Genomic DNA, 70,618 nt, shown 5'->3' with positions numbered 1-70,618 from the left:
GAGGGAGATAACGAACATGGGCCAACATATGTATGGGGTAGCCATCATTCCATAAGGATTGAACCCATCTGTTGCCAGTGCACCACGTACATTACGAGCCTCTTTAGCTTTCTCATGATGAATGCCATCAAAGTGGGTCCATGCTTCACCATCGGATGCATGTACCATCCTGTTAGGATTGTATCGTTTGCCATTTTTGTGCCATGTCATCTATTTCACAGATTCCTTGGTCATGTATAGCCGTTGGATCCTCGGTATGAACGGAAGGTGTCGTAGGATTATCACGGGAATGTCAAGCTACCTATTCTGGCCATCACCAGAATCTACCTCTAGGAACCTAGAGGATTTACACTTTGGACAGTACTTTGCTTCCACATATTCTTTCCTAAATAGGACGCACCCTTTGGGCAAGCATGTATCTGCTCATACGGCATCTTAAGTGCATGAAGGAGTTTCTATGACTCGTGCATGCTCTTTGGCAGAAGGTGACCCTCCGAAAGCAGACTGCCAATAACTGTCAATATACCATCGAAGGCGTCGCGACTCAGGCTATACTGGGACTTTAACGCCATTATGCGTCCAATGGCATCCAGTTGAGAAACCTTTGTCTGGCCATGAAGGGGTTTCTGTGCCGCAGCAAACATGTCATGGAACGCCTTTGCGGTTGCCTCTGGCTCCTCCTCCGTACGTCCTTCAGTGAATTGTGCCTCGTGATAGTCATTTAACATGTTTGCTACCCCAGCATCAACATCATAATCCTCGATGCGTGGTCTCACCACCTCCTCTCTCATACGATCGGCTTCACCATGGTAGACCCACCGGGTATAGTCTGCCGTAAATCCATTCTTCCAAAGATGTTCCCCCATGACCTTCTTCGTTTGTCTTTTCCTGTTTGCACATTTGCTGCAGGGATAGCAAATTTTACTCGCTCCTTTAGCAGCCACGCCAAATGCCCATTCCAAGAAAGCATCGGTCTTGTCGATCCATTCATTAGTGACCTGACCCTGACTTGTGCTGCCCGTGTACATCCACTCACGGTCCTCCATCCTCTAACATATATAGTGGCGAGTAATATAAACATCAATTGTATCTACATGATGTTCCTACTATCTAATAGGTGAGGATAGGTCCTAATCCCACCCGTGGATCCGTAGATGAGGTTTGTTTCCATGCTCTACTCCTATCCGAGACAGAATTTTGGCAGCACCTCCCCGCTGTTCTCCAAATACACGTCCTGCAAGGGAGAGTGTGTATCCAGAGAACAACAGGGAGATGATGCCTAAACTCTGTCTCGAATCGGAGCAGACCATAGAAACTAACCCCACCTATGCATTCGCGGGCTATCCAAAAAACGTGGACAATTCAAAACAGATACAGTTTTAGATATGGAAATATCTGCATATTTCCAACTGTATCTCTTTCGAACGGGAGACGCCTAACTGAGTTACATGATCTACGACCATGATATGGAAAGAGGGGTTATACCTAAAGTGGCGGTGGAGTCAGCCTAGTGGGGCCGTGGCGGGTCAGTGTAGTGGCGAGGCGACGCAGTGCAGGCAGACCCGCAGCGGCAAGGAAGGCGATCGGGGTCGCCGAGGTACTCCGGCTCCACTCCGACGGGCTCTTCTCTACAAAAAAGAAACATAAAACTGTCAATACAAAATTTCGGCAGCATCTTCCCTACACGGTGAGGTTTCCAAAACATGCAAGAAAACCAATGGCACGATGGCCAACATGCACATATATATGAACGGCACGATGGCTGACATGCATAAGACTATATCCAGCCACATATATATAACAATGTCACAACCACTACTACGACTCCTACGACTACCACCACTGCTACTCTACCACTACTACTACCGCAACTACTAGTAATACTATGACAACGACGATGGTAGGGCATACCTAGTGGGCGTCGTAGGGCAGCGGAGGGTGAAGGGGCCAGGGTGCCGGTGGACAAAGCGACGGATGGGGAAGCACCGAGGACGTGGCAACGGCGGTCGGGGCGCCCCCTCCTCATCCTTCTTCTTCTTCCTCCTTCCTCCTTCTTCCTCCTCCTACTTCTCTTCCTCCTTATTCCTCCTTCTTCCTCTCCCCCTCTCCTCCTCCTCCTCTCTTTCTCCTCCTCCTCCGGAGATTCTTGCAACTTCTTCGGAGATTCTTCGGTTTGCAAGCATCGTACGTGATAACTTGCACGAAACCTTCTCAATTTTTTATCACAGCCTCCACATATGATATCATGACATCTCGACGAGTTTCAAGATTTTCGGTCTTCGTTTGCTTTTTATAGAATTTAAAAATAACTCGACCGCAAGTTCGTGGTCATGTTTCGTGAACAAGATGTTCGAAATTGGTGGTATGTTCCTGGATACGGCCTCACATTATACTAAATAACATGAATATCATTTTTTTTTCATTATTCGAATGACTAGCAGTTATAATTTGAATTATCCAAGAAAATTCAATTAAATGAAATAAATGAAAGAAATATAGAAAAAGTTCGAGAAATGTGTCACATTGGAACATGGAGTACTAGGTATTGTATGAGGACTACAGAAAAAGTTTGGAGATCAAAAGTAAAAAAAAATTGGTTTGCCGAGTGTCAAAAAATGACACTCGGCAAATCAGAGCTTTGCCGAGTGTCAGGAGAAGACACTCGGCAAAGGGTTAACGGCGGCGGCCCTTTGACGAGTGTTCTGGTTTGCCGAGTTTCGAGCACTCGGCAAACCTGGTCTTTACCGAGTGTTATTATTTGTCGAGTGCTCGGAACTCGGCAAACTACCTCTTTGCCGAGTGCCAGTTGCTTGCCGAGTGCTTTATCTCTGGCACTCGACAAATAGCCTCTTTGCCGAATGTCCGATAAAAAGCACTCGGCAAAGTATGGGACACTCGACGAAGAAGCTGTCTTTGGTAGTGTATTGATCGAGACCTTGGCGTGCTCCCCTGTCCTTCGAACCTCTGGCCCATGGGCTCGTTCTCTCTTGTTCTTATATACAGCTTAAGTTTGTACAGTGCCTTTTTAAGCTTCCTTCTCAAAAACAACAAAGCACGAGAACACAGACCGCATTATGCACGAGCAACCTTCGACGAGACTTGAGAGTTGAGACTACTACGATGCAGAGTTTCAGCAATATAGATCTTACTGTTACTTGCAGTTGCGCTTGCGCGTTTTGATTCCAGCAACCGTTCCTTTGAACCACCTTCACTATGCACATCCACACACATAATCTATCCTTCCTCCTTCGTTTTCGTGCAGTTGATTTCATTTCATACATGTTCGTGGCCATTGCATTCTCCGTTGGAAAATCAGGCACGTATAGGAGATGACCCGTCAATCAGGCTTGCCGCTAGAGGCCTTTCGCCCTCTTTCCTGGAAGGAGCATAGCGCCTAATTTTTTTAGAAATAACTCTATCAATTCCCTTGCTGCTAGCTAAAATCAAGGTGGAAGCTCACACTTAGTGGATCGCAGGAGCGAAGCACCTTGGTGAGGTTCTGCTAGTCATATCGGCATGCGATGTTTCCAACTTGTGTCTTCTCTTCCTTGAAGTGCAAGGTGTGGCTACCGTTAAGCTCTATTCTATTGTTTTTATTTTGCTTTCTCTAATTTTAATATAAAAACAACAGTTCCTGCTAATTGAGTATTCGGATACGGATACGGATACGGTATAGGATGTTGAATATCCGGACTCGGATACGGACAGATCTAAACCCCTCTAAACAGATTCGGTCTCGAATACGGTCGGAAAACATCCGTACCGTTTTCATCCCTAGTTATCAACGAAGATGAAAGTCTTCTGGACTTTGGCAAAGGTTATACTACTTTCTAGACTTCAGCTCGGTCTTTCCAAAAATGCGACTACATCAACTCACCCGTCTAGTCGCTCATAAGTATTAGGAAGTCACTCATCAGAAGTCTTTATTTGGAGAAGAAACACAATTTTTTTCTTAATAATATGAAGAAATTCCACGCACAGGAATGGCCGTGGACAGTCAGAAAACAAGTTCAATTACATATCAATATACATATACATATATACTTGATGTTGGGAATCCCTGTAGTTCCGCCCTTTGTCTCATGGATGATATGTCGTTGTGTTCCAGTTAGTTTGATTTTCACCTTTTTCATCTCTTTTCCCATGTTTATTAGTTATTACTTTAAAAAGTCCATTGTAATCTTAGAAAATTTAGATCATACGTTTCAATACTTTTGATCTTTTTACCCAAGAGCAAAGGGTGCTTATTATAATTTCTGAGTTGTCCAATAGGCAGCTATTGCTTACATCTCTAAATAGCACCTAAAACTTCTAATTACTCTGTGCTCTATAATAATACAATAGCCATCGCTAATTCCCGCAGCAACGCACCAGGAATTCTTCTAGTTATTCATACGTACAGTACTGTACTACCAAATTCCTCAGGTTCTCTTCTTCAATGTTCCATCAGTTCCGCCGGGATGAAGACATCAGATATTCACATTACCAAGCAACTCCCATCTTTGTATTCTACTATGGTGCAACTCCATTCTAGTTTCATTAGATTCAATTCAAGCGTAGAGAGAGTGGGTTACTAGCCCATGGATGTAGCCAAACAGGAGAAACTGTGATGTTTCAAGCACAGATAGAGAAGTTGCAAACTGAGCACAACTTAGATTTTTGGGTTACTTATGGTAGAATATGGGAAAAGTTAAATGTGCTCCCACTCCATGCACTGTTGGATGTGCATGGACTGCAGTGCACACATCTCCATGCATATCCAACGGTGCATGGAGTGGGAGCACATGCTCTTAAGGGCAAAAAAAACTACCTCGGTAGAACATGTCCATAGGTTTAAGTCCTCCAAGCCGGTGGACAGTAAGGCGTCTATAGTGACCTTGTCAATCTCAAAATTTATCAGTCTAATTCAGTTCTTCGTAGGTGTTCATAAGAGTAGTATGTGCGTGCGTATGTCCTTAGATGAGTGTCTGCTTGTGTGTGTGAGCGTTTGTGTCTATATTGAGTCTCAAAGAAAATAGAGAAGTTAATATAGCAGCTTGGCGACCGGAAGGCATCGAGTAGGGACAGAACCGAACATAGGGTCTCCTTTTTCTGCCTTTCTCCTTCGTTTCTTCGACAAACTACTGCTCCATTCTCTTGCTCACTTTCCTCAATTGTGTGTTAATAGCACACGGACTCGCCGAGCCGCCCGTTGCTATGAATGAAGCTCTGGACAGAAGAGAGACAAGCCAACTCATCCTAATCGATTTTGTGCGTCAGCCCACACCCGCCTGAGCCCATGCTAGGGACACTGTAGGGCTATGTTCCCTAGCACCATACCTTTGCAGGTGGCGTCCCACGACCGGCCGTCCCAAGTTCTTGTCTCGCCATGTCTAATTCCTGAGTGCCACACATTCCGAACAGTACATATGTTGATCACATGGGGGAATGCTTTATCGTATTTGTGTGTGAATCCACCGGTACAAAGGCTCAAGTGACAACGAAGAGGACGACAAAGAGGACGGATGGGGGTGGAAGATCGCATAAAGGATGTGGGAATACATGGCAATATGCTACATATATTTGATCTATTTGTGACCACCAATCTATCTACATGCACCTGCTCATGGGTGGCACAACCGAAGCTTTTGCAATAGACCTTGGCAACAAAAAGGAGATGAACTACTGAGCGCGATGAGGGAGAAGCCTGGAGGCAAAGGTCGTATAAATAGGGACATGGTTTTTTTTAAGGAAAACAGAGGGTGCAAGCCCCTACTGTGCTTTTATTAAAATTGAAGTTGTTTGCAGCAAGCATTACGAAAAAAAAAGTTACAAAGAAAAATAGGGACATGCATTATTGAGCACACAAAGATTTTCATACTAGAGTCATGGCGCAGCATGAGCAGACAATTGACTCGGCAGTAATGTTTAGTTGGGTGAAATTTGGGAATTTGCTTACTGTAGCACTTTTGTTTTTATTTGACAATTAGTATTTAATCATGGACTAATTAGGCTCAAAACGTTCGTCTCACGATTTCCAACCAAACTGTGTAATTAGTTTTTTTTCGTCTACATTTAATGCTCCATACACGTATCGCAAGATTTGATGTGATAGCTACTGTAGCACTTTTTGAGAAAACTTTTTCAAACTAAACAAGGCCTAACTCACAGCCGCAGGCTTGCTCATAGCTGGCTGTAACTCACCCTGAATTCATCATTCGTCACATTAGACGCCCATACAGTCACCTGCAGCCTCACTCTAACAAGCCTGCTGACACAACACATGGGGCCAATACGCTTCCTTCTTGATGACTGCATGTTCCATCCAGGAAAGAAATCGGTGAAGGGTTTCAATTCGAGTTCTGCTGTAAAATTTGCTGCTGCTACCTACTGGTGCTGGCTATATTATTAGGCGGATATGGCCGGTAATGAACATAGTACCATTTGATTGAGTTCGTTTGTTTCTTGCTCAGAACGGAGAACATGCATGTTGAATGACTACAACGCGTGCGCTGGTGCAGCAAGAAATGCATCGTGTAAAATCACTATGAAGAATCGAATTTTCATAGGCGTATATTTAGGGCCCGTTTAGTAGAACTCCGGGTCCAGTCAAAACAGCTTCAGTCGTGGATTCACATGTGGAGCAGATTCACTGGAGGAGCTGAAGCACTTTTTGTGAACCGTTTGGTTAAACAACTTCTCCTGCCAAATAAAAAGATAAAATGACGATGATACCCTTTTCTTTTTTTCTTTTCTATTTCCCTTTATTTTATTTTGCTCTCTCTTTCCTTTATTTTATTTTCTCCTCCCTTATCTCTTACTATTTCTCTCTCCTCATCCCAACCACGCATCGCTGGTTCTCTTCCATCGCCGTTCGCTGGCCAAAAGCCGCAAGCTCTGCGGCCTCGGGCGTCGTCTCGGCCACAGGTCGTGGCCGCACCTCCGTGAAAGGATCAATATGTCCAAGAGGGGGGGTGAATTGAGCTAATTCTAAATTGAGAAGGTGAATTGAGCTAATTCTAAATTTTTGAAAAATTAAGCCCTACACTTAGCATATTTCACCCCTTATATCTAGAATGTGTTTCTATTGTTCTCCCGTACAAAAGTTTTGCACCCTAGGTTCCAATCCAACTCTAGCATGACAATTCTAGGAATATAAAGACATGAAATAAATTGCTCAAATGTAAATGCTCAATGTAAAGAGAGGGAAAGGAACACGGCGATATTTTCCCGAGGTATCGGAGAGTCAACACTCCCCACTAGTCCTCGTTGGAGCACCCGCGCAAGGGTATAGCTCCTCCTTGATCCACGCAAGGATCAAGTGCTCCTTACGAGCTGATTCTTCGATACTCCGTCGCGGTGAATCGCCCACAACCGCTCACAACTTGACTTGGGTCATCCACAAGCTCCGTCGGATGATCACCAAGCTCTCAATCACCACCGAGCCATCTAGGTGATGGTGATCACCAAGAGTAACAAGCACAAACTCTCACTTGACCAAGACAAGCCTAATGAGAAAGGTGGATGCACACTTGCTACTCCCTATGCACTAATGAGGTCCTTAATATTGGATTATCAAATCTCAATCACCCCACTAGACTCTTGCTCTTCCTTGCACTCTAAAGGTGTTTCTTAGCTGAACAAATGGGCAAGAGACCACCCATTAATGAGTGGAGTAAATATTTATACCCCCTCATTCAAAATATAACGTTTGGAGGGTGAGTCATCACTCTGCGGACTAGTCAGACGCTCCGGTTAGGGTGACCGGACGCTTCGGTCAGTTGTACCCGCCATTGTGTCAGAGAGAGACGTTAAGCTCTAACCGGACTCTGACCAGCGTCCGGTCAGCACCCACCGGACGCGTCTAGACAAGAAAAAGCCTCTCTAGAACCTCTCTGGAGTGGACCGGACGCAGGCACCCCAACGTCCGGTGCTCCTCCTGGAGTGGACCAGACGCAGGCACCCCAACGTCCGGTGCTCCTCCACTCAGCGTCCAGTCAGTACCAGACGCCTGCAATTGATCAAATGAACTGACCGGACTCACCCTCCAGCGTCCGGTCACAACCAGACCAGCGTTCGGTCAATCATTTGACCCTCCATTCACTTCTAACTCGAAATCCTATGTGAATGAAGTTGACTCCAATTGATCTTAGGGCTATTCCTAAGCTACCTAGTGCTAGGTTTGACAAGTGTGCACCACACCTAACTCACTAGACTCACCTAGGTCAAGCTACTAGTCTATACCCCCCTTAATAGTACGGCCAAAGGAAAAACAAAGTTATAAACTACTCTAAGTGTCTCTCCAACACCAAACGACACTTAGAACTAGTCTGTCCTTTACCTTGTCGTCCATCCTTTAAAAACCAAAATGATTTACATCGACAGGGGCATGACAACCATGATTGCCCAATCAATTTCCATTACCATGACCTAACTCAAATTGCCTCTGCAAAACACACGTTAGTCATAGTAATCTCGTGTCGTCATTAATCACCGAAACCCAACTAGGGGCCTAGATGCTTTCAATCTCCCCCTTTTTGGTGATTGATGACAACACAACCTTGAGTATGTAAAAGAGATGAGTGAGGTTTTCAACATGCTTGGTTCATATAAGCTTTTGACAATAAGAATAAAGGTGTTAGACATACTTATATAACCTAAGCCAACATGGTGTACTTAAAAGATATGAATTAAGCATGAGTACATGAAGTAAAGCTCATTTAAATCAGAGTAAAATGCAGAAGCAAAGCAAATGAGCATAACCAAGTGACATGACACACACACACACCGATATATATATATATATAGAACTACTACCCTATAGCTGGCTACAAAATAACTTATTTTGTAGCCACTTTGAGTTACGATAATTACTATGTTAATTTACAAGATTATAGTAACTCCATACTAAGTGGTTTACTATAACGTTATGGTAAATATATCCATGTGTTATAGTAACCCAACTATCGTAAATATGTATTGACATTATCGTAAATTAGTATATAAAATTATCGTAAATGGAGGTGGCTACGGAATAACTTATTTTGTAGCTGGCTACTGAATATACTCTCCCAATTTATTATGATTTTCCAAAGTTTCTGCCATAAAAGAAAAATATATTTGCACCGAGGACCTGAACTTCCACGAAAATAAATTCTAGCAAAGTAGTCCATCCAGCCACTATTCACATGAGTCACAGACTTTGCAGATAACCCCTTGCACTTGTTCCAATTGTTGTGCAAGGTCCCTGACTCGGGTTAGAACAGAGGAGGCAGAGGAGGATCGCCGGTGCCGGCCAGAGGAGGCTGGTCGGCGGCGGGGGAGTGGCGGCGGAGCAGTTGAGTTGGGTGCTGAGGTGCGGTGAGAGACCTAAAACTAAGCTGCATCATCCTCTGACCCTGAACTCTGAGCGGTCTGACCCTCTATTGCTAGAAGTGAAGGTGAAGTGGTCTGGGTCTGCTCAGTAACTGGCGCGGCCTATAACTCTAGAGGTGTCACTGTAGGAAGTGGAGCCACATCTGCCTCTGTCATTGTCGCTGAAGCCTCAAGTGTAGGAGTGACTGTCTGAGGTGGCTCGGATGATGCAATAGACAATGGAATTATCTCGGTAGTCCCGGTAACTAGAGCAGCTGTGGTAGGGATAGGGACTCAGAACACTAGAGGTGTAGGATGCCCTATAAGCTCACTGAAGGTAGTGCTAAGACTCCTAGAGACTAGGGTATCCGTCACTAACGCCTAAAAAGTTTGAGTCAGAGTGAAGCCCGCAACAATAGGAGTAAAGTACGGACCCTGAGCCATCCCTGGTGAAGCAAACCACTGAGACACCTGCTCTGTAGGTGAGGTAAACTGAGGAGTTGGCTGTCTCTGACTTGGAAGCCCATTAGGCTATACAGCTGGAGTAACTGGAGTGATGGTGGTAGGCTGGACTATCTAAAATGTAGAATGCTGAGGATCAACCCCTATAGCAGTGAATACATGCTACATGAAGCCGAGTAACTGCTACTGAATCATAAGTTGCTACTGCTGCATGGCCTGTTGCTGCCGCTGAAACTCATCATGTTGTGCCTGGACCTGAGCAAGTGCAGCGGCTATCTCCTGTGCCTGACGTGCCTGGTCCTGCCTCATCCACTCAAGTATAGCTACGAGTGTCGAGTCTATCTACAGTGGCTATGGTGGAGCTGAGCTAGAGCCACTGGCCTCTCTATCATGAGGATGAGGTGCCATCTGCGGAATCAGCTGATAGTCATCGTCTGAGTTGTCACTCGGGTCGCTCTCAACCTCATCTTCCTATTATGCATCAAGCTCCTCCTCCTCTATCTCTGCGATGCCCCTGATGATCTCATCCTGCTAAGCTATTGTCTCAGGTACCTTTGGGCAATGACTTGGCTGGTGAGGTGTCCTCGCGCGACTGTGACGTAGCATCTGGCTCATGTCATACTGTGGAAACTCAGTGGTAGCACCTGTCCACTCTACCATTGTCTCTAGAGACTTGTGTGTAACTGCCTTTCGGAGTAGGAAAGTGATCCAATAAACATAAGGCAGCTGACGGTGACCTTTGAAGCCCTATGCTAGTGTGTCCTCCATCTCTGAAAGCATCACATCTCAAATATCAAAGATAGTCTAAGACACCAGGTAATGCACTAGCCACAGCTGAATTTGAGTTAGGCCCTTGTGGTAGCCCTTCCTCGGGAGCAGAGTCCTCCTCATAATAGCATCAAGGAGCCAAGCTGTAGGTGTAAGGTCATGTGGTGTCCTGCTCGACCCTTCGCCAAATGGCTCTATGAAGCACGGTCTGACAAGATTTGTGGGTGGCACAAGTCTGTCGTGAGGGCATCTCAGAGGCTCTGTCTGTCCATAGCATGTCTCATGAAGACGAATAGGTGACTCTAGAATCCTCGGTATCTCTCTAACCCTCGAGCTCTGGAGCCTATAGTCACGCCCTCAAAAAGCAAAATGAATAAACCTATGTCTCAGGTCAATCCACAAGGAGTAGAACTCACGGACCCAAGATGGAACATATCGACCAGTCCGTCCAAGGAGATCTGACAAGCCTGGCAGATAAGAGAGGTGAGGATGGATCTGCTCGCCTACAGCTGCAACTAGAGACTCTAAGGAGCATACCCACTGAGATCTAAAAGCAACACCGCTGTTGAGATATGCATTTTAGATGTCCTCCTGCAACATAGTGTATAAGTTCTCTGAGGCACGCTCATCCCGCCTCGATAGACACCAATCCTCAAACTGTACAAATCGTAGCTACTGCACCTGTCTGGCTGTGGCTGCCCTCAGGTCAAGGTGAACCACCGGAGGTGGACCCTGTGGTCTAGGAGGTGGACGAGAGCCCTGCCTTTGTGTCTGAGGCCTCGGTGACACCTGAGTGTGTGTGCGACTGGAGCATCGAAGTTGTGGCTGTGCTACCTGCTTTGTCTCCTCAACCTGCTCTCCCTGTGAAGCATCCTCTATCTGCTCTGCTGACTGTGTCTACTACTTAGTCACCCCCTGAGTCTGACTCTCCTCTAAAGAGACACGTCGTCCTCCAAGCATGATGGTCTCGGGTGGACTACCAAGACTGGCCTCAATCCTCTCCATGGCGGTCCTCTGAGCCGGTGACAACTAATCGCCTATATGAATGACACTGCCATATCCACCTATCTCGGCTCGTTCTGCTGCGGCTGCTACTACTGCTGCTCTCTCTGCCTCAACATCATCGAACTTGCGCTTCTTCTTTGTAGTATTTTTTGCCTTTCCTTTTTGCTGAGCAGTCAGGCGAGGCGGGGGCCTTAGATCCTCATCGCCGGGACCACCCCCGACATTCTTGCAATGAGCCATCTCTGAGGCTGACAAGAATCACTGCCATTGATAAGGAACAACTGCCAACTAACACTCGTGAGGCTTGGCCTCAATCCATACTCGCAGGCTTGGCCCTGAGTTTACTGACAACAGCCAAATCAACCATAAGAGTACTGACTCGCTGCACGATGGAATAGATAGGAAATATAAATAATCACTATATTCATCTAGAGCTGAGAAACCCTAAGAAGCAAGCAATAGAAAAGAAATTGAAATCGATAGCTTGCTACCTGATGAAATCTGACGATCCAGCGATCGACAAGCAAGGTTACACCTAGGGCTAGGGTTGCTGGCGCCTAGACAGGAAGCTCGATGGCGCTAAGTAGACCGGAGATGGATCACCTCGTGGTGACGCTCATGAAGAAGTCAACGACGGCCACAGCGGCGCAGGCACGATGACACGGGAAGGGCGGCACGGGCACTGTGGTGTGGTGGTGGTGCTGTAGAGCTTGACTGCGTGAGGTAGGCATGGGTGCGGTGGTGGAGGCGCAGGCGCGGGCGCGGCGGCGCGACGAGGCGGGCACTGCTGCGTAGGCGCTGTGCAGTGGTGGCACGGCAGAGCTTGACTGCGCGAGGTAGGCACGAGTGCGGCGGTGGAGGCGTAGGCGTAGGTGCGGCGGCGCGATGCAGGCGGCATGGGTGACCTAGGTACGAACGAGGTGAAGACAAAGGGGAACTATTCATGGTGGTCCCCATGTGACAGAGAAGAAAAGGAATTTTAGATTCACTCGGATTCAACTCATCGAACGCACCGGTGGCAATGACTGGACGCTGTCACCCGGAGTCCGGTCGACAATAGAGAGGTCCAAAACCCCTCAAGTCACGACCGGGCACGTCTGGTGCCTCATGATCGGACGCACAACAGAGTCCGGTCGATCCTAACATCTTCTTCTTTGTTTGACCGGACGCTGGATGAACACTGTTCAGCGTCCGGTCACCATTTTTTAGCAAATCTTCAAAGTTCCTTTGCGCTGCCTTTTTCTAATCGAGTCCCAACTTCAATAAGACAAAAAACACCAATTAGGACTGATGTGAGAGACCTCTCTCAAGCCCTCAAATTTTTTAAAGTATTTTGCCTTAGGCTATAATTCTTTTTAAGAAAATATGCAATAAAAGGGGCGAGGAGCACCATGTGACCATACAAGAGTGTTTTATGACCAATAGGAGCTTCAAATGCTCTCCCTATTTGTGGACAAACACAGCGGGTGCTCAAAAGATAACCGATAAAGAAACACACATGCACATTCAATGCAATACTTAAAAGTAAGTCTAGTTGCTTGTCAAGTTTGATCCAAGGTTAAGCTTCTTCACATGTTTTTTTGCGGCTATCTTAACCATATTAGACAAGCCATAAGTGCATTACTAAAAAAATTAAACATGTTTTATATTACAATGCAATGCAAGGGACAACATAAGCTCATTTTTTGTGAAGTTACTAAAGTCAAGCACATTGAGCTCATTCCTCAACCGACAAAATATAGCCTCATCTAGTGGTTTAGTGAAGATATCCGCTAATTGATCCTCAATCCTTACACCTTCCAGTGATATATCATTTTTAGCAACATGATCTCTAAGAAAATGATGGTGGATATCTATGTGCTTGGCGCGAGAGTGTTGAACTAGATTATTAGCAAGCTTTACCGCGCTCTCATTGTCACATAAAAGAAGTACCTTTTCTAGAACTACACCATAGTCTAGCAAAGTTTGCTTCATGTAAAGAATTTGTGCACAACAAACACCTGCGGCAATGTATTCCGCCTCGGCGGTGGATAAAGCCACACTATTTTGCTTCTTGGAGGTCCAAGACACTAGTGATCTACCGAGCAAATGGCACCCTCCAGATGTACTTTTTCTATCAATTTTGCAACCAGCATAATTCGAATCGGAATAGCCAACTAGTTAGAATCTAGCTCCTTTGGGATACCAAAGACCAACGCTTGTTGTATGCTTAAGGTACCTAAGGATTCTTTTAATGGCAACCATGTAAGCCTCCTTAGGATTAGCTTGAAATCTAGCACACATACACACACTAAACGTGTTGTCGGGCCAAGATGTGGTCAAATATAATAAACTATCAATCATAGAATGGTAGAGAGTTTGATCAACCGATTTACCTCCCTCATCTAAGTCGAGATGTCCATTTGATGGCATTGGTGTCTTGATTGGCTTACATTCATCCATTTTGAACCTCTTGAGAAGGTCCTTGGTATATTTTTCTTAAGAGATGAAAATCCCTTCTCTTATTTGCTTGACTTGAAAGCGAAGAAAGAATGTAAGCTCTCCAATCATAGACATCTCGAACTCCTTTGGCATCAATTCACCAAACTCTTAGCAATAATCTCCATTTGATGAGCCAAATATGATATCATCAACATATACTTGACAAATAAAGATCTCTCCATCAAACTTCTTGGTGAATAGTGTGGTATCAACCTTCCCAATGGTGAAGCCCTTCTCAATGAGAAAATCCCAAAGGCGTTCATACCAAGCTCTTAGGGCTTGCTTATGCCCATATAGCGCCTTGGACAACCTATAGACATGATCAGGATATCTAGGATCTTCAAACCCAGGAGGTTGATCAACATAGACTAGTTCATTTATGAAACCATTTAAAATGCACTTTTAACATCCATTTTATATAATTTCATTTCATGATGGGATGCATATGCAAGAAGGATATGAATGGCTTCAAGTCTTGCAACCGATGCAAAGGTCTCTCTAAAATCCAACCCTTCAACTTGAGAGAACCCCTTTACAACTAGTCTTGCCTTGTTCCTCACAATAATGCATTGATCATCTTGCTTGTTGTGGAACACCCACTTTGTTCCAATGACTCTTGCACCTTGTAGTCGCTCTTCAAGTGTCCAAACTTCATTATGGGTGAAGTTGTTCAACTCTTCATGCATGGCATTTATCCAATCCGGATCTTGAAGAGCTTCTGCATTTTTAGGTTTAATGCAAGAAACAAACGAGTGATATTCAATAAATGAAGCAAGTTTTTGAGAGCGAGTCATTACTCTCTTTGAAGGGCTCTCTATGATGAGATCTTGTGGATGTGCTTGTAGTAGGGGTGAATTTCTTCTATCAACCACTTCAGAGGGAGTTGTGGAGCATCAACATCTTGAGCTTGTGCCACCATTTGATCATGGGAGATATGAGTATCTTCATTTTCTACTCTCCCATATTTATCATCATCTTGTGGCTCATTTGATGAAGAGGGTGGATCAATCACTTGTACATCATCTCCATCATCTTTGGGCTTGATGTCTCCAACCGGAATGTTCTTCATGGCCTCCCTAAATGGTTCATCACCTACATCATTAAGATTCTCATGTGCTCCTTGGGAGCCGTTAGATTCATCAAATTCTACATCATATGTTTCTTCAACCAAGCCGGTGACATGATTAAATACTCGATATGCTTTGGACTTTAATGAGTAACCAATAAGAAAACCAATATCACAACGTCTTTGGAACTTCCCTAGGTGTTGCCGCTTCTTGTAGATGTAGCATTTGCAACCAAACACCCGGAAGAATGATATGTCCGGCTTCTTCCCATTTGGTAACTCATAATTGTACTCATCAAGCCTTATTCTTGCAAGTGTGATAAGTGTCCGGTTCTTTCTCTCTACTACACTATTTTGTTGAGGAGTGTATGTTGCGGAGACCTCATGCTTGATCCCTACTTCATCATAATATGCTTCAATGTTTGTGTTGTCAAATTCTTTTCCATTGTCACTTCTTGTCTTCTTGAGCTTCACTTCAAATTCATTTTGTGCTCTCTTGGCAAACTTCTTGAAACATGCGGCCACTTCGGTCTTGTCATGAAGGAAGAACACCCAAGTATATCTAGAGTAGTCATCAACTATCACAAGACAATAGAGATTGCCTCCCAAACTCTTATAAGTTGTTGGTCCAAAAAGATCCATGTGAAGAAGCTCTAGTACTCTTGTTGTTGACAAGTAAGCTTTTGTTGGATGAGTGTTTGAAACTTGTTTGCCAGCTTGACATGCACTACAAAGCTTGTCCTTCTCAAATTTCATATCCTTCAAACATCTCTCCAATTCATTCTTCATTAGCTTCTTGAGTGAGCTCATCCCAACATGTGCAAGTCTTCTATGCCATAGCCACCCAAGTGATGTTTTGGTGAATAAGCATGTCTTCAAGTTGGCATCTTCGGAGGTGAAATCCACTAGATATAGGTTGTTGTATCTAAAACCCTTGAATATAACTTGATCATCATCTTTCTTTGATACAACCACTTCCTTCTCGGTAAACAAGCATTGCAAGCCAAGATCACACAATTGACTAACGGATAGCAAGTTGAAACTCAATGAAGCAACATATAGCACATTTGATATTGAATGATCATTCGATATTGCAACTTTGCCCAATCCTTGAACTTTGCCCTTTGAATTATCACCAAATGTAATCTTTTCTTGACCATCTACTTCTTCATCCAGTGAGGTGAACATATGAGGGTCACCGGTCATATGTTGAGTACAACCACTATCAATAATTCCTGAGTGCCACCCATTCCAACCAGTTCATACATTGATCACACGGAGCACCACCATGATGCTTTATCGTGTTCATGTGTGAATACGCATACTTGATCTCTCTGTTTACTAAGCACCAATCTATCTACATGCACCTGCCCATGGGTGGCACAACCAAAGCTTTTACAATAGATCCTGGCAAAAAAAGACAGAGATGAACGATTTGGCACGATGAGGGACAAGCTCGCTGGAGGCAAAGGTGTAAACAGGGACATGCATTGACCACAAACATTTTGGTACCAGGCTATGGAGTCATGGCACAGCACATGGCAAGAAGTTCATGAGCAGACCACCTGACTCGACAGTAACTCATCACAGCACAGGCTTGCTCAGAGTTGGTTGTACTCACCCTCAGTCATATATTCATCACATTATTAGACGCTACATTCACCAGCCTCACTCTCAGAACAAGCTGGCTAACATATGTTGAATCACAGCCCTTGATTTAGTTGAACAATTAAAATAACTTGAAAAGAAGAAAAAACCGTTGCAACTACAACTAATGTTGGAAACTTGGGAATTATAAATGGCCAAATGGGCGGCAAGGCCGTAGCATGACACTGCCTGGGCCCATTGAAGGCAAGGCCGATGAACCCTTTGTGTCGTGTCGTGCCTGCTCATAGGCTGTGCCTACAGTCCAGGCAAAGTCCCGCTGAGCCGACCTTGCTCGTGCCGGCCCGATTAACACACACTGAACAGAAATCGTCAAATGGGAAATTCATTCTTCATGCACACACAGAGAAAAATCAAATCGTTAGTGCAGCGCCGTCGCCTCCACACATGCGCGGGCGGTCGCGCCGCCGTGCCCACTCGCTGGTCGGGGGGGACGCACGTACCGCTTCTCACGTTGGGCAGGGAGGTGGTGCCTGCATTATTGAATTGCAACTTTAAACTCTTAAATTCTTAGGGGTGTGAAAAAGTAGTTCCTTCATTTTTCTTTAATAATTGCATACTAAAGTGTCATCACCTAAATATTGATTCACCAAATCTGGCATAATAAGTGAATCAGACTAACAGCATAACACTCAAGTGTGAATATCTCTTCTCTTCACACATTGTTTCCTTGGGCATGATGAGTTACTCATCGTATCTCCTTTGTCGGTGGCTGGTTTCTACGCACTGATACACATACATATAATTCCCTTAACCACCGCAAGCCATGACCACTGCTGGAGGTGGCATCGCCGATGAGCAACTCCTCTTAGAGAGGATTGGGTGCAACAAAATCGACAACGTTGTTATAGGGTTAGAGAATGCCTGTGATCATGGATGTGGGGGACAAGATTTTGTGCCTGACGTACCTTGGTCCTAGTGATGAAATGTACATCCCATGTTATTATCTCTTCGTTCTGTGCACTGTCCACAATCAAACAACTGAGTTACTATACCCACTTGTCGAGTGTGTAGCAAATCCTGCCCAACTATATAGCCATGAGATTAAGTAACACCACACCTAGGTCCACGGGAGCCCATAGCAAACCAAAACATCGGAGCCTAACTCAATACAAAAGACTAGCCTTGTGGGTGAAGATTATCCAACCTTATATGCTCCACACAATTATAGTAGTCAGGATCTGCTTCACGCTTTGTTATCCCTCGAGTCTGGTTGTAGACTCGTTTTGGTTCTTGTGCGTCGGCCATCGGCCCAAACTTTTTAATAATTGCCCTGATTCTACCCTGGTGTAGATGAAGCCAGATATAAACTATCCTTTATCTAAAAAAAATATGCTCCACACAATTAATTTACAATGTAGGACGAAACTAGCAAGATGGGAGCATTGTCCTCACCCAGCCCAAGCGCCCTACTGAGCCCATGTCAGGTCTGCCGTTCTTGTTTGCAATGGAGGGCTTTCTTGCCATGTCTGAATCCTGAGTGCCTCGCAATCCAAGTAGTTCATGTGTTTTGATCACACACAGAGCACCATGATGCTTTGTCACATGTGGATCGATCCGACAGTCAAAAGCTCCGGTGATGGACATCTAGGCCAGTTGGGAGCCTTTGCCAACAAGGTATTGAGCGACCGGATACCAAGGAGAAACTTAGGAAAAACAAATAAAGAAGGTGTATGTATAAATAGGGTGGAAGTGTGGCATCCAATGGGCCTTAAAATTTGTTAGCCTATCTAGTCATGGTGCAGTTGGACATTGGCTACTGGCTAGCTAGTAACTAACATTTACATCATAGGTTCAGAGCAGACAATATAATTTACGGCTGTACTCGTCACATTTTGATTGCGAAAATATGCGTGTCCATCTCAGTAGTATTCTTTGCGGACATATGGGACCTTTAAAGGATGAGCGCTTGTGTTCGATCCAGCCTACAGGTTGAAGTTATTGTTATTTCATCATACCTACACGTTATGTTGATCGCCGTCTTTGCATTTGAAGACCGGTGGCAGACCTAGAAAATTTCTAGAGCCTGGGCAAATATAACAATGGAGAAGTTCACGTAAAACAGATCAACCAGATATAAGCCTAGTTGACAGTTCTAATAGTTTTGAAACTTACACACATGTTCTTCGCATCACATGGATGGCCTTATGTTTTTCAGATCGGTCAATAATTTAGAACTGGTTTTTGTTGCTTTTGTAATAATTGTGGATTGATTCTTCTTCAATGAAGAAGTATGAAGCCGGAACTCTTTTCCATTATCTAAAAAAATAAGGAAAAGAGGATATCACCGATTCTCTTATTAATTATGACACTAAAATTAATTGTCCATTAACAAATTGCCACCAAAAGTTCAATATGCATATATACTGCTAGCGATGAAAACGGTATTACAATATAGAAAATGAAAATGGTCGGTACGGGATTTTTCTACATTTTAGTAATTAAAGAGTACAAAAAATGGTTGCGAAGGTTAAATTCTGAAACGGTATCATAATATAGAAAATGGTATCATAATATAGAAAATGAAAACGGTCGGTACGGGATTTTTTCCATCCCTATATACTACCATGTGCAGTTTGTGGGATCTACAATGACTAACTTTGACCGACTGATCTGAGAAGTATGGGCACCACCAAAATGCAAATTCTTTGAGTGGCTTGTTATCAAAATCATATTTGGACCTCGGATAGACTCCAAGCTCGTGGATGGCCAAACACTAGCGTTTGTACTCTACTCCTCTATGCCGATGTACCAAGGAATCTGGCATCCACCTTTTTAAAGATTGCCGCTTCACTAGGCATATTTGGGATGTCATTGCTTCTTGGTTGGGCAATGTGCAACTATGAACCTTGTGCATGGGCTCCAGGTGACTCAGTGCAAGACTGGTGGGATAACATGGACCACACCCCCGTTCAATTGCTAGATGTGGATTACATTCTACCATCATTTTTGATGTGTTGGACGTGTAGAAAGAAAGAGATGCAAGGATCTTCGAGCACAAACAGACCTCAAACTACCAAATCCTACAAAAGATTAGAGATGAGGCCAATCTTTAGGCAACGGAGGGAGCAAAACACTTAGCTACTCTATTGCATCGCTTTTAACCTCGAGTCACTGGGTTTTTTTCCCCTGCACTATGGGCTCGTTCTCTCTCGTTCTTCTACAGCTTAAGTTTTATGGTGCCTTTTTAAGCTTCCTTCTTTTCAATATAATAGACAACTCTCCTAGCAATTCCGTTTCAGAAAAACAAAGCATGAGAACGGACCGCATTCTGCACAAGCAACCTTGGACGAGACTACTACAATGCACTAAGTTTCAGCAATATAGATCTTACTGCTACTTGCAGTTGCGCGTGCGCGTTTTGATTCCAGCAACTGTTCCTTTGAACCACCTTCACTATGCACATCCACACACATAATCTATCCTTCCTCCTTCGTTTTTGCGCGTTTTGATTCCAGCAACTGTTCCTTTGAACCACCTTCACTATGCACATCCACACACGTAATCTATCCTTCCTCCTTCGTTTTCGTGCAGTTGATTTCATTTGATAAATGTTTTTTACAGGGGATACATGTTCGTGGCCATTGCATTCTCCGTGGAAAAATAAGGCACGTATAGGAGATGGCCCGTCAATCAGGCTTGCCGCTAGAGGCCTTTCGCTCTCTTTCCTGGAAGGAGCATAGCGCCTAATTTTTTCAGAAATAACTCTATCAATTCCCTTACTGCTAGCTGAAATCAAGGTGGAAGCTCACACTTGGTGGATCGCAGGAGCGAAGCACCTTGGTGAGGTTCTGCCAGTCATATTGGCATGCGATGTTTCCAACTTTTGTCTTCTCTTCCTTGAAGTGCAAGGTGTGGCTACCGTTAAGCTCTATTCTATTGTTTTTATTTTGTTTTGACCTCGGCCTCATTGCTTTCTCTAATTTTAATATAAAAACGACAGGTCCTGCTAATTGAGCTTAAAAATGTCTATTTCGTCGACGACATACACACGATCGAGATGATCAGCGGTTAATTCAGCATACTGAGGTCTATCGCTCATGCAACTCTCTCCTGGCCTCCTGGGCCATGTGGTTCTGAAACTGGAAACCTGGTGTATGTCAGTATCAATTGAGACGCTCTCACTGCATCGCATTATCCTTTCCCTCCTTGTCAGCATCCATCAGTTATCAGCAAAGATGAAAGTCTTCTGGACTTTGGCAAAGGTTATACTACTTTCTAGACTTCAGCTTGGTCTTTCCAAAAATGCGACTGCATCAACTCACCCGTCCAGTCGCTCATAAGTATTAGGAAGTCAATCATCAGAAGTCTTTAATTGGAGAAGAAACACAATCTTTTTTCTTAATAATATGCAGAAATTTCACGCTCAGGAATGACCGTGGACAGTCAATCAGGAGAAATTTTTAAATTTTTAAATTTTGAGGAATAGAAAAATAAATAAATATTAGGGAAAATCTAATATCTTAAGTAAAGAATGTGGAATAATGTGTTGTCAATCATGAACAACACGGTCCGGAATGTTACCTTGCTAGCCACAAGTAATGATAAGGAGGAGATATGGTGAGAATGCCGGCCCTTTCTTCTATGAGAATGCCGTCCTGTCGTAGGGCTATGTGGTTGGGCAATGTGCAACTACGACCTTTGTGCATGGGCTCCAAGCGACTTAGTGCAAAACTGGTGGAATAACATGGACTGCACCCCTTCAGTTGCTAGATGTGGGTTACATTCTATCGTCTTTTGGTGTGTTAGAGGTATGGAAAGAAACAAATGCAAGGATCTTCAAGCAGCACAAAGAGATCCCAAACCACCAAATCCTACAAAAGATCAGAGATGAGGCCAATCTTTAGGCAACGGCGGGGGAAAACACTTAGCTATTCTGTTGCATCGTTTTTTACCTCGAGTCACTAGGTTTTTTTCCCTCCCCATTGGGCTCGTTTCTCTCTCGTTCTTGCTGATCATGTACAGATTTAAGTTTCAAGTTTGTGCAGTGCCTCTTTAGGCTTCCTTCTTTTTAATATAACAGGTAGTTCTCCTGGCAATTCCGTTAAGAAAAACAAAGCATGAGAACTGACCGCATTCTGCACAAGCAACCTTGGACGCGACTTGAGAGTTGAGACCAATTGCAATGCACTAAATTTCAGCAATATAGATCTCACGTTTACTTGCAGTTGCGCTTGCACATTTTGATTCCAGCAACTGTTCCTTTGAACCACCTTCAGTTTTGGGTTTTGGGTTTCAGGTTTGTATTTGAGGGTTTTTGGTGTGAGATTGAATATAGGGTTCAAGAGTTTTGGGGATTTTGACTGAGATTTGCATAATTCCCCTCCTTCTTGCTGATCCGAACCCTAGGGGATTAATGTGTGTGAATTTGGCATGATTCATCATGACCAGAGACTAATTGGTCATGAACATGATCAAGCTGAGATCAATTGGGCTAAACTGTGAGCAATTAGGCACCAAATTTGGGCACATTATCATTAATCCATGACTAACCATAACAATTGACCAAACCTAGGCCCTAAACATGCACATACGCAGGCACATTAGTTTAGGATCTGATTAATTAGGGCCTAACATGATCAACATGACTAATTAGGCGTAACAATGAGGAATTAGGGGAATGATTAAACAAATTGACCTCAAAATTAACTTAATCTAAATCATAATCCACACATCTGTGCCCATGAATTAGATTAGCATGCTCTTGATGACACAATGTTAGAATCAGGGGCACTTATATATCCACAGGCTCTCTGATCTAGTTAACATGAACACCAACTAATCTAATATGGATTAAAGGACTAACCATAATCATCATGAGATGGGTAGTCAACCATTGGTAGTTGCACCAGAGGTCGCCTAGTAAAATAGGAGATTCGTCAATGGATGTCACCTCTAGACATTGGTGAGGAAGTAGAGACAGTGTGAGCATGGTGTCGATGGTGGCCTTCTTGTCACTGCGGCGCCACTTCAATCAAATTTCAGGAGTTTGATTAGGCTAGCTGATCCTCTAGGAACGTTGGTTCCATCTGTGAGAGCCTTCCCTTCTTATTATTGGCACTGTGTGACACAGGGGCCACATCGTCGATCGGTTTTGGGTGCCCCTGATCGCGGCATATACGGGAGCTATGTGCTCTCCTTGACTTAGTCTAGGAATAGAATGGGTTTTGGCCCATCCCAGTCAAAAGCTCAAGATCACTTTTTCAACAGTACTAGCTATTGTCATGTCACATGCTTAATTGGTGGTCGTGGTTAGACAATGGTGTTGATGTTAGCGTCCCATGAACAGGCCAGGCGTGACAAACTCGCCCCAATGTTATTGGTCGCGGTTGATGATGAGGTGCGGTAGGCCGCCGACGCCGTAGAGCAAGCCGAACCTGCCATAGTTCTCAAACTGATGCTTGGACTTGTTGTGACAGTGGCGCTGATGGTGAGTGCCAGCGCGCTGCCGGGCGTGTACTTGTTGATAGACGCGTTGAGCTTCTTGATCGAGTTCTTATCCCGCTACACGAACGCCTTGGACTCCTTACACGGGTCAAGTCAGACCCGTGATGTCGGCCACCACGGGCAGAGGGGAGGTGTCCGCCGAGGAAAGCAGCACCGATGAGAGTGCTAGTGCGGTAAAGAAGGTTTTCAATGTGGAGGTAAGCGAGATGCTGTTGTTGTTGCTGCTACTGCTTTTGCCAAAGGAGGCAGAGCAGGAGATGGAGAGGCCCGCGTGGCTTCACGGCGGCTAATGCCATGGTGAAGGCAGCGGCGAGGGCAGCCATTGCTGTTGTGTTGTGCTGGGTCCAGTGTGGAAGTGGAGGGAGTGAATCTTAGGGTCATGGCGGGAGGGCGCGATTAGTTTGTTTGGGGTTTTGTAGAGCAAGGCGCGCGGGATAGCAGACAGACAGCGGCTAGAGGTATAGATGGCCAAATGGACCGTCCAACCCGACACAACACGTGTCCAGCCAAAACATTGCCCAATGGGGGTCGTGTCGGCATGGCACAACTGACCTATCAGGTGACGTGCTCGTGCACGGGCTGCACCTACAGGCCAGGTACGGTCTTACAAGGGGGCTTTGAGGTGGTTGTCGTGTATTTTCGCGATGGAATCCATTGTGTGTTTTCTTTATCGGCCGAAATTTATCGAAATTTTCAAAATTTCCATTCTATCCACGAGGTCCGATAAAATTGGATATCAGCCAAATTCACGCAGACGGCCCAAATTCACACGAGCGACCATCCAATAGTGCATATAGATCCTCCTAGCCTATCAAAATCCTAGAAATCCAACTCTTATCCCAATCGTTCTCGTCGCGCCGGCCACATCCACGCTTATCGCGCCACCGCCATAGCCTCAATCCCCCACTCATAATGTTCTATTCTTGTTTTTATCTTATGAACAAGTGATGTTTAATAGCATACGAATAGTTTCAAGTTAAATTCTACTAATTTTTTGAATTTTTTCTAAATTTGGTCCGATATTTCCGATATATCCAGTCTATCCTATTCATTCATGACCTCCGATTATAGCTCAAGCAAACATGCCTCTTCCTTCTCCTTCAGAATTCGATCAACCACATCACGTGCATTAATAAGATCTTTTAGCTTGTCCCATTCTTGCTCTAGCTTCAACTCGCGCCAAACTTGTTTGGCCAGCTTGCACTTCAGAAAGAGGTGCCCCCATCTTCATCTAATCGATTGCATACAGGACACTTGGTGTCCAGCTTCATACCCCTTCTTGCTAAATTTCTTCTCAGAGGGTGGCTATTGTGAGCAAATCTCCACAAAAAATGTTTCACTTTATTTGGGCAATTTGTTTTCCAAATCTTCTCCCACATTGAATCAGCAATTTGGTTGCTGCCACCCTGCGCGCTTCCCTGATCTTTCCTGCGCAGCAAATTGTCTCGGCAAACTTTATAAGCACTCTTCACACTAAACAAGCCACGATCATCATAATGCCAAGCTAGAAAGTTTTCCCTCCCTTCATTCACCGTCAGGGCTAAAATAATATTCGCGTCCTGCTCCCAGAAAACATCTCTGACCAGTTCAGCATCCCATGTGCCGGTAGCTGGTAAATAGGCTTCGACATCACCGGATAAGCCTAGTCACATAGCCACCGGTGTTAGATTAAGGAATATTATCACCAACATCGGTGTTAGATTAAGGAATATTATCATCAACAGGTGCGGTGATAATGCTTGCGAGGAGGGGCCCAACGAGGCAAGAGATGGCGTGCGGCAACAAAAAAAGCATTAGCTGCACATTGCCCCATTCTTATGATTGGACTTCAACTCTAATTTAATGAATGTACCATGCTAAGTGAACTCTTTTGAGACCACAACTAAAATCTAAACTTTTCAAAAAAAAAAAAACAGAAACAAAGTTGAAGTTGACGTATTGGAGTCCAAGGAACAGTATGTCAACAACTGCACTAAAGGTTCTATACTCCCTCCGTTTTTATTTATTTGTCACATTAGCTTTGTCCTAAGTCAAACTTTACTATTTTTTACCATCCATTTCAAAAAATCCTTATAGTTTCACAATATATGAATTACAGATTATAAGAATATTTCTATAAAAATATAAATCTTATTTCATGAATTTATATAAATTTTCATAATAGACATTAATATGACGCTGACTAATAACATCATAAGACATTATCTTAAAATAGCAAATAACTGAAAATTAATAATATAATACTTTATAATAAAGTGCATCCCAACAAATATAAAGTCGCTTTCCTTTTTGAAAGGATTGAATGTGCCTTTTTCTGGATGCTGATTTACTTGTGAAAGGATGCCATTTTCTTTTGGCATTAACAGGCCAGCAATAACACATAGACATAGGAGTAGACATCAACAATTATAGTCGTTGGTGTAATGGTGTGCACCAAGCCTAACCTTCAACAAGAATATGATTGACACATTTGGCCCTTTCCTGCATATGATTGCTGCCCTACTAGGCTACTACTACTCCTCTTTCATCAGCAAAATAATAATAATAATAATAATATAATATATATAATAATAATAATCTACAAGTACCAACACCTTCGTTCTTGTGTGTTGAGTCTTACAATAAAATGTGGCTGTAGTAGTCGGTTCACGACCCATTCTGCCATGTCCATCTCCTATATATGTATTCTTTTCAGCCTAGTGGAAGCCCACCTTTGGTTGTTTGGTGAACAACACCTTTGCTTTTCACCAGAAACGAAAAATGGCTGCCAGGATCCCTTTCCATCGTCACCCTTCTTCCTCCTCCTCCATGGCCATGATCTGCCCAAGGTCAGGCACAAGGCAGTCGTCCTTCAGGCTCAGGACCTCTGCTCATGGCAGCAGTTCTTCACCACACCTCTCCTTTGCTGCTGTGACAGACAAGAAAGTTAAGGTATGTGTGTCGCAGCAGTTCTTCATTTACACATGCAGGAGGTGTATGCATAGAGGCTCTCGATCTCATCTGTTCTTGTGATGATTCATAGGTGTTTGAGGACCAATTGAGAGGGATCGTATGCTACAGAGATGAGAACGGGGAGATGATCTGTGAGGGGTACGACGAAGGCCCGAGGCTCGGAATGCGGTTGCCAGAGAAGGCCTCCTTCCCATGGTGAGCATCTGAACTGAATTTCTTGGATCGTCTTTGTTATTGTTGGGTTGGCAAGGATCAGAAATGATTGGTCTGTAATGAGCATGCCGTTGTTCAATTGATCCTCCTTATATATGCTGTGCTATGATTTTGATGAAATTGTAGGCCTGTGGGGGTTCGGGTCACTGATTTCATCCAGCTAGCGACGCTCCAGGTTTTTGAGGACGTCGATGTTCTTCAGCTCAGGAGTGACCAGAAGAGGCAGCTCTGAGCAAGGAACTGATCATGTAAGCATATAGTGGTGTAGTACAATGATGTATGCAAGAATAATGTGTTGTATTGCACTTAGTTGCTCATATTTGCTCGTCATATTCGGTCCAGCGTTTTGGGTTTCACAAAACGGGGGAAACGGCTATTGTTCAGTTCTTCTCAGTGTACTGCTGAAGCAGACTTACTTGTTTGTAAATAATCACTTACTGCAAGGATGAGATTGTTTAAAGCACAACTTTTATGTGCATATAAAGTGAGAAAAGGAGATCTGAATATCTGATCAGGGTACCGCAGAGCAAATTTAAGCCTATTTATCAGGGTCCACCGATCCCGATATAATCTGCAATTCTTTTAGTTAAACATGTCATGAAGTTGATCCCGATGATGTTCTCGGCTGAATTCAGACCCTATAGAGCGCCGCTAAGACGTGTTGTATTAAACTTTTCCTCTACCTTAATACAGAGACAGGCAAGCCTTTTGCGTGATTGAGAAAAATATATGCAACAAGCTTATTGGATTGCAGCTGTGCACAGTTGCTGCTGGCCACAATGTGACCTCTGTTGCCCATCTGACTGTGAATATCACTTGTGTTAGTACCAATGCATTTCAGAGGATTCAGCTTCAGCCGGCAACAACATGGAAACATACAAACAGGATAGCTGAAAGAAATGTTTTGGGTATTGGATGATGACCAGAATGGCGGAATATGCTGTCCTTTGTTAATTCCAGGCTCTCATGTGGGCCATGTGGCCATGTGAGCCTGAAGCTGGAGGAGGCTTCGTGAATGTCGACATCTTTGGAAACATCAGTGGGCAGTGGATCATCTCATTGTCCTTTCATACCTTGTCAGCATCAATAATGACGTTCAAGAAGAAAGTCTTTTTGGACTTTAGCAGAGACTGGGCTTTCCAAATTTTGCCGCTATTCCATTGTTTAGCCACTGAAACGAAGGAAATTACGTGGGAACATGTATAAAACTAATACTTTTTGGAACTTAGAACTTCACTGGTATACAGCTCGTCAGCTCCGGGTTAAGAAATTTTTCATGCGTTCCAAAGGGACCTTCCTGAATCCTGAATGCTTAATTTCATAAAACATTGATTCCTAAGGGAATCATAAGCTGCAAACAGAACAGGGCATGCCAACTTTACATATTCTGAGTGTGAAAAGAGAATGAGAACAGTTTCACGAACAGCGCGTGACAACTTTACAATGGATACAAAATGCAGCCAAACAAGCTCTCTTTCATATTAAAACACAAGCAAAACTTACTGACGACTGATGATGGGTATGCATAGTTTATACGGTCACTTGTGGCTAGCGGCTGCATTCTTGAGATTTGCAGAGCACGGCTTAATGTAATCAGATCAGACGTCGTCATCGTAGGGGAAGGAGGTGGCGCCCAGCCACTCGTCGCCGTAGATGAAGTTCTCGACGGCGAACTGGGCCGCCTCGTCGTACTCCATCTGCCGCACTCCAGCCCAGTCCACGCGGCCCTCCGTGTCAGCCCCCGGCCCGTCGTTCCCGTACTCGCCGAAGTAGACGGTGTCCCCGCGTCCGGGCTCCGCGCCAGGCCACTCGAGCCACCCTTCCCGGTCCACGATCTGGCCCAGGTAGGAGTCCATGACCACGGCGCGCGCGTACGCGCCCCACGGCCGGCCCAGGAACACGCGCGTGCCGGCGGGCAGGGGCGGGGCCCCGCCTGCGGCGGCGGAATCGGCGGCGGAGGAGACGGTGCAGTGGTGCAGCGCGATGCCCGTGTCCTCGTTGGGGTCGGCGCGGCCCTGCGCCGTGAGCACGACGGACTGGCCGGGCAGGGGCGCCCTGGCGAGGAGCGCGCAGCCCTGCAGCACGGCCGCCGCGTCGCCGAAGACGACGTCGACGGTGCCGGACACGGCGCAGTCGCGGTAGAACTGCCGGAAAGAGTGCGCGTACAGCGCGTCCTGGTGGGCCTCCACGCCGCAGTGGTACAGCGCGGCCAGGTCCGCGTTCACGCGCAGCGCCACCGCCTGCCCCTTGCCCGCGCCCGCCGTGTTGCGGAACGTGATGTCGCGCGCCAGGAAACCCTCGCCGGAGACGCCTGCATGTGCACATTTGCAGATACAATTCAAATTTTCGTATAATGGTCGGCATGACCGCACGATAAATGAGATCTTGGACTAGTCCATGCATGCATTTGCATGGCCAGTTCGATGGGTCCTGCTCCAGTGCACTTCATGGACATGGCCAAAATGAGAGCGTCTTCTTGTCGAATTGGCATGATAATAAGATGGCAGAAGCTGTTTTGTCAGCGAGCACCTCGTCGTCGAATTGGCATGATACCATGAGATCGATGGCAGTCGGTTAGGAGCAGCCAAATATCCTGACGAGTGATAGCCATGAGCCCATGACCCATGTCTAAGGAGATAAAGCTCTGCATGCATGTCAATGGCCCGTATCGGATCTTAGTGCCAACCGACGGAAGGAGACGGCTAGATTGCAGACCTAGTAGTATCTAGGAGCACATGCACGTGATCAGTAGGCCAAATATCTGCGTCAAACATCAGTAGGCCAAATATCTGCGTCAAACCTCCGGAGACTAGGCCCTAACATGAAGTGACGGATGCGGAACAGGGTCGAGTGAGGGCTGATCTCTTCTTCTTTCTCTCTCTTCATTTTTCTTTTTTCTTCCACCTCTTTTTCTTCCTCACCCTCTCTATATTTTCATTGATGCACCAGCTGTAGGGGATCCGCCCCTGCTAGCATGCACATGTAAATAATTCTCTATCAGGCCTACATCTCGTGTTCTTGATCTGGTCATTATCCAAGACCAAGAACCATGTCTTGTATTTTACATTTTTACTTGACTTATCTACTCTGAGTATGAGTTTCTGACAGCCTGAAGACCATGTCCGTCGTGATGCTAACATGTCCACCATGTGTGCATCAGTGCATGCACGAACGGATCAGCCTAGGCGTGGGTTTAGTTCCAAAAATTTTCACCCTAAACTATTACATCAAATCTTGCGACACATGCATGAAGTATTAAATATAAACGAAAAAAACTAATTACACAATTTGGTTAGAAATCGCGAGACGAATGTTTTAAGACTAATTAGTCCATGATTAGCCATAAGTGCTACAGTAACTAGCCTTTGTTAATAATGGATTAGTTATGCTTAATAAATTCGTCTCGCAGTTTTCAGGTGAGCTATGTAATTAGCTTTTTTTATTAGTATCCGAAAACCCCTTCCAACATTTCCAAAACATTCAATGTGACATTTAAAAATTTTCATTTCGTGAACTAAACATAGCTCACTGCCGGTCTGACGACACAGCCACAGACCACACGCTGCATGGTGTACTACTGTACTGGTGTGTAGCAGCTACCAAGGCCGCGTTTAGATGGGCACAGAATCGGCGCCGCCGTTTTTCCTGTTGCTACAGTAGCTACAGTGTTGTTTCGTTTTTATTTGGTAATAATTGTCCAAATGTTGACTAATTAGGCTCAAAACGTTCGTCTCGCAAAGTACAACTAAACTATGCAATTAGTTTTTGATTTCGTCAACATTTAGTACTCCATACATGTACCGCAAATTTGATGTGACGGGGAATCTTCTTTTTGCGTAGTGTCAAATTCAGGAGTTTGGGGCCAACTAAACATGGCCCAAGAGATGCTTCGCACATCTCGCGAGGTGAATATCCGATTCGTGTAAATAAATTGTGTTAAAACTTTGAAGTGCTGCAGTTAGACGACGACTCAAACTTAAAATGGGTAACGATTGATCTAAAATTAGCCTCCAACAGATTATCTATACGAAAAATTTATTTTGGGTTATCTGAGAGATAAATTCTCTCTCCTGGAAACATATTTGCACTAAGGATTTTCTTTTAGATCTTTTGTTGGAGAAGATGCCAAATAGGTATTGAATTTTTTGTCTATAGCGCTACTCAAAGTACGAATAAGACTTGTATTTTAGGTGGTGTTGTTCGAGATAGCCTTAGAGGTTCATTTGATTACCGAAAGTGGCCGTGCGAAAGGTGGTCCAGCCGTCGGCGGCGCTGCGGCTGCCCGTGATGACCGTCGTGTCGCGCCCTTCGCCGACCAGGGCGACGTTCTTCTTGTACAGCGGAACCTCCACGTTCTCCTCGTACGTCCCGGCCTTCACGTGGATCACCGTCCTCGTCTCGCTGTTGTTCGGCGCCGCCGCCACCGCCTCCCCCACAGTCCGGAAGTTCCCCGTCCCATCCTTCGCCACAGTGATCACCGTCGCCGCTGGCTGCCCAGTGTTCCCACCGCTGTCATCCCCGTCGTTGTCGCTGTCGTCGTCGTCTCCTCCGCTGCTGTCGTCGTCGTCGTCTCCTCCGCTACTGTCGTCGTCGTCGTCTCCTCTGCTGTTGTCGTCGTCGTCGTCCTGGAGCAGCCGTCGGTTGTGAACTGTCTTCGCTACGGCGTTCACGAAGCCAGCAGCAGACACGCCGCCGCCGCGCCTGGCGACGAGGGCGAGTGAGTTGGACACGTGCTCGTAGGCGTCGTCGAGGGACGCGAGGAGTCCGCCAATCCGCGGGCCGGACGCGCCGGCGAGCCCGTCGAGGCAGGTGGCCTTGTTGGTGAGCGCGGCCGCGAGGTGCGCGCGCACGGCCGGGAGGCCCTGGCCCTCGCCGGGCGCCGCGAGCAGCGAGGCGGAGCGCGAGAGCGACGACAGCGAGGAGGCGTGGAGCTCCTGGCAGTCCTGCGCGGCGCCGCGGCGGAGCGAGGCGCCCGCGGGGGAGGCGGCCGGCGGCGCGGAGAGAGCGGAGAGCGCCGGGGAGAGCGAGAACAGCGCCGACTCCGCACCGTGGAGGGACGCCAGCAAGACGGAGAGGACGTTCGGCGGGAGGAGCTGTACGGAGACAGCGGACGCCTCGGCCACCTTCGCGCCGGCTGCGGCGGCGTCAAGGTGCGAGGCCACGGCCGCCAGGCAGGACACCGGATGCGGCGTCGTGTGGCAGATGGCGTGGTGGACGATGTCGGGCGGAGGGCTGCTGGCGCCTGCCGCGGCGGTCTTTTTGGGCATTCTAGTTCCGCCGGTGTGGTGGCGCTGGCTCTTGTGACCGTGGTGGCATTGAGTTGTGCCGGCGGTAGTGAGGAGAAGGATAGCGAGGAGGAGGAGCGGCGGTGAGAGCGTGACGGGCGCCATGGTTGTGGGAAGCGCGATTGCGCGAGCTAGTGTGTGGTGTGGGAGTGGGACAGTGGGAGTATATGTACAATATACAAGGTTCAACAACGGGGCATCATGTGTTGGATCCTATGATCCAAAGTTTACCGGTATACGTAGCTTTTACTATATTTAGGTTTATTGTAAATTATTAGATGCGTTGCAAAATCTATATATATATAGAAATGACATAATTTCGGATGAAGAGAGTAATCACATTCTTCTTTTTCATTCCACATATTATCTTTTTAGAAAAAAAAAAGATGGATAGAGTGCTATTTCCTAGCTAGTACTTTTTCTCATTAGGTTTACTCTTCTCAACTAATAATATTGTCACCTGGTTTGTAGGATGCCTTTAGTTCATGCTATCAGAGCATCTCCAAGAGTCTTTAATTATAAATCACACTCGCTATATCATCATTTGGAGAGTCATTTGCATAAAAAATCATTTTCTATATCTTTTCGTGCTTCAACGGCTTTTTTTATATCGTGTGTGCACTCTAAAGAGCCATTCTCGTTTTCTATCTTTGGTTAGCGAAAAATCCGGAATAAAAGATTGCTATATATGGATAACCAAATAAGAAGCTATTGGAGGGTATTTTTTCACCAGAGTCTCTATTCCTAAGAATTAGCAAGGATATGGAGAGTCGTTTGGAGTTACTCTTAAATGGTTGATGGAGATATGATAATGAACATGTTGTTTTCAGTCTTAGTGAGTACTTGCATCTCTCATCATTCCTACTCAACTCTAGACGTCCTCTCCCTCCACACACCACCTCTCTTTTTTTTTCTTTTGTCTGCCTTTAACATTAAAGGCATTGCCCTTCGCTACACTGCATGTAATGACTCGAAAATTCAACCCTATTGAAAATATTTAAACCATTTCATGTTAACCCTAAACCCGCCACTAATTTGATCCTGTGTGCTCCTTAAAGGAATCCAGGAGCCTAGTTAGCCACGTTAGTCATTGGCTCGCTTTCTTTAGCTACCGAGAAAGACAAGATGATGACTAATCATTTTAGAACACCGAATAGATTACTGTTGAAGTCTAATTTCTTCATAAAAAACTGTAAACTAGCCTCCGGTCCACGAAAGCAATAACAACTTTCTTAGAGATGATCTTAACAATTTCATATGTCAAAGCAATACACTGATCGATTATTTTAACATTCCAGTGGGGTGGGTGGATTCGCACACTCTGGCTCCCTATATACTCGACGTAAACCTCCATATGATTTTTTTTTTTTTTGCGAACCATATGAAAAAATTTCAATCTCTTGTCTCTTCTCATAACCTTGCACATATAGAGGGAGAAAAAAGAAAACCAAACGTGAACCTCCGCGTAAACCTCGACGGTCGACATCTCATCCGTACCGTTCCGTCGGCCGGGACGACTAACCAAACCAGCTACACGCGGCGCGGACGCGCACGCGCCTACGCCGCACCGGCTCGAATCTCCAAGCGCATCATGCGCCATTAAAAACCCCCTCCGAAAAAAAAAATCCCCACCCATTTGGCTCGGCTTTGCTTCCTCCCCTCGCACAGGGGAACGCGGCCGCCGATCCCCTCCCCTCCCCTTCCCGCCGACTGATCCCACCAAATCCGCGCCCGCGCAGTCCCCGATTCGATTGGCAAGCGCGATTGGCCGCTCCTGATCAGCGCCGCGGGATAGGGCTGGATTTGATTGGATTGGATCCCCAATTGTGTTGCCGCGTCCGTGCGTTCGGACGGGCGAGGGGGTTGCTTTAGGGTTTCGTCGGGTGCGGTCGCCGTGTAGGCGGTGGTAGGGTTTTGCCATGGCGGAGAAGGGTTGCCTCAAGCGGCTCCAGAAGGAGTACCACGCGCTCTGCAAGGTGAGCTCCGGTTGGATTGGGGTCGATTGGTGCGCGTTGCTTTGATTCGGCTTCGTCGTGGCTCGATTTCTAACGGCTGGATTTGGTTTGGCTGGATTGCAGGAGCCGCCGCCGCAGATCGTGGCTCGCCCGCTGCCCAACGACATATTGGAGTGGCGTGAGTAGCCTCCTCCGCTGACCCTGCTACTTGTAGATTCGATTCGTCGCCTTTTGGTTGGCTAATGTTTGCAGTGAACTGGGTGTGATTGGTTGATTGTGCTCAATTTTGTCGGAAGCGATGGTGTAGGCATAACGGTTTAGGCGTAACACGTTACATTCATGTTGGGTTAGCAATCATTTCATTCGGTTTTGGAAGTTTCTATATATGTGTGGTTGCTCCGTGCATTGCGTGATGTGCTCAGCTCATCAGCTCACTGCTTACGGTACCTGAGCAGTGCGTGCTGCCTAGCAATTATTGTTTAAAGTTCAATTTGTCGGATGTGAGCCTTAGTTCTGTATAGTGAGGTGAATTGAGTATACTGTTCGCTCATATAGACTAGCTCCTGGCAGTACTACACATTAGCAAGATTCAAATTCTACTGCATGTTGTGAGGGTCAATCATTGTGCATATAGAAAGTTCAGTGCCAAGAATTCTGAAAATAGGAAACAATTGTGTAACTGATTGTTGTTTTGTTTCAATCTTTCTATCAGAAAATAGACAATAGTGCATCAAGGTGTTTGCATGGCATGCTTGTGGTGCAATGTACATTTGATGCATTCGCTAGATATTTGTTCAACAATCATTTGGATATCTGGTTTAGTCGCACTATTGCCTTATCTAGTCATGTGAGAGATTGTGCTTGTTCTGCTTATGGTGCATGGCTCTGTGACGTCCATATGTTTGTTTATATTTATATTTGTTTCACCATCTAGTTTTTTTTTATTGGCATAACTATAATCGTCAAGTGCAACACAACAGAAATAGTCAGCACTGTACATGGTGTCAGATGGTGACTGCTAATTGTGTGCATCAACCTGTCTAATAGTAATAGATTATTACTTTGTTATTAGGCATTGCAGGTTCTTGTTGGGCTATTTATGACAAATTGAGCACCATTGATTGCTACTCATAGCCTTCAACTTGCCTCTTGGATGGCTGATGCAAGAAGTGTAGGTTTTAGTTAGTCTTTTACCTTGTATGCTTAAAGGAAAGGAATTAGAATAAATTATGTGATTGATAGATGTGTTCATGGAAGGGTTAAAGTTTTGTGTTATCAGTTAATATGATTTTCTAAATTTGATTTGATTGGTGCGATTTGATAGTAATAGATTAATAGACATTGTAGGGTCTTGGTGGGCTATCAATGACTAATTAGCACCATTGATTTCTATTAAAAGCCTGCAACTTGCCTCCTTGGATAGGTGATGCTAAAAGTGTATAGTTTTTAGTTAGTCATTTACCTTGTGTGCTTTATGGAAATCAATTATAGTAAACTATGTGATTGCTATATGTTGCGTTGGATTTGCGGTCATACAAGAAGGGATTGAGTTCGGAACGATGATATACGTGATTGATTAGGGGTAGCACCAATTGAAGAAAAGCTTGTCCAACACCGGTTGAGATGGTTTGGACATGTCCAACGGAGACCTCCAGGGGCACCGGTGCGTAGTGGAACCCTAAGCCAGGATAGTAACGTGAAGAGAGGCAGAGGAAGACCGAAGTTGACTTGGGTAGAGGCAATAAAAGGAGACTTGAAAGGATGGAATATACCCAAAGACTTGGCCTTAGATAGGAGTGCTTGGAAAACAGCTATTCACGTGCCTAAACCTTGATTGCTTCTGCTGGGTTTCAACTCTAGCCTACCCCAACTTGTTTGGGACTTAAAGGCTTTGTTGTTGTTGTTGTTGTTGTATGTGATTGCTATAGGTGTCTATGGAAAGGTTAGAAGTTTGTACTTCTTAGGTATTACACCTTCTCTGAATTTGATGGTTGCGATTTTAATAAGTGATGTATTTATCAGTGGCAACAGAATACCCCTGGCCCTGTATTTTTTGCCTCATGTATGCCTCGATGCTGAAGTGTCCTTACTCATTTGAAGCTTTGGTTTATAGTTACAATCCGTTTTATTCTTCAGATTGTATCTAGAAGGCTCTGTATTTGTCATGCTTATCTTAATGCAATACCAATTTTCTTGCTTTCTTTCAGTGCTATATTTGCCTGTTTGGTACTGACTTATGTGTTTTTCTTCTTTTAATGCCAGACTATGTACTTGAAGGAAGTAAAGGCACACCCTTTGAAGGTAAAGATCATACATATTATACCGCATTATCTACTACATCCAATTTTTGTTTTGTTGCTTATAATCTCTAACAATGTTTTTCATGTTTTTATTTCCCACCTGTAGGTGGATATTACTATGGGAAGCTCAAATTCCCACCGGATTATCCTTTTAAACCTCCAAGTATCTGGTGCGGAAACCTTTAATGTTGTTAATACATGATAAATGTTTGAGTTTTAATGGCATGTTGCTTCTTATTAAAGTGTAAAGATTGAAAACTGTAACTAGAAGATTTTTATTAGATGTAGATTAAAATGCTAATTCTTTGTTTCTGTTTCTAACTTATTTAATTGTTCAGCATGACAACCCCTAGCGGCAGGTTTGCGCCACACAAAAGAATATGCCTGTCAATGAGTGACTGTAAGTTCTGAACTTGTTTGCGGATCATACCTTTTGTTATTATTACGTCTGAAATAATGCTCGTTATTACAATGTTTTGCAGTTCATCCTGAATCTTGGAATCCAATGTGGTCTGTTGCAAGGTACGCACATACCGATAACTGGCTACATGGTTGTAATGTGTTTTTTGAAGCCATAGTGTACAATTTTTCAGCTACTGTACAATGTACAGACTAATTTCTGCTAGTCAAATCACTACTTTGTGGTAATCCGCAATCATTTCAACTTCTGTTGCCATGAGATGGGACAACTGAAATGATAGTCTCACTGTTAGTGCTCCATTAGTTATGCTGTTCCAGTGATCCTTCACTATCGAGCAGTCAGTATGCTTCAGTTTAAATTGTTTGTATTTTCTTTCCTTTGTTGGTCTGACATGTAAACCTTTATGCTGCAGCATTCTCACTGGGCTCCTGTCCTTCATGGTAAGTTGTTCCTTGCACCTCATTATGAGTTAGCCTTACCAAGAAAGAATGTCTAGGTCTAGTCATAATTTCTAGCACACATTAAATTTGGAAGATTAGTTATTGCTCCAGGCTAACAATTTAATGTTAGTTGCTCAACATTGCAGCAAGCAATTCTTGGCATTTCCCTTGCAAGAGCTCCCTTGTTTTAAGGTGTTTTCTCAATGTTGATAATTCTCATACTTGCAGATGGATGATGCACTGACAACTGGAAGCATCAAGACATCAAATGCAGAAAAGAGACGTTTAGCAAAAGCTTCCCTTGCCTACAATTGTGAGAGGTAGATGCATTTCTCTGCAGGCTATTTCATTCTGACCATTTTCTTTCTGTAGAATCACTACAAACTACCCCTTAAGGCAGTTAAAAAAACTACCCCTTAAGGAACAGAATGCACATTACCTTTTTTTTTTTAACGCAATGGCAGGAGCTATGCCTTTCAATTAAGTAAGAGAGAAAGAGAGTTTATGTACAAGCAACAGAGATAGGCTGCCCAAAACAAATAGGGAGGGGGAACAGAGCCACTCAAAAACAGCCAATGCACATTAGCTTCTGAACAAGTTGTGTAGTATGTATACTTCTACATGAAAGACCACACACAAAAAACTTCTACATGAAAGAAACAACTGAATTTTGGTCAGTATGCTGCATTTTCAAGTGTAAACATTGATTAATAAAACTGTTACGTTACTATCACTTCATCTGCAGCAAGTTATACTTGAAGTCATGTTCTAAATACCTTTTGTTCATCGTGGCAAGTCTGTGTGGCTCAATAATTTAATTGTTTCTCTTGCAGCAAAAACTGTCCACACTTCAGGAAACTTTTCCCAGAGTATGTTGAGAAGTACATTCTACAGCAACAATTGGAGAACACTGCTGCAGAGCCGGTGCCTCAGGAGAATCCTGCACCTGCTCCATCCCCTGCTGTCCAGCAAGCTCCGGTCGTTGCCAATAGGGCGCAGCCACTGGCGGAGGCGCGCCATGACAAGAACCAGAAGAAGGCGGTGCCCTTCTGGATGGTGCTGGTCATGTTTTCAGTTTTCGGTGCAGTGATGGCGTTGCCCCTAATGCAACTTTGACAATAATAAAGACAATGAGAAGGTGTGATACCGGGGTGTAATTTTGTATAGTTTTCCATTGGTTTGACTCAGTTGTCCCCTAGACTACCTACCACCTTGGGGTCATATTGATGAACCTGTGATGGTTCTGTAGAACCGTTCTCTCTTGACTAGTAGCGTCAGAAGTTCGTTCGTATTTTGCTTCTGTTTCCAAAATCGTATACTTATTATTTTTCTCTTGCCGTACCTCATATTTGCTATGTGTGCTGACTTCAGGTTCAGTTCATAATTTCACATTCTCTTTCCAAGTGCATGTGTTCTTTTGAATTTTACAGCATGGTAGAGATGCCTCAGCAAATGCATACCTTCTTACGTGAGTACACGGTGCGTATTGCATCCTCGTGCAAGCATATGGCAACATGACCCGGCAACCTGGTAACTCACTTAGGCACACTACAGGTAAAGCTCACTGAAATTGCAGTCCGCAACTCCACATCATCGCCTGGACCAGCGTACGGGCCTGTTTGTATCCACCTAGCTAAAATTTAGCTAGTTACAATTTCAAAGCTAAACTTTATTCAGCTAAAAATTCTCCTAGCTAAACTTTAGCTAGGTTGAAATAGCTAAGCTTTAGCTGCGCTGTTTGGATCCCTAGCAGCTAAATTTAGACGGTTAAAGTTTACTGGTGGATCCAAACAGGCTCTAAATCATTGTTTTTCCAACTAAAATTTGAATCTGCCAAATGAAGTAACAGATCATCATTAGCCCAATTCCATTACCACAGTCGCTCGAGCGTCTCCAACTCTAGCAGCCTGTTCGGTTGGCTGGTTCGTATTGTTACTGGTTCGTGAAGAAGTACTGCTGGCTGGTTCGTGTGAGAGAAAAATACTGTTCCGATTAAAAATTTACGATCGTTTACGACAAACCACAGTCAAACGAAGTGTTGGCCGTTGGCGCATACAGACGGAGCCGCTCGAGCAAGCCATCCTAGCTACTACTAACGTACGAGGACATACCGTGCAATGTATCATATTTATGGTTTCAATTTTTTTTGGTTTTTTTTCTCTTCTCTTTTTAATTTTTATACCAGTTATTTCTTACGTATATTTCTACTAATATGTTATGATATTAATTTGTACATCTAAGTTCTTGAATATAACTTATACGTCTAACTTTACATCTAAGTCATTCGTCAAATTAAATATCTAAGTTATCCATACTGACTTTATACATATTGTTGATGCAAAAGTGGATCTACAAACACAAAGGGCTAATACCCGAATCGATATCCAAAGCGTGCCAGTCGATTTGACCTGCTAATCGACAAGGATGAAGATACGAACACTTTGGTCCTGACAACAGCGATACGCCCGGAAGTCACGGCCAAGAGGTGCTCACGCGGAACTCGAGAATCGCCGAAGGTCGCACTGAAACGATGCAGCTCGCCGAATCAATGAGAACTCGTAAAAAAGGAAAAATATGCAAATTGACGAAGTCGCCGAAAAGTAAGTAGATGCAAATAGGAGTAAAAATTGGTTTTGATACTGATTGATCTATCTTCTTACATTACCCCTCACTCCATATTTATACCTTGATCTAAAGAGACACAACCGAACACAACCAGGACACCAAGCCCATATCTAAGGAAACACGTGACTCTTACATGAACCATACTCTAACAAATATAGAAAAGGAAATCAACTCCTATCTATTTCCCAGTCCGCCTTAATTACGATGAAAATCTCGCCATCTTCCTTCCCACCGGCATATCCCCTGTTTCATCGGCAGTAGTCTTCAAGTCTTCCTTCATCGGCATACTCACTGCTGCATCGGCAGTAATCTTCAAGCCTTCCTTCATCGTCATAGTCACTGTTGCATCGGCAGTAGTCTTCAAACCTCCCTTCATCGGCATCGACAATAACACCTCCAACCTCATCGGCAACGCCCGAGTCTAAACCAACCTTTCCATTGACCATCACCAGCTATCGGCAACCATCTTTACAAGCTGGCTTTCATCGGCTATCAAAGTACACAGTAACCTTCCCCTCGCCGATTAGTCCACTCCGATCATTATCACGTACAAAAAAACGGTGTCAACACATATAAATTTGTTCATCTAAATTTTGGCATAAGTTATAAGTTAAATATCTAAGTTATCCATACTGACTTTATACATATATAAGTTTTGGCATAAGTTATAAGTTAATTCCGTCTGCACTGGTGTGTTTTACGTGATGAGGTGAACAAAACCCCAATTCTGTTTCAGCGGCCGTTCACCCGATTCTACCGCGGCGAAAGATAGACCGCTACTGCACAGACTCGTAACTTCCATTTTCCGTGCCGTTCATTTCTGTCCTTTTCTTTACTCAGTTCTCAAATATATTTCCTCAATTCCATGACATGCAGATATTCATACACGCGGGTGTTTTTAGTGCATGCTGGTCGGATTTGTCGCGTGCCATGGCTGCACCTGTGAATGTTTCTTTTTCCTTTTGTTCCCTTTCTACCATTTTTTCTCTCTTTTTTGTTACATATTTATAAGTTATACCACATGGTTATTTCCATACATAGTTTCATATTTCTATTAATATGTTATGATATTAATTTTATATGTAAGTTCTTAAATATAACTTATACGTCCAACTTTACATCTAAGTCATTCAATAAGTTACATATCAAAGTTATGCAAACAGGTTATTATAATCTGTCTGTTCACTTATGCTGAAATTTAGCTTATGATGATGTTTATGCTGAAATGTTGTGAAAGAAAAACACTGTTTCATGGCTGAAAAGTAGCTCAAGCGAACAGAGCGAATATAAGATCAATGTTGACTTAAACAAGTTATAATAATATAAGTTATCAATGTTGACTTGAAAGTATAAGTTTGTTAATCTAACTTATGAGTTATACAAACCAGTTATTATAATATAAGTTATTAATGAAATTTGTACATAAAGTTTGCTAACCTAACTTATAAATCTATATTCTACGTGCATGTCATCTAGCTTACAAAAGTATATTTTATTTGACTACCATCACCGCAAAGCGCTTCGGACCACGTGAAAACTGAAACAGCGGCACGCACACGAGACAAGCTAATAAAGAAATCATGCAGGAATGATTTTTTTCCTAAAAAGAATGTTACGGAGATGTCGTTCACGATATTTTAATTAGATGATCGTTCGCAGAATAGTGTGACAGCATCATTAATTCTCTTGTGAAGTTCAGTAGATGTATTCCTTCCCGGTTTGTGATGATTCGGAAATGCAAGTACAAAGACTGAACTCCCGAGAGAGGAGAGAGAGTTTTCTGTATCAGAACGATTCATAATACCATCTTAGCCATATGGCAGCGTCGATATATACATAGTACACCCCTTACGGTAAAAGGATGAAATAATCTGAGAGCAGAAGCGCCTACAGCTCAGACTGACCTAGGTTTTCTTCCATGCCTCAACCAGGCTGCGGTAATGAAGCAACCAGTCGGCAGTCCCTTACTAAATGATAGAATATCCTAGCTTACGTTGACATCTGTATTGAAAATCAAGCTCTAGGAATAAAGCAATCTTCACCCTATCAAGTTTCTTTAGAGATCAGGCAAAAGGAATCATTTGCTGAGCTCAAACAGTGCTTCTCACAAGATAGAAGAATGTCAGCTCTCAGGTACTACCCAAGAAAGAAGTTTCTCCTCAACTTCTTCCCAGTTGTGAACCTTTGTCACCAGCGGATGCGATTCGTCAACTCCAGTTTTGCACCAAGGATATGAGTTATCGTAGTCAAATAGAAGGACCCTCATGCCATCATTAGCACACTCTAAAGCATATCTCGGGTTGTCATCAATTAGAACCTGAGCGCCAAAAGACCTACAATGAGTTATGCCACAGCAAATAAGTTAGCCTCAGCTCTAAAGAGAAGAGACAGCTATAGATGACTGCTTGTAACAGTAACAGTTAGCTGACGACACCAGGTTTGCATAAATCAGCTGAGGCATGTCTGCCCTAAAAATAATCTAAAACACAAATAAGAAACCACCAAGGTTGCCACAGTTTTTAACTAATAATGTGTTAGTGTGTCTTAAGTCATGATGCAATGCTGGTGAATGAGTTAGTATTATGAGCAGAAACAGCTACACGCCTACACCATTGGTGAATGAGTTAGTATTATGAGCAGAAAATGGTGTTCTTGCCCGTTACACATATGTGCAATTGTGATTTTGCCCTCGTTTTTCTAACTTTGTGATTTTGCCCTTAACTGTTCACAAGTCAACGCGATTTTGCCCCTGGTCAACGCGAATTTACCCATGTTTTTACCGTTGACCAGGGGCAAAATCGCGTTGACTTGTGAACAGTTAAGGGCAAAATCACAAAGTTAGAAAAACGAGGGCAAAATCACAATTACACATCAAAGTGGGGGCAAGAACACAAGAGCCCCAAGATTAATTGAGGTATGTTGCACCCTAAATAGTATTTAAAAAAACAAAAACAGGCAAACAGTTTTAACCATTGTTAGAGCATCTCCAGCACACACAATAACAGACACACCATCACCTTTTTTAGTCATCGTGCAGGAAATCAAGCCTCCAGCGGACTAGCCAATGGCCTCGCCATCTCTGTGTGACACGGTATTGGGCAAAGGTGGCCAGCCAAATTTGGCGGGTGGGCATGCTTTGCTATCCTCCAGTATGTGAGGCAGACAGCTAGGACTGGTGCTTATTCACATTCTTTGGCTTCAAGACTGCATTCCTTTCCCCCTCTTTCATAAATTAAAAATGTGACTATATCAAGTTCCTGACATCACGTCCATTGTTTTTGGTTGATAGAATAAATAACAAAGAACCCATTCTAATTGGATTTAACTCAATCTCTTCTGGACTCTAAATTAAAATTCCTCAGAATTGACTGTTTTTATAAAGTATTTGAACTTAAATTGTACTGATCTAATTCTTAAAAATCAAGGAAAAAAATGCATCAATTCATGTCAACTTGAATACCAATAAAACATAGATCAACATGGTATGGAGAGCAAGATTTGGCTAGTCTGCTGGAGTTTGCTGAAATATGGAAAGGGAATCTTATGGAGTGGATCGAGAAACAATGATATGGAGGGAGGGATTTGGAGTGTTCTGGAGATGCTCTTATGCTTCAGTGCATGTTACTCTATGTTACCACTTATCAGTCACCTAAAATGATTGGGACACTATGTTCCCTCAGGCCTCAGTGTATTACCTGCAAATCTCTGATTTTGGCCTTGATGGACCTTCCAAAGCGAAATGATTCCCAAAATGGATCTGCTCAAATAAGCCTGGATAATACTTCTCGATCCATTCCAATGTGTGATTCTTAATTACATCCTGCCGAGATCTTTTAAAAGAAGGATATATTAGGCAAACTCGTATAATGAAAGGCAAATTGATTTGTCTCTTATATCAAATAAATGACTTACGTTACTACAGACAAGCTACAGAAAGAAGAAAGAGTTTGGAGAGCATCTCGAGCCCCCGGGATAGGATGAATACCATCTTGGAAGTAATGGGTTGTGAAGAACTCGTGGACAAGAAAATTAGCTGCAGAGTTTTAGACCAGTGCTTGATTTCATATGATGACTTGTATGTTTAAAACAATAGGTGTAATTCCAAATGAAACAAAGATAATAGCATAAACACACCTCTTTCTCGAGAACAGTTCCATATCTGCATAGAGTTTTGAAAAAAAAAGGATGTAAGAACCGCCTGGTGAACATTCAACTTGAAAAGCTCAAATGAAAATGTGACCAATCAAAATCACAAATTCCAGGAGTCAATCTTTTTAGGGGAGCCAGGACTTCATGTTCACCTTAAAGAACTCGTATACATGGTACTCTGATACTGAGTGATTCCATGAATAACGATCAGCGATAAATTTGTTCAGAGACGCAAGAAAGCTACCAAGAACTGCAAGCAAGATATACAGTAAAAGGTAGTGAGAAAAGGTCAACCATAATAAAGACAAAATTGGCGCTACTTCCTTGACCAGATGCAGATTTTTTTCAAGACTGTTCAAATGTTCGTTATTCAATTAATTATTTCTAGACTAAGGACCACGAAATCAACCACTAATAATACTAAAACAGTCAACGCATTCGACTACAAACACTACAAATGCACAGCTGACAATTTCAGATGAACAACTCTATGTCGTAATCATTTCACATGACAATTTCAGATGAACAACTCTATGTCGTAATCATTTCACATACCTTCATCCACATCAACAGCAACCACCATCTTAGCCGCCACAGCCTGCTCCGGGAACCCTAGCGGCTTCCCTCGCCGGCAGGCGCCATTCCCGTTGATGCTCTTGGCACTTGCGGCGGCCTCCTCCAGTGGCAGGAGCACCTCCGGATCGCGCATCAGCTGCCGCTGCGTGGTAAGCACCTGCGCCTTCATCCCCGCGGCCTCCCCGTCCACCCTCCTCCTGAACTCGCCGCCGCCGCCACCACCATCCTGCCAACCCAAGCACCCCCTCAAGCTGAGCGCGCTGGTCGGCGCGAACCTCCTCCCGGCTCCCAGATCAAGAAACACCGCCGTACCCGGCAGCGTCCTGCCACTCTCGCCGCCGCAGCGCGCGGTCGAGTGGGCGAACCTGCAGAGGCAGGCGCGGTTCGCGGCGGCCGCCGAGGGCGGCGGCGGAGGCATGGCAGGCCTGGGGTTCCAATTCCAATTCCACCCCAGAGGCGGAGGCCGGAGACGATCCAACAGCGACCGCACGGCTCCGCGGCTTAGCATGTCGACACAAGCATTCCTTCCCCAGGCAGCCTAACAAACCTGCACGCCTCGTATTCGGCAAATCAGATTCGTCGCAACCAACGCAATCGAGAAGAATGAAAGGGCAGATCGCAATAACCGACGGAATCGCTTGCCTGAACACGCGAGAGATGAGGGGTGAGGATCGGGACGAATCGAATGCCCCGGTGAGGTCGGAGGTCGGCGCCTCAGTCCTCACACCGGTCCCGTGATCTGGGGCATCTCTTTCAAGCGAGATCGCAGGTCGCGGCGAGGGAAAACCTCGTGAAATTCGTGGGGAAATTCTGGGGCATATACGAAACGGAGATGGCAAGGCGGATTTCTTGGTCGCCTCTAGTGTTTCTTTTTTCGCGCTCTTGCTGTTTGATTTGTGGGATTTGTGAGCCAAAAAAAAAACGTGGTCTGAGGAATTTGTGTGCGATTTTTTTTTAGGTGTACATCAGTGACGGTGGTGGTGGGCTCGCTTCTTTTTCGGGAAGGGGAGCCGTACTCATAGGTTTCTGGCGTTTTGCACGAGTCCATACTGTTGCGAGTATTACTGCTAGTGCTAGGACAAGCATGTCTTTAAAAAAGGTTTTTTTTATGAAAGCCATTACCATTCTTTGAAGCTGAACAAATACCATTATAATTCGAATATTCTGAAATATGCCATTATAATTCTGGGTGTTGCTGATACTTGCCATTTTCTACGTATGTAAACAGCTCGAGCCCACTGTCAGGTCGAGGAAGGCGTACGTAACTTTCGTATGGACATCGATGCCCTTGCTTGCGTGTTACAAGCCGCCGCAGCTCTCTCTCCCGTTCATTCCATCCCCCACCCGTGCTCCTCTCCATCTTCCTCTTCCTCTGTTACCTAAGAACCCTAACCCTAGACTGTAGCCGCCGCCGGAGACCTGAGGAGCTGCGACGGCGCCCTGCAGAGCAGCGGCTGGAGGTGTCACGTTTGTGACCGACGCATCCACCAGAGGAGATGCAGGACCCATGAAGACGACGGGCGAGGTCTTCCTGCATCTGCGCCATAGTGCTACGGTGGAGATGGAGGACTGCAATAGCAGGTAATGGGGGTGTTCGGCTGGTCACTTTTGGAACTTATTTCGGCTGATTTCGGCTGATTCAATAGTGTTCTGTGAGAGAGAATAAGCTAAAACAAGCTGAAAGTAGTACAACCGAACAGGTTGTGCGCGTCCCCTGTTATCAATTTGAGCACATAGTGTAGTTGACTTGTGCTTGCCTATTTACACCTCGATTTAGGACTCGATTTGATTGTTGGTAGGAATGGTATGTTCACGGTAGGGGTTAAAGTCTACGGTTTTGCTACGAAAGACTCAGATGGGAGGAAATCATACACTAAAGGCACTGTGATTAAGTGGGATGTGGAGTTTGGGTCTTTAACGCTTGAACTTTTGGTGTGAACTATTGCAAATGAATTGAATGTGCCCTCTAACCAGTTACCCACAGTGTGGTTCTTTGATAAAAAGACTGCATGAGGATGTCAGATTAATTAGTGAAATTCAGATGGTTGATGTCTTTGAAATGTACAAGGAAGAGATGGGTTGTCAGCTTGTAGTGGGATTGTTGGATAATGATGCTGAGTTTGATGACCTACGGCCTTTGTGTACAATTCCTCCTGAGGGGTTAGATTTGAGATACCCAACAATGATTTTCCCATTGCTGATGAACAAAATAGGGTTACTACTAACAATCCAGAGACTCCTGAACCCAGTACTGCTGCTGCTAACAATCTAGAAGCATATACTGATTTAGAGCCTGAACAAGGTGATGATGTTGATGTAGAGCCTGAGAGGGAGCCTGATATCTTTGATAATCCTGAAGAATATGTTGGAGTTGATGATGAACAAATCTATATTTCAGTTGCTAATGCACAACAAGCTGCTAATGCACAGCCAGTTAACAATGCTTATGATTCTATTGATGCTCACCCATATGATGAAAATGCTTTTGCTGTTAATGATGAAGTTGATGATGCAGACCCTCTTGAGGTGCATGTACTCCATGATCTTGAGAATCCAAACATAGTGAAGGGGGCACTGTTTCCTAATATCATTGCACTCAAGAAAGCAATTAGGCACCATGCAGTGAAGAGTGGTTTTGAGTTTGCTGGGCTCAAAACAGACAAGACCAGGTTCATAGCTCACTGTGTTGCCGAGGGTTGTCCGTGGCACATACATGCATCAACTATTTTTGATAAAAAAAATAATAAAGGTAATGTGTTGAACTGCTGCTGTTTATGACCTATTTATGACCTTTTTTTGACATGCTAATGACCTGTTTGACATGTTTGTGCAGATAAAAGTGCTTCCTGCACAGCACAATTATCCTACCACCAAGCTTAGAGAAGGAAAGATGGCAAGACAGGGCTGGTGTGCAGACAGGCTAGCAGACTGGGTGAAAAAGAATCTAAATAAGGGCCCAACGGATGCCAAAGACAAATTGGAGGGTGACTATAGAATTAAGTTGAAGTACTTCAAAGCTTGGTCAGGTTTGCAGGTTGCTCTAGAGCAAATTCATGGGTCTTATGAGGAAAGTTTTCAACTTTTATTCAATTGGGCTGCACAGGTTGAAATAAGTTCTCCTGGTAGCATTGTAGAAATAGAATTAGAGACAATAGGTGAACAAAAAAGGTTCAGAAGGATATTTGTTGCTCTAAAGCTATGCATTGATGGGTTCTTAGTTGGTTGCAGACCATTTATTGGTTTAGATGCTTCTAATTTGAATGGGAGGTATCTTGGGCAGTTGGTTTCGGCTACTGGGGTTGATGGCCATAATTGGTTGTACCATATTGCTTATGGTGTTTTCAACACAGAGACTGAAGATAACTGGAAGTGGTTCACGCAGAATTTGCACAGATCTATAGGGGACCCTCCAGGATTGGTGATTTTTTCAGATGCTTGTAAAGGCCTAGAAAAAGCTGTGGGAGCTATCTTCCCACATGCTGAGAACAGGGAGTGCACGAGGCACTTGTACCAAAACTTCATGAAGCACTACTCAGGCGATGTGTTCACTGACCATTATATCCTACTGCAAGGAGCTACACAAAAGGCATGTTCAGGTGGCACATCAAGAAATTTTTTTGAGTTTGCTCCTGATGCAATTGAGTACCTTGAGGAACACCATTCTAGGATTTGGTACAGATGTGCCTTCTCAGAGCTTAGCAAGTGTGATTACCTAACTAACAATGTGTCAGAGAGTTTCAATGCACATATTAAAAAGTTGAAGGGACTTCACCTCCATGAGTTGGTTGACAGGCTGAAGGAGACCATAATGGAGAAGAGGTACATTAGGAAGAAGATTGCAAGGCAGTGGGAGGATGGCATCCTCCCAGGTGTACTCAAGGATCTCAATGCCATTAGCAAAATTTTGAAAGTAGTCAAGGTTGCAACCTATGATGATGGCATTGTAGAGGTCACAATATTAGATGACTGGAACAACCAGAAAAGGCACACAATGGATCTTGAAAACCACAAGTGTTCCTATAGGGAATGGCAAATAACTGGTAAGCCTTGCCAGCACGCCCTGGCATGGATTTGCTCTAACAGAGGAGTCCAAATCTCTGGCTATGTCCATGAGTATTACTATGTTGTAAAATTTAGAGCTGCATATGGACAGTGAGTGGAACCTATAATAGACAGGTCCCAGTGGCCTCATTTTGAGCTGGGATTTAAAGTTTTCCCACCATTACTTGGAAGAAGACCAGGCAGGCCTAAAGTGGTAAGGATAAGAGGTTGCTTGGAAAAAAACAGTACAAAGAAGAAAGTGAAATATCGAAGGTGTGGAGATTTTGGACACTTTGCCAAGACATGCAAGGAACCTGAGATGGGATCGGATGGCCAACCTGCTGTTGCTTTGAATAAAAGGTATGAAAATAAGTATAGAAAAATAATTTTGATCTGTTCACTACATACTGGTATGAAAATAAATAATTTTGAACTTATTTTGCAGGAAAAGGCCAGTTGAAGAAGCTAGACCATCTCAAGTAAACAAGAAGAAGAAGGCACCTAAGAAAAAGAAGACACCTAAGAAGAAGACACCAGTTAAGAAGAAATTGAAGAAAAATGCAGCAGCTCCACCTGCACAGGTTGTTAGAAGCCTGTTTGATATGATAAATGATGGACAGTAATGAAGCTACAACTTATGTTGTGTGTAATGGCAAATGGCCTTCATGGCCTATGAACTTGATATGTAATGGCATTCATGGCCTGTTAGAAACCTGCAACTTTTTTTGTGACTTAGGATATGTGGCCTACATGGCCTGGGAACCTGAACCTGTTATGTGATTGCCTAAATGACAACTTGATTGTGTGAATGGCCTATATGGCCTTTGAACCTGAACCTGATCTGTAATGGCTAAATGACATTTGAACCTGATCTGTAATGGCCTAAATGGCATTTGAACCTGATCTGTAAAACGATAGCTGCCGCCTTTACCAACTGTAGTCCCACACCTGTTCTCAAAGACACCCTTTGAATAGATTTACCTGGGGTATGTTCACTAACTAGATTTATTATTTAACACATTTAGGTGGACATTTTCATGCCGTGCTATTCTTTGAATTGCATTGCGGCTGAAGTTTTGATATATTATTATCTATAATTATCCAATAGGAAACAAGAAAAGTTTAGTTGACGCAATGGGCAGTGGAATCAGTCTAAGAGAAAAGATTTTACGTATGTACATGAGCACCTACAAAGCCTCTTTGTTTCAGCTGTTCACTTCCACGTACCAGCAACAACCACACCAATCATGACACCTACAAAGCCTACAAAGACAGCGGCTACAAAAGAAGAATCAAGCACAATCTGCATGTTCTTGTTGTCGACTTTAGGCTTCACTGCAGGCATGTTCTTGTTGTCGACTTCAGGCTTCATTGCAGGCATCATCTCAACATGTAGCATCTTTATTTTTCAAACCTCTTTTATAACACTATCCAGTGTTTGCTTCACTAGTTCCAATTCTTCCTTCAAATCGACGCAACAAACACCAGCTGCATCCTTCACTAACTGCACCCTCTGTTCCTATGCTTCCAAGGCCATATACTCCTTCTCAGAGCGGATGTATGGGCAGGTACTATCATCATCCTACAATCAAAACAAAGGACATAAATCAGAGATGAATCAACACACAGCGAGCACAACAATATAAAAAATCATAACCTTGATGTTGTACAGGCACTTGAGGTACCACTCGCCCTTTGTCGCCGGTTGCTTGCTCTAGATGCGGACCAAAGCAACATGGCAAAAGGGGCACTCCCTTCTATCGCTGGCCGTCGAGCTCGAGCCACTGGAAGTTGTCTTCAAGGTGCTGCGACTCCACTTCCCGGCCATGGCTTCAAAGTTGGGCGCCGCCATCGAACTGAGCCTCAAGAGCAACAGATGCCGCAGATCTCAGGTGGCCATGCTAGACTGCTTCGCCATGGGCTGCGACGTCGGCTCAGGCGGGGGGATGGATGCTGGCTAGATTCTAGGGTTAGGATTCTTGGAGGAGGGGAACAGAGAAGGATGAGCGCGGGTGTGTAATGGAGTCGGACATGAGACGAAGACCGAGAGGGCCATGGCGGCTTCTAACGCTAACAGGCAGGGGCATCGATGTCTATACGAAAGTCACGTATGCCTTCCTCGACCTGACAGTGGGTCCGAGCTGTTCACATACGTAGAAAATGACAAGCACCAGCAACACCAAGAATTATAATGGCATGTTTCAGAATACCCGAATTGTAATGACATTTCTCCAACTTCGAAGAATTGTAATGGCTTCGATTAAAAAACCCTTTAAAAAAGGCATGATTTTTTACTAAAGAAGTGCATGCCTAATCATGCCGGTCGTGAGTATTACTAGAGAGCACAATGGAAGGGTAAAAGAAAACATGTTTTACTTATGGATATCTTTTGCGTGCAGGGATAAAGAAACCGTGTTTTACTTGTGATTTGGTCATACTTGTTTTACTTAAGGGTTAGGGCTTAAGTAAAACATGTATGAATAGATCATAAATAAAATTAAAAAAAATAGAAATAATTTGGTTATACTTGATTTACTTAGGGCCTGAGCCCAGCGGCGTGTGTCCCATGAGTCATCTCCTTCCTCTTCTTTCTTCCCCAAACCAAATAGGCATGGGGATGGTAGCGAGAGGTCGATTCGGCCAAGGAAGGATTTTGTCGGTGACATTGGATGGGACCACGAGCTTTACCACTCACGAACGCAAAGGGCAGAGGGCACAGACGGACTCAGTAGAGCTCATTTAGAGCCACATGGGTGAAGCACAAGGCGAGAAACAATGGTGGTAATAGGAGCTTGGTGACTAGTAATGGTGGTGGCGAGCATGGGAACAGAGATAGAGCAGAGGCACCTATGCTAGACTTGAGGGAGTATCAGGTCAGTGGTGAACCATTTCAAAAGTTTATGAACCCGAAAGTTGAATATAAAGGCTAAATGAAGGGGTGTGGACTCGCGGTAAATCTTTTAAAATGTTTATGGTTTCAAAAATCAACTTTTAGAGTTGATGGACCTAATCAAAACATCTGCATAAGCTTATGCATTGAACTATATTTTGGCATGACCAAGCGTAGTATAGGGATGAGGAATATCCTCGTCGGCATCCCTCAAATTTCACAGCCCTCGTAGCCTTCTCAATGAGTCAGCATTTTGTCACAACACGTGAGCATTTTTGAGTTTTGAGTCGAGAACGAGAAGCGATTTTGTTATTGTACGCTGGATGACTGGCCGCAGAGAAGATCCACCAAATCAGTCTTGTACCTAATTATTAATCGATAGGAAAAGACGGGGTTAGGAGTCCACATTGACTGACTGCGACGAGCTGCGATAACGAGTAGGTTAACACAGTATATTTTCCAAAAGGTAAACGGAATGCCGTGCGCAGAACAAGATCGTCGAAAATTAGCATAAACCTGCAAACTAAGAGTCATTGTCACTGATTTTCTTATATATATCTACAAAAATTAGTTCCCCGCCAAAAAATATGACTACGTTTAGAATTTTTCCATGGATTCAAAGTGGGTGGCAAATAGATCTAATACGGTCTTTATTAGACTATAGTCCCAGCGTGTGATCTGTGTGTGTGATCCGTGTGGCAATGGTGTTTCCATTGCATGTCTCCGTGCTATTTAAATGGAAATGCACACTCTATCATTTTTATTAATCCGCTGAATGGAATGCCATCCATTCATCTAGCCAATCTGGATTGAAAACTCAAATGTTATTGAAGGTGTAATAATTTTTTGAACTCTATAAACGTACTAAGGGAGTAGCAAATCATTGGCAACTTCTGCATGCAATAAATATTGTTTTATTACGGTGCCCACGTCCGTCCCTTCCGTTGCGCCTGCCGAACAAGGAAATGAGACGAGAGACCTCCCCTGCTCCGCTATGCTCCACCGTCAACGGTCACCGTCCGTCTATCATCCGATCCTTGGCGTTCCCTTCCTCTCCTTCACCAAAACCCTACCGCTACCACCTCCACCACTCAAGCGCCCCCCCCCCAACACCCATCGGACCTCCCTTGGCGCTGCTCCTGCTCCGTGCCTAACGACGCGAGCACCAACGTGCCCACATGTGGGGACCGCTTCCTCGACCATCAGCTGGCCACCGAGGGCGCCACGTGCATTCTCGCGCCCGACAACGCCAACAGGCGCCGCAGGCTCAAGGAGAAGCGCCGGGCCCTGACGCGGAAGCCCTCCGGCCTCGCCTCCTGCTACGGTTGTAGATGGCGAAGGAGGCCGCACCGGGATGCATCGCATGTTGCAAGCGTATGTTTCAAGTGTTTCATCTGTTTTCAAATGTATGTTGCAAGTGTTTTATATGGGTGTTGCAAAAGTAGATCGGGATGTTGCATATATTGCAATGGTTGTACACGTATGTTGCAACACACGTCTGTTCCCAATGTTTCATCTGTTTTCCAGATGTATGTTACAAGTGTGTTTATCTGTATGTTGTATATGTTATACACATATGTTGCAAGTGTTTTATTTAGATGTTGCGTATGTTTACAATGATTTTCAAGTGTTTTCAGTTTTTTCTACGAGTGTTTGTGACCTGCCTGCTGCAACTGCTGAAAGGGGCACGATGGATCGGGCGAGACGCGGACGCCACGTGGGGTTAAGCGGTACGCGACGTACGGACGCTTACCATTGATGAAAGAAAAAAAAGAGAGTACAATAGTCCATCTCCATAAACTGCTTGCAAACCCGTGCACCAATTTGGGCCTTTATCAGGAATCCCAAGCGACCCGTCTACTACGACTACGGGGCTGACTGGCCGAGCGCGCCCCCACATGGCCGAGTTCCCCGCGCCTCCGGAGTCCAGACCCCACCCGGTCCACCCAGCTGCGGGTGGGGCCTCGCCGCCCGACCAGCGCGACATGCCCACGCACCTAGGGGCTGTTTGGATAGCACCCTGGCCAAATTTGTCTGGGTTGGACCCTAGCCTGGAGGTTGCCTGGACTCTGTTTGGATGGAACCCTGGCTATCCTTGCCTGGTGGGAGCTGCCTGGACCGGTTGCCAGGCACCAGGCGTAAGAAATCGAGCGCCTGGGCTTCCCCCCAGTTGCCTGGCTGGCTGGCTGTAATCGAAAGCACAGAACCGATCTTATCCTATCCCCTCTTCATTTTCCCCTTTCCTCTCTCTCCCGTAGCCACAACTCCCTTCCCCTGTTCTCTCCACAAAGATGGAGGATGTTCCAGGGTTATCCTCTTGGTGCAGCAAAGATCTGGTGGCCTCCTCTCTTATTTCGTATTTTGCTTCTTCCTTGACTTCCAGATTTGTTCTCAGATCCCGTGCAAGAAAGGTGCGAGCAAAATCCATTTCTATTTTCTCAACTTCCTGCTGTTATTTCAATCTTCTATATACGTATGCTAGATTAGTCTTGGTTGCAGTTTACACAACGTGGTCCATACAGATCTATTTTTTCTTTGCAATTATTAGTTTCCTTGGTGATAGTTAATAAACAGATGTAACTTCCTAATCACTATTTTCTTGCTACACAGACATATTGTCAGTGCGAAAAGTGACCAACACGTAAATATTTATAGTTTTGTCGTACGTTTTGATCGGATATGGCCTAGCACTCAATGACACAGGGGCCTCGTTCGCTTGTCTTAAAGTTCGGCTTGTTCGGCTTATTTTTTCAGCCGGAACAGTGTTTTTCTCTCACAACAATTCAGCCGGAACAGTGTTTTTCAGCCAGTTTCAGCCAAAGTTCAGACCAGCGAACGGGGCCAGGGTTTATACTGGTTCAGGCAACGTGCCCTACGTTCAGTTTGAGTCGGTCAGTGACTTTATTCCTGAGCTGAGGTGCTCGAAGTTTGCTGTGGGGTTACAAACGAGTGGGAGTAAGATGGGGGTATCAGAGGTCCGGTCGGACTCTGGACCGAAGGGCCAAGAGTGATGGGAGTTCCAACGTGCGCTAAGTATTGGAACGTATGCTCTATGTGGCTTTAGAGTTCTAGAGCCAAGCAGAGTGAGAGTCGGAGTGAACTGTAGTAATCGATCCTAGAATCGATCGTCTGTGTTGTCTATGTGAATCGTCCTTCTTTTAGAGAGAGCGCATCCCTTTTTATAGGTGAAGGGGACGACCATACAAGAGAGAGAGTGTGTGTAAATTTTCTAATCTTGTTGCCCACGCCGTCGGGTACAAGCTGGTTTGTTGGTGCCCATAATACTGTTGACGCCCAGATGCATATGGTAGGCTCCATCGTGTTCTTCTAGTATGGCCAATGTCGGCGCATACCATACTGTAGGGCAAATGTCCACGCCTACAACACTGTTCGTGTTCTGACACGTCTGGAAGGTTATAAATTACCCTTCTGACATGACCTGACAGTACTGTCCTACAGGTGTGCAGGGTACGGTCCTTGGTATTGTGGTTTGACTTGAGCGCCCTGCCTTACTTGCTCCGCCTGATTCTTTGGGTCCTTACCAAGCGGGCGTCCCCGTTCGGTCGTTTCTCAGTCGGCTCCGACCACGCCGGTCGGAGAAGAGCTGTGTCGGGGACCTAATACCGGGGTACCCAATGAGGTGGAACTAATAACCATCGAACGTTGACGCTTCCGGTCAGACAAGAACGCTACTACGCTTCTTACCCGAACGACGGAAGATTGGTTCCACCTCGCCCGACCCTTGAGGGCTAGACTCCGCCTCGCCCGATGGTTGAGGGCTGGCTCCGCCTCGCCCGACGGCTGAGGGCTGGCTCCGCCTCGCCCGATGTCCGTGGGCTGGCTCCGCCTCGCCTGATGGCTAAGGGCTGGCTCCGCCTCGCCCGACGTCCGTGGGCCGGCTTCGCCTCGCCCGACGGCTGAGGGCTGGCTCCGCCTCGCCCGACGTTTGTGGGCCGGCTCCGCCTCGCTCGACGGCTGAGGGCAGGCTCCGCCTCGCTCGACGACTGCACCCTGCTCCTTCATGATGACGTGTAGGAGGTAAAACATGACACTCAGGTCAACCACAGTACCGAGGACCATACCCTGCGCACTTGCAAGAAGGTATCATAAGGATACGACGGGACGAGCACTTTAAGCCTTCCCAGGCATGGTAGAGCCCGAACAGTGTTCTAGGCATCGACTTTTATCCTACAATGTTATAGGCACCACCATCAGCCCTCGGGCGCGGATACTAACACAGGCATACGACAACCACTACGATCCAAGAGAGAACTCACGTCATCAACAGTAACAGGCGTATAGTCACTTCCCCGTCTACTCCCCGCAGAGTCATGGCTCGGCACCCTGACACACCGCACCGTCCGCCGGGGGAGGATGGGACATGACCACTCACTGAGACGAAGCCAGAGCCCGGCCCTATCAGGATCAATGAAACATGCTATCCCTGGCGTGGTCTGCCATGTCAGCAGAGCAGGCTCAAGGGAAAAGGAAGACCCAGCACCCTCGAAGGACCCTTTCTACCTTTGGTTTTTTCCTCTTTCTCCCATCTATAACTCCTACTCCCCCCTTGGTCTATAAAAGGGAGGGCAGGACGCCCCACTAGGGGGACGGATTAATTCCACACACAACAGACAGCCAAGCAGCAACCGAACTCTTGACAACCTTTCAACCTTTCCATCAGAGACTTGGGATATGTCCCTCTCTCGACCGTTTGTACCCCTTACTACGAACCTTTTTTGGTACTAATAACACGAGCAGCAGCGAACTGGACGTAGGGACATTCCGCCCGAACTAGTATAAACCTTATGTCCTTTAGTACACCATCCGAGCCTAACGCGCAACAATATAAATTTACTAGTTGGTGTTTGTTCAAAACACCGACAAGCTGTAAGCAGAGGTTCGGTGTACTCCCGGTCGGAGAGGCAGGTCGGAGTCGGAAGCGAGCATCGTCCTCTCCTTGGCTAGGCCTTCTGGTCGGAGAGGCGGGTCGGAGTCAAAAGCGAGCGTCGTCCCTTTTTGGCCAGGCCTTCCGGTCGGAGAGGCGGGTCGGAGTCAGAAGCGAGCGTCGTCCCTCCTTGGCCAGGCCTTTCAGTTGGAGACTGGATCACCCTTCCGGCCTGTCGTTAGGTATCTAGGCCGGCCCAGGAGTTACACGTCGTTCGCAACGTCGTCTGCTGTACCGAGCCTTTACTGGAAAACAGGTCCATTAGGGACCCCGGGTTTATGAACCCAACACATATCGACCTTTTTCCTTGTAGCATGTGAAATTAGGCTTACTTTTAGCATGTGCGTACTGTGATCCTATCAATGGAAGTAGCTTCCATTATTATATTTTTACAATTTTCCTTTTTGGAAGAATTAGTTGGTAACACGCTTGCCATCTAATAAATTTATTAAAGTAATAAGCTATCTTTTGCCACCTTCTTGGAGAATTTGTGTGATTGGCCACAATTAGCTATGTTTCCTCGTAATATTTTAATTCCCATTGTCAATATAGTTTACTGAACTAGTAGCTTGTAAAACTTATTACTATTTAGCAACTTGCCAACATATATGTACTTTTGCTTGCTATTTTTCTGTATTGTTGATTGCTGTTTTCGTCACTGCAATATATATGTCAGACCTGTAATGTTGCTTGCTGTTTTCTTCACTTGCATTTTTTTCTGTGTAGTTCACTCAATGGATACAGGAGAAAGCAGCATGAATGCTAAGGGCAAGGGAGGTTGTCGATGTTTCAAACAAACACCGGCTAGTAAATTTGTAATTGTTGCGCGTTAGGCTCGGATGGTGCACTAAAGGATACGAGGTTTATACTGGTTCAAGCTGAATGTCCCTACGTCCAGTCTGCTGCGGCTCGTGTTATTAGTACCAGAAAGGTTCATAGTAGGGGTACAAACGGTCGAGAGAGGGAGAGGTCCTAGGTCTCTGATGGAATGGTCAAAAGGACATCAAGAGCTCGGTTGCTGCTTGGCTGTATGCGTGATGCGTTGTGTATGTTGAACTGATCCGTCAAGAGTTGGTCCCTTTAGCGGGGGGGCCTGCCCTCCCTTTTATAGACCAAGGGGGGAGCAGGGGTTACAGATGGGAGAAAGAGGAAAATGCCAAAGGTATCGAAGGTCCTTTGAGGGAGCCGGATCCTCCTTTTTCCCTGTGCCTGCCCTGCTTAAAATGGAAGGTCGTGTTAGAGGTGGCATGTTCGCTGATCTTCGTAGGCCATGCCCTGGCCTCATTTAGCAAGTGGTTGCATCCCATCCTATGCCGGCGGACGATGCAGCGTGCCAGAGAGCCGAGCTGTGACCCCTCAGAGGGTAATAGGGGAAGTGACCATACGTCCGTCACTGTAGATGGTGTGATTTCTGTCCTGAACCGAAGTGACTGTTGTATGCCTGTGTGAGTATCCGCGCCCGAGGACTGAAGGCGGCGCCTACTACACTATGGGACAAAAGTCGGCGCTTACAACACTATTCGGGCACTGTTACGTCGGAAAGGGCTTAGAGTGCCCGTCCCATCGTATCCTGACGGTACCTTCCTACAGGCGTGCAGGGCATGGTCCTCGGTACTGCATTTGACTCAAATGTCCTATCATACCCTGTGCTTGTCATCATGAAGGAGCTGGGTGCGATCGTCGGGCGAGGCGAAGCCCGCCCTCGGACGTCGGGCGAGGCAGACGGTTACCCTTCTCGCATCCGTCGCCCCTATAAAACCACAGGGTTCGCCCCCAGGGCTCCGTACTTCACCTTTTTGCCTTCGCATTGTCAACCTCCGCTGCCAATCGCCAGGTCCTCCCGCACTCGCATCGCGGCCGCCGTCAAGCTCACATCCACATCGCAACCGCCGTCGAACTCACATCCGCCCCCCTCCTAGTCATTTCAATGGAGCCGTGGAGCGGATCCAGCATCACCCCTCATCGCTTGGAGGGTCTCATTCGCCGTGGCGTCCTCCGCCCGCTGACCGCCACCGAGGAGTGGCGGCTGCCCGGTAATGAGGACGCGCCGTCGCCGCCCGAAGGGTATGTTGTGTCCTTCGCTCTCTTCCATGAGCGGGGATTCACCATACCCGCTCACAAGTTCCTTCGGGGGCTGTTGGATTACTACCAGGTGGAGCTGCAGCACCTTACCCCCAACGGGATCCAGCACATGGCGGCGTTCGTTGCCCTATGCGAGGGGTTCTTAGGGATTGATCCTCACTTCGACTTGTGGCGGCATCTCTTCATCGTCAATCTTCTAAAGAAGTGGGTCGGCAAGCAAGAGCTACACGCACCAGTGGGATGCATCGACATTCACCTCCGCAACAACCGGGCAGAAGCGTACCCGTTAATGTGTCTATCGACCTCCAACAAGGGGTGGCATTCGCAATGGTTCTATGTCAAGGATGACGCCGCTGCCCCCTGCTAGTTTTCTTCAGGCGCATCATCGAGGAGACCCCAGGGTCATGGAAGGGGGGCGTCCTGGTCAAGGAAAAGAAGAACCTCAATGACCTTCTTGCTGCCCTCCAAACTTTGAAGGACAGGGGCGTGAAGGGATCAGGAATCATTGGCGCTTACCACGCGAGGAGGGTGGCGCCGCTAGTGGCGTGCGTGCTTCCCCTGCACCAGATGGCGCCCGAGGCATCGTTCGAAGGGACGAAGCTTTTTGGCGAAGCGCTCCCTCCCTCTGAAGTAGCGCAGCGCATCAAGGAGGCGATGGAGCCTTCAAAGGACACCGCTGGCGTTGTCCTTGATTTTGTTTTTCTGGTGCCGGGGCATCCCCCAATGCTGCCGGAATCAGGGTTTATTGGCTTTGTAAGTATTCTTTCTCCGTACTCCTTTTTTACTTGAATTTTTGACCCCTTGAAGCTAACCTTAGGATGGCGGGACCAGCCGAGGGTACTATTCTTCAAGGAAAGCCCGGCTCCATTGCCGAAGGATTAGACCCTGGCAAAAGCGAACTGTATTGCGGTCGAGTGGGACAAAAGGATGAGGGAGCTCAGGAAGAAGGAGCTGCTACGGAAGCAGCAAGCGCGTGATCGAGGAGAGGAGATAGATAGTGATGACGATGATGAGGACGAGGAGGTAGCTACCGATGTGGATTGGGATGTCCTGGAGGACGAGGATACGCTGATAGACGCCCACCGGTCCATGCAGGGACCCTTCCTGTTCCACGCGGAGGGAAGCGAGTCCATGAGGTCGGTGGAGCTGGGCCCATCCTTGGGTCTGGTGGGAGCTGGTGGATCCGCCGCCACACTCGGGGTGCCGGCGGAGGATCGTGGATGGGAGGGAGCAGATCTGCCACCATCCCCAAGGTGCTGATGGAGGGGGATGGCTCTGTCATCGTGCCCTCAGAGATTAGGAAGACGAGCCCCCCCTGCCCGGGGGCAGGGGGTAGGCTCGAAACGGTCCCGCCCGGATGAGTTGGGGCAGGGGTCTAGGGGTTCGTCCCCAAAATGTTCCCACTGCCCAAAGGCATCAGAGTAGGTCACTGATTCCCCTGTTTTCCCCCTTTTTATTCTTCTATTTTGACCCTATGCCTTTTACCTCTTGCAGGTTCTTGCGACGACGCCGCTCTCTGGGGCTGGCGCCCAAGAAGAGCCTTGCCCTTTAGGCGGGACGAACATTGTTGCCCGATGTCGCTCCTGTTTCGGGTAGGAGCAACGCTGATGCTGTGACCTCATTGGCCGGTCTGGCGCCATCGGTGGCGCCCGCGCCCTTGGTGGTTGTCGAGCAAGTGGCGGCGGAGGTGACTCCGCCATCTGTGTTGGAGCGAACGGAGCTACCGTTCGTGCCGGTGGCGTCCTCCATGGCGGGCGTGGCACCACAAGCTGAGGGCCCGGCATCACCGGTGGAGGTGGCCGTGACTACGCCAAGGCAGGAGCAGCCAAACGTAGTCATGGTGGTGTCTGAGGGGGCGGTGGAATCTGTGCCATCGGAGGCCTAGGCGGAGGTGACCGCGGCCGCGACAAGCCCGACGATGCTGGATGTAGCCACGGTGGAGTCCGAGGGGGCGGCGCAATCCGCGCCATCGGTGGCCCAGGCTGCGGTGCCTGAGGTGGGCCGGACGGTAGAGGACGTGGCTGGAGGATCTCCGGATGTCGTGGCAGTGGTGGAGAGGCCCAGCAGGGGGTTGCCCTTGGCCCTGGTGTCGGGGGGTAGCTGCTCGCCCACACGGGGTGAGTCGCCGCTCCACTGGATGGATCCCTAAGACCCAACGTCGACTCTCTTCTTGCTCGACGATGCTAGCGAGAGCATAGAGCGGGGGAGTCTTGACGAAGGGATCTCGGCGATGATGGGCGTCCTGGATCAGGCCTGGGTCATCCTGCGTGATGTCATCATTCCCAATGGCTAGGTATCCGTTTGATCTTTCGTCTCGTTTCCTTCTTGTCTCATGTTTTTCGTATTTTTGACACTGAGTCTTCTCTTTAGTCCCTCATTGCTCGTAGTTAGGAGAAATCCTGGTTCCTCCGTGAGCAGAAGGTGGAATGGGACCGCCTCACCGAGGAGGCCCGGCTGCATGGAGATTTGAGCGCCCAGCTCGTTGCCGCCCAGTAGCGAGAGACCGAAGCACGCCGGGACACCGAGGAGATCCATGGGATGTTCTAGGACCTATCAACGAGGGTGAAGCTGGACGAGGAGGCAGCCGCTAGGGTTCGAAAGGAGTGGGACGAGCTGCTCCAGAAGGACACCGATGCCCACCAGTGGGCTGTCGAGCTCCTGGAGGAGCTGGAGACGGAGCGGGATCGCAAGCTAAAAGCGAGGATAGGTCCATGGCGCTATAGCAAAGAGCGAACCAGGATGCCGAGGTGATCGCCTGGCTTTGTAGGGAGTGGGACGAGCTGCTTCAGACTGAAGAAAGACTTTGCTTGGAGCACAGCACGACCCATGAGGAGTGTGACCGGGTCGTCCGAGAGCGTAATGAGGCATGTCAAGAGGCTAGGGCCCTTTGGGCGGATCTTGGAGATGCAGTGGCTCGAAGGCTGGAGGCTGAGGAAATTTCTATCGGGCTAGGCACGGAACTCGCCGAGGTGCGGGGGACCCTTCAGGTTGAAAGCGATCAGCATGATCTTCTATGCTCTGCCATTATGGTGGTCTGCGATGACCTGTAGGTGGCGCAAGAGGGGACTAGCTCCCTTGCGACTCATGCCGCTGGTATCACGGCATGGGTGGGCCAACTTGAGGAGGACGCCTTTCACGCCAGGATCACCCAAGCCTTCACTGTTGCACGTTCTCATTATGATCGGGAGATCAACTTGGAGGTAATGAGCCAAGGCTTCGCGCCTGGCTATGAAGACCCCAAGCTAGACGAGATTGAGAAGGTGGTGACTCCCATTGCGTAGAACCTGGCGGATAGGCTAAAAGACATGGTTCTTCCTTTGAGGAAGTAGTTAGTTAAATAAGTTTGTTAAATATTTATCTATAATATATGGACAAGTGTCGATACTTTCGTGTTCGAAAATAGATTCGTGACTTTGTTTCGCAATTTCGTTTCGTTTGTTTGATCTGACCTTTTTCCCTTTTTTGCGATGAAAAAAGATTTATGCGATCTGACCCTTTCGCTCGTTAAGACTGCAGGGCCTAAGGTGTTCAGGGGAAATTTTGATTGTGCTGGTGAGCAAAACTACCGTAGCCATCTGGGCATGGGCTTTTGTGGTCTTACCTATCTGTTCCCTCGAACCTTGCCGCCAGTCTCGACGCAAGAAAAAGGTCTGATGTAATGACTATTTCGAAAAAAGAAAGGAGGTACTCGTACCTTTGTTAGCCCCCCGAGTGAGATTTGATCCCTTGTGGTCGCTAGGGCCGAATATTACTGGAGACCGGGGCGTGGGTAGGGAACTTAGTCTTGCACGTACCCTTTTTTGGGATTTTGGCGATCGCTGCATGATCCTGTGTTTTGGTCTTATTACTGGCCCGGCCTTCCCTGAGCCCTCGCGCGTGGTGGGGATTCGGTCAAGGGCTGGCTCATTTTGTGATTGTCGCCCCGTCCGTAGTGTCCGTATCTAGAGGGGTTAAGGCGACGTCACTTGCCTCGATGGCTCAAGTGACGCGCTTTATGAGATCGCTAACGGGGATGTTCGGATAGAATCCGATCCCATTTGCTTTGCGATAGGGTCGGCAAAGCCCTCAGGTGGCATTTCATTGCTCCTTGACCCGCCTTCCAACAGATTCCCCTCAATGGGGATTCTATGGGCTCGGCTAGAGGCTGGATTGAACTAGAAGGTTGAGATGACCCTTCCTACCTTAATGCGGGTCGGGCAAGGGCTGCTGAGGCTCATCTGCATTTTCTCCCCTAGCTCTTATTGGACGCGAGGCGGCCTTAGACCCTTCGTGGGTCAGCCTTCGAACCTTGGTCTCTCGATCATGGATCGAGTGGCTCGAGCCCCCGGGAACATTAGGGTCTATTAGGGGTCAGCTGTGTTTCGCGCGTTACCCCATCCTCAATTTCCGCAACCAGAGGGGCTGAGTTGACGACACTTGCCTTGATGGCTCGAGTGTCGTGCTCAAAGAGCTTGCTAACGGGCATGTTTGTGTGAAATCTGGGTCCATCATTCGCTGACGGGGTCGGTAGAGCCCTTATGTGGCATTTCACTACTTCTTAACCCGCCTCCCGGCAGATGCCCGAGCTATTCGATAGGCTCAGGTGGCCCGTTGGTCTCTCCTCGACAGAGATTCTGTGTTTTGGCTCAGGGCTAGAATTGAACAAGAAATGTTGAGATGTCCCTGTCCGCTCCTGAGCGGGGTCGGGCAAGGCCGCTAGGGCTCATCACATTTTTTCTCCCCTAACTCTATTTGACGTGAGGCAGGCTCGAGCCCTTTGTGGGCCAACCTTCAAACCTCGGTCAGTCACCGCTCATATTGAATGAGACGGCTGCCGCTTCGTGACGCGACACGAAGTGTTGGAATGCAGCGATTTGCATATGCAATGTTTGGATGTGTGGATTAAGTGTATAACTTAATTAAAACAAAAGCGGGGGGTCGGTAACGTTACCCTGGTGGTGTGAGCGATGGGAAGCTCTTACCAAATATGTCAGTGCAGGGTTTGGGTCTGACGTTTGCGACGAGGTCGGTGTAACCTGCATAAGCATTGCCATTTTTCATTTCTGTCTCTCGGCGGTGATCCATGCCGTTCGATTGATTTAGGTGACCTAATAGCTTCTCAAAGGAGATTCTACAGGAGGACCCCCCCCCCAAACCCTTCTCGAGAAGGCGGGAGCTAAAGCTTGTGGTGCGGGGAACTGTGAATTCGATTATGCTGGTGAACAAAAACACCATAGCCGTCGAGGCGTAGGGTCTGGCGGTTCGTCCAGTTGTATTCAAAGTTTTATACCCACACGCCGTGCTTTTGGTTTTAGACGTAAGGAGGGGTCGGGCGATGAGGATGTCTAAATAGGTAGACACCCTCGACAGCCCCCGAGTGGTGTCCGTGCCCCTGTCATTGCTGGGGTCAGAAACTCGGTAATGAAATTAACGCGCAAAGTAAGAAAACAGAGGTGCTTATCTTTCTGCGGCCGTTCATTCGACATTTCGCCTGGGCCATCTGATTGACCTAGGAGGCCCGTTGGGCCCCCCTGGATGGGGGTTTCATCGTCGGGTCATTCCATGGTCCTGCCTAGGGAAGCAGAGAGTCACCTGCATGCAGGTGTGCCCTGGTTCTCACGCCCAGCGCGCATTAGTGGCGGGCCACTCCCGGGCAATGTCCTATTTGACCAGGCAACGTCTCATCGACTAGAGCACGTCCCGTCGGTTCCAACGCGTCCCCTCGGGTTCCCGTTGGCATTGATTTTCCATCTGCATTGAATAAAGGAAGGAAGAGGGTTTTCTGCCCCAACCTTTCGCCTTTCCTCAGCCGTCACGCCTCTTCCTTAAATAGGGAGGGGGATGGAAGTTCTCATCCCATTCTCTCACCTATTCTTGGGCCGCTACCTCTTCTCCTTACTTTCCACCGAATGCGTTCCTGCGTCGCGGCGGGTCCTAAGTGAGAGAGGGTAATGCTAGGGAGAGAAAAACTCACAGATCCGCTCATGAATCTGAAGTGCGATGTCGAGCTGGAGTTCATCCAACGTAGATGAGGTGGTGCAGGCCGCCTTTGCTGAGAAGGGGCCACTGCTACCAAAGGAGAAGGGGCACTGGAGGGTGTCGAGCATCGTCGGCCTTGCCGTCGTTCATTGCGGCCTTTCCTCGGTGGGAGACGCCCCCTGCCTAGGTGCCATTGTCAGGGTTGCGGCTGATGACGATGGCGTAGTCCCTGGATGCCCCGGCGGAAGGTGTCGTTGTCAGGGTTGCGGCTGATGACGATGGCGTAGTCCCTGGACGTCCTAGGGAGGGCACCATAGTCGCCGATGTGGTGCTCGATATTGCAGATGACGGTGCCCTCGAGGATCCTGTGGAGGGGTAGGGCATCGCCGATGGAGAGCATGGCGTGGCGACCGTAGCAGTGCTTGTAGTAGGGCTGGTCAGAAACTATAATCGAATAAGTTTGTGGGAGAGCCCCTGAGTGAACAGTCTTTTGTATTTATGAATACATTAGTCCTTTTTGTGATGGGATCACTTTGTAAGCGGTGAATTTGTGCAAAAATGAATAAATTTTCATCTTTTGTTACGGCAAACAGTTTTTAGATTCCTCTTTTTTCTGTAGAAGATGTTTCAGTGCCTTCCGACCCTTCCCATGGTTCTGGTCGCAAAAACTAGGAGTGCGGGTGAATCAATTTTGATCACACTGGTGAGCAAGGAGGTCATAGCCACTAGGGCGTGGGTTTCCCGTAGTCCTACCAGTTGTACTCAGAATTTGTTCCTGAAATCTTAGCCCTTAGGACTTGTTATGAGAAGAATGGAAAACTTAGAGAACGTTTGCAAAGGTAACATAAGAAGTATTTGTAAGATAAACGTACTTATATCGCTTATATCAGCCCTTGAGTGAGGTCCGACCCCTCGCAATTTACAGGGGTCGAATATCACTAAAGATCAGAGATTTCTAAAGACAAAAACTGATAAGGGAAAGTATGCGTTTATTAAGGGAAAAACGACGTAGCTGCTTAATGTTTCAGGCATTGGTGAAGGCCTCGCCGTCGATGGTTTTCAACTTGTAGGCACCTGGCCGGAGTACTTCTGTGATGACGTACGACCCCTCCCAGGGTGGGGAGAGCTTGTGGTGTCCTTGTTGCTCTACACGAGGCAGAGAACTAGGTCCTTGACGTTGAAGGCTCGGTCCCGCACCCATCGGTTGTGGTACCGACACAGCGCCTGCTGGTATTTGGTCGAACGGAGGAGGGCGATGTCGCGGGCTTCGTCTAGTTGGTCCATGGCATCTTCGTGGGATGCCTCGGCTCCCTGTTCGTCGTATGCTCTGATTCTTGGTGCTCCATAGTCGAGGTCCATTGAAAGGACGGCCTCGGAACCGTAGACCATGAAGAAAGGTGTGTAGCCGGTGGCCCGGCTGGGAGTTGTCCTCAGGCTCCAGAGCACCGCAAGGAGCTTGGTGACCCAGCGTGCGCCGAACTTGTTCAACTAGTTGAAGATCCTGGGCTTGAGGCCCTGTAGGAGCATGCCGTTTGTGTGCTCGACCTATCCGTTCGTTTGGGGGTGCACAACGGCAGCCCAATCGACTTGGATGTGTTGTTCATCGTAGAATCGAACAAATTTCTTGTCGGTGAATTGCGTGCTGTTATCTGTGATGATGGAGTTTAGTACTTTTAAGCGATGGATGATGTTGAGGAAGAACAACATAGCTTGCTCGGACTTGATCACGGAGATCGGCCGGGCTTCGATCTATTTTGTGAACTTGTCCATAGTGACAAGCAAGTGGGTGTAGCCCATGGGCGCCTTTTTGAGAGGCCCAACTAGATCGAGCCCCTAGACCACGAAGGGCCATGTGGTGGGGATCATCTGGAGCACCTGGGCTAGGAGGTGAGTCTACCGAGCATAGTACTGACACCCTTCGTAGGTGCGTACAATTTGCTCGGCGTCGGCTACTGCAGTGGACCAGTAGAAGCCTTGTCAGAATGCATTCCCAACCCAAGTTCTTGGCGTGGCATGGTGGCCGTAGACCCCACCGTGGATGTCGCTCAGTAGAAGTTTTCCTTGTTCGATGGGGATACGGAGCTACAGGATCCCGGTATGGCCTCGCTTGTAGAGTTCACCCTCCACAAGAATGAAGGATTTGGCGTGACGTGTGAGCTGTTGAGCATCCGTCTTGTCCGCCGGCAGCGTGTTCTCTAGTCGTCCAGAGGGTTGATGTAACACCTTTGGTGTTTTGACCTAGTACTAAAACTTGACATGTCATCATATGCATTGCAAAGCATTCATAAAGTAGAAAATTTTGAATGCATTCACTAAATAAGCTTTATTTAGTAAGTTGTTATTTATGTGTGATGTGATTCAAAACCCTAAATAAAGATCATGACCACAAGGGTCAAATTTCATGTGATCATGTGAGACCATGTGTCATTTGACTCAAATAACCTTAATGGGCCATGTTACTGGTAAAAAATCAAAGTTAAAGTAAAAAGGTAAACAAATCAAATTTGAATTCATATTCAAATCATAAAAGTCCTTTTTGCCCCTTTTGACTAATTCAAAATCCATTTGGAATTTGGGGTTGAGGCAAAAAGCAAAGTTGAAGATTATTTTATAAGGATAAACTTTGGTATTCAAAGTTTTTAAAGTTTACATATAAAATTTGGAGTAATTTTGAAATGATTCAAATACTCAAATGTACCCCAAATTCAAATTTCAAAATGGAGGCAGAATTTGAAAATGTTCCTTGAAGCAAAGTTGTAGAGTTTGAAAAGTTGAGCAACTTTCATTTTGGAGATTTTCAACTTCTTTAGAAAATTTGTGAGTAATTTGCAAAATTAACGCAGTGGCCATTCTGTAAATACTTTAAAAAAATCAAAATCAGCCGAGCGCCACCTCTCTGCTTGCCGCCGACGCCACGCAGTTGTTGCCGCCGATCGATTTGCGCCGCTTCCTCGCGCGTTGACACGCAGCAAGCTCCGTGGCGAGCTCGTGCGTGAGCTGTCGACGCCGGGCGCGTTCTACCCGGCTATAAATAGGAGCACCCCTGCCGTTGCTCTCCGTTTTTTCCCTCTGCTCTGCTCGGCCGCCAGTCAGCTTCGCCGCTCGCCGTAGCCACCGTCGAACCGCGTCCGTCGTACCTAGCTATGCCAACGCGATCGCCTCGGCCTTGCGCTCCTCTTCGGCTTACTCGCCTCGCTTGTGTTGGCCGGAATCGCCCGGCGCAACGTGTTCTTCCCCGAGACCGGCCGGAGCTCCGCCACCATCGACCTCACCGTGGCCAGGACGTTCCAGCCTGTCTCTGTCTTCACCAAGCACACCGGCGTGATCGTGGTGAGCTACTGAGCGTGATGCTCGCTTCGCTTTAGACTCTACTGCACCATTGCTGGGGTTATGCCGTGCGTCGTCGTGCCCGCGCTGCCATGGCCGGCGTGGAGCTCCCTCCGATGCGCCTGCTGCCGTTTTGAGGACTGGGGTAGATTCACAGGGTTGTGTAGGTCATACTCGAGCAGTCTGCCTCGCCGAAGCGTCACCGCCGGCGCGTTTTGGCCGACCGGTGATGGCAATGCCGTCGTGTGCCTTGTCTGTGTCACTGATAGAGGGGTCGGGTCGTCAGTGAGAGAGAGAACAGTGGGATTTGATATTTTCTGAATTATGAATAGTGCAGCAACTTTGGAAATTTGTAGGAAAATAATTACAGCTCCAAAAGTTCTGAAAATTTGTGTATAGCTTTTGTACATGTTCTAGTATGATTTAAAAATATGAAACTTGAAATTTGAATAAATTTTTAATGTTCAAAAATTCAGTCCATTAATTGATAAATGCAATTTCCATGATTTTTGTAGGCCACTGTATAATTCCAAAAATTATGAAATTTGTTTTGGTACACTAATTTGTCATGAGGAAGTTTACATAAAATTTTGAAGTCGTTTGGAACAAGTTCATTTTTGGGCTTATTTCCAAATTAATTCAAAAATAAATAAAAGCAAACCCTAAGTGTTTGATCTTGTTTTGGTCATGTTTTGTGACTAGTAGGGTTTCAAGATCAGTTTAGTCAAGTTACATGTGTGGTTCTTGATGGTAGAATTGCAAGTTGGTTTTGTTGGCTTGCAACTGTACCGTGAAAAACGATTGCATTCGAGGTGTTGTTATATTTCATGTACCATGACAGCATCATGTTTACATTATCATCATGTTAAAGCATATGTTATCATTTCATGTAGAATCCGAGAGTGAAACGATTCTAGTTGAGCAAGTTCTAGAAGAATCCCCGGTTGTTACAGGATTCGATAATTGTGGTACTGATCCAGAACCTGAGATCGTCAACGAAGGCAAGCCCCGGTTTATGCATTAAACCATTACCTTGTTTACTTTGAAAAGTTTATCACCTATGTTAATTATTGCATTAAGTTGATTTATGCAAATGTTTCCTACTTGATGCATTGCCTACCTTGATAATTGTTTACCATCCTTGAAGATGTTTTCATTTACAAAGACGTAGAATGCTTAGTATGCTTTATGGTAGGCTTTTAAAGTAAAAAGTTTTGATACAATCAAAGATGGCATACTGGCCAAAGAAAGAAAAAAGATAGAATGAACTAGAGACTAGTCGGGTGACTTATCTTGAATGTTGGGTAATGTTGCCGACTATGTCGCTTAAAGGCCACTCATTGTGGATCTTCTGAACGAGACACTTTGTAGTACTGGTCACGTACTCCGATAAGCCTACTTCGGCTAATCCGATGCTAAGACGAATGCCCACGCACTGGGAGTGGAGAGATGGTGGGAGTAGTGTGTACCCTCGTGGCTGGAATGTGGCCAGATTTGAGGTGTGATGTGCTCTCGGGTGGCGTGGAGACGGCTTAGTATAGGAGGATCCGGTAGCGAGGTTGATATATGCAAGATTAAGTTCTACATATGTCGTGTGATAAGGAATCCCCAGCTGGGACTTGAATCAATTTGAATTGCCGGTGCTCCGCGGATATGGAGACTCGTTTCATTACAAAAGCAATGTAGGACTGGTGAATTACTAAAACATGAGAAAAGAATGAATTGAGAAGGATTGGAATTTGGGAAATGTACATTTAGTTTGAGATAATGAATTTAAAGGACTTAGGGGTAAAACCTGAAAATAGGTTCAAGAATAGTAAGCTTTTGGCAAAGAACTTTTGAATCTTGCTACATCCTTACCTTGTCCCAACTCCTGCATCTCTAAAGTCTTTCGCCCCTTTATGTCGGGTCAGTCTTGTTGAGTACCTTTGTACTCAGGGTTTGTTAACCCTTGTTGCAGGTGAGTCGCATGCGCAGGCTTGTTTTGGTCCCTGCTGCATGTCTGTGTTTGAAGTCAATGACGATGAGGAGTGATGAATGGCCTTTGGACAAGGCACTAGTTTGTATGATAAATAATGTTAATGTAATATTATCCCGCTACTATGGTTGTACGACACTTATGGTATTGTAAGTTTGAAAACAACTGGTTTGTAAACTATGTTATCTTAAGACTTCTGCTATCTTTTACTCTGGTGTATATATTTGAATAAACTATTGTAATCTGCAATGACTGTGATTGGGATCCTATTCGAAAAAGATTCGTGGATGATTCGGGTTTCCCAAGGACACCCGATAGACCTGTTAAGTTATTGAGAACTCGTGTACGCTATCAGCGGTCTATTGAGACAATGATAGATGCACATGGGCCTGATTTCTCAGGAGGTTCTGCCATAGTCGAGCTCTATCGCTAGATCCTCTTCAAGCTCCATGACACCGGGGCTAGGTGGAGCCGTTGGTTGGTCAGCCCCCGGGGCTAGATCAGATGGGCCATCGTCGGTCCGCTCTGACCCTTCGTAGCGCACCAAGGGTTTGTGTTGGTCGCTAGCGAAGACACCCACTGGCACCGGTTTTTGTCTGGACATCGCCTTTACAAGTGCGTCGGCCGCCTCATTGAGGTGCCTTGGGATGTGATTGAGTTCAAGGCCATCGAACTTGTCTTCTAGTCGTCGGACTTCTTGGCAGTACGCATCCATCTTGGCATCGTGGCAGCTTGACTCCTTCATGACTTGGTTAACGACCAGCTGAGAGTCACCCCGAATGTCGAGGCATCGGATGCCCAACTCGATGGCGATGCATAGGCCATTGACGAGTGCTTTGTATTTGGCCACATTATTTGATAAGGGGAAATGGAGCCGAACCATGTACCTCATGTGGACCCCGAGGGGTGATACGAAGACCAGCTCCGCATCGGCCCCCTTTTTCATCAGGGATCTGTCGAAGTACATCGTCCAGTACTCTTGGTCGACGACTGCCGGTGGTGTCTAGACCTCGGTCCATTTGGCGATGAGGTCAGCCAATACCTGAGATTTGATCGCCGTTCGAGAGGCATATGTGATGCCTTGATCCATTAGCTTGAGTGCCCACTTTGCAGTTCTTCCTGTGGCGTCCTGGCTATGGATGACCTCACCGAGGGGGAACGACATCACAACCATCACGGGATGTGACTAGAAGTAGTGGCGTAGCTTCCTCTTGGTGATGAGGACAGTGTAAAGGAGTTTCTGGATTTGGGAGT

At 46.1% G+C, this 70,618-nt stretch overlaps 4 protein-coding genes and 3 pseudogenes across 5 annotated transcripts; 3 read left to right on the top strand and 4 right to left on the bottom strand.

Moving 5' to 3' along the window:
• LOC136523606 (uncharacterized) overlaps window positions 1–1,046 on the bottom strand; it is a 3,712-nt pseudogene extending 2,666 nt beyond the window's left edge.
• Window positions 1,047–23,051: 22,005 nt separating this feature from the next.
• Window positions 23,052–23,550, bottom strand: LOC136523605 (photosystem I reaction center subunit III, chloroplastic-like; annotated as a pseudogene).
• A 2,357-nt stretch (window positions 23,551–25,907) lies between these two features.
• On the top strand, window positions 25,908–26,892 carry LOC136522739 (uncharacterized; annotated as a pseudogene).
• Window positions 26,893–27,690: 798 nt separating this feature from the next.
• LOC136522713 (probable pectinesterase/pectinesterase inhibitor 12) lies at window positions 27,691–31,828 on the bottom strand. The gene is made up of 2 exons (XM_066516525.1): window positions 30,624–31,828; window positions 27,691–28,703 (listed from the first exon to the last, which is right to left on the bottom strand). The coding sequence occupies exons 1-2, from the start codon at window positions 31,780–31,782 to the stop codon at window positions 27,991–27,993; spliced, it is 1,872 nt and encodes a 623-aa protein (XP_066372622.1). The 5' UTR covers window positions 31,783–31,828; the 3' UTR covers window positions 27,691–27,990.
• Window positions 31,829–33,293: 1,465 nt separating this feature from the next.
• LOC136520655 (ubiquitin-conjugating enzyme E2 34-like) lies at window positions 33,294–38,122 on the top strand. Its single transcript, XM_066514255.1, has 9 exons — window positions 33,294–33,653; window positions 33,756–33,810; window positions 35,895–35,933; window positions 36,039–36,102; window positions 36,271–36,332; window positions 36,415–36,454; window positions 36,766–36,793; window positions 37,022–37,113; window positions 37,627–38,122. The coding sequence occupies exons 1-9, from the start codon at window positions 33,597–33,599 to the stop codon at window positions 37,907–37,909; spliced, it is 720 nt and encodes a 239-aa protein (XP_066370352.1). The 5' UTR covers window positions 33,294–33,596; the 3' UTR covers window positions 37,910–38,122.
• Window positions 38,123–41,158: 3,036 nt separating this feature from the next.
• On the bottom strand, window positions 41,159–45,102 carry LOC136520992 (uncharacterized). Of its 2 annotated transcripts, XR_010775467.1 has the most exons (8): window positions 44,786–45,102; window positions 44,123–44,690; window positions 43,720–43,817; window positions 43,553–43,577; window positions 43,331–43,451; window positions 43,114–43,248; window positions 42,436–42,640; window positions 41,612–41,751 (listed from the first exon to the last, which is right to left on the bottom strand). XR_010775467.1 is itself a non-coding variant. In XM_066514709.1 (7 exons), the coding sequence occupies exons 2-7, from the start codon at window positions 44,649–44,651 to the stop codon at window positions 41,541–41,543; spliced, it is 1,119 nt and encodes a 372-aa protein (XP_066370806.1). In that variant the 5' UTR covers window positions 44,652–44,690; window positions 44,786–45,093; the 3' UTR covers window positions 41,159–41,540. The 2 variants fall into 2 exon arrangements, 1 of the variants encoding a protein (XP_066370806.1); XM_066514709.1 differs by lacking the exon at window positions 42,436–42,640 and having other exon boundaries at window positions 41,159–41,751; window positions 44,786–45,093.
• A 548-nt stretch (window positions 45,103–45,650) lies between these two features.
• On the top strand, window positions 45,651–48,807 carry LOC136523604 (uncharacterized). The gene is made up of 6 exons (XM_066517230.1): window positions 45,651–45,724; window positions 46,118–46,303; window positions 46,357–46,828; window positions 46,977–48,295; window positions 48,431–48,544; window positions 48,630–48,807. The coding sequence occupies exons 1-6, from the start codon at window positions 45,651–45,653 to the stop codon at window positions 48,805–48,807; spliced, it is 2,343 nt and encodes a 780-aa protein (XP_066373327.1).
• Window positions 48,808–70,618: the final 21,811 nt, after the last annotated feature.

The sequence above is a fragment of the Miscanthus floridulus genome, chromosome 18 (assembly GCF_019320115.1).
Source record: "Miscanthus floridulus cultivar M001 chromosome 18, ASM1932011v1, whole genome shotgun sequence".
Classification (NCBI taxonomy): domain Eukaryota; kingdom Viridiplantae; phylum Streptophyta; class Magnoliopsida; order Poales; family Poaceae; genus Miscanthus; species Miscanthus floridulus.
The sequence above is the reverse complement of the archived record's forward strand: the minus strand, read 5'-3'. Positions and strand labels throughout refer to the sequence as shown.

Coding starts and splice junctions, on each gene's coding strand:
- LOC136520992 (XM_066514709.1), bottom strand. CDS start 44,651: ATGCTAAGCCGCGGAGCCGTGCGGTCGCTGTTGGATCGTCTCCGGCCT. Junction 43,818..44,122: donor TGCTGTTGATGTGGATGAAG/GTATGTGAAATG, acceptor TCTTGCTTGCAG/TTCTTGGTAGCTTTCTTGCG. Junction 43,578..43,719: donor ATGTATACGAGTTCTTTAAG/GTGAACATGAAG, acceptor AACTCTATGCAG/ATATGGAACTGTTCTCGAGA.
- LOC136522713 (XM_066516525.1), bottom strand. CDS start 31,782: ATGGCGCCCGTCACGCTCTCACCGCCGCTCCTCCTCCTCGCTATCCTT. Junction 28,704..30,623: donor CTTTCGCACGGCCACTTTCG/GTAATCAAATGA, acceptor GTGCACATGCAG/GCGTCTCCGGCGAGGGTTTC.
- LOC136523604 (XM_066517230.1), top strand. CDS start 45,651: ATGAAGACGACGGGCGAGGTCTTCCTGCATCTGCGCCATAGTGCTACG. Junction 45,725..46,117: donor ATGGAGGACTGCAATAGCAG/GTAATGGGGGTG, acceptor CCCTCTAACCAG/TTACCCACAGTGTGGTTCTT. Junction 46,304..46,356: donor TGTACAATTCCTCCTGAGGG/GTTAGATTTGAG, acceptor TGAACAAAATAG/GGTTACTACTAACAATCCAG.
- LOC136520655 (XM_066514255.1), top strand. CDS start 33,597: ATGGCGGAGAAGGGTTGCCTCAAGCGGCTCCAGAAGGAGTACCACGCG. Junction 35,934..36,038: donor TAAAGGCACACCCTTTGAAG/GTAAAGATCATA, acceptor TCCCACCTGTAG/GTGGATATTACTATGGGAAG. Junction 36,333..36,414: donor ATGCCTGTCAATGAGTGACT/GTAAGTTCTGAA, acceptor AATGTTTTGCAG/TTCATCCTGAATCTTGGAAT.